The following is a 72,089-nucleotide window of genomic DNA, read 5'->3' as shown; positions in this document are numbered from 1 at the left end:
TTTCCCAGGTGTCCTGTCAGGAGTCACCTCCACAAGTCTGCATCAGGATGGGTGAAGTACAGAGCACGGCTGCCAGAATAGGGAACATGGGACCAGGTGTATTGCACACCCCTACATTCCCTACAGAGCAGAATCTTGACCCAGGGACATGTCCTGCATCCAGATCTCTCTGAAGCTGATATGCAAGATCACCAAGGACATGGTCGTAAGTTAGTGTACCAAGTGCATGAAGTGAGACAGTGCCAGTCTAGACACCAGTCTTTCTTTAGGGGACAGGAATGGGTTTGGGTTCCAGGGGTTGCTCATGACAGTGGGTGCCTGGGGCCCATCAGGTAAGCAGGTGCAAAGAGATGCTAGGAAAAGGATTCTTCAAGTAGCCTGCAATTCCTTTCCCATGTTCAAAAAGTGTCTTCACATAGACCTTCCCTCTCATTGTATTTATGTGTGCATCTGTTTCTAGGTTTATGAGTGTGTTATTTAACATGTGTATCTCTGTGTGGGTCAGTGTTACTGTTTGATTTACCTTCAAGTGCAATTTTATGTGTTTTTGACCGTGTGGGGGGAGTACGTTCTTGAATGCATAGTTTTATGTGTGTTTCTAAGTGTTTTTTTTTTTTTTTCTCTTAGTACCGGCATGGATTTTATGGAAAAGTGAAGGCATGTTTCTTGATAACAATTCCTAATTTTCAACTAACTGCTCAGCTTCTGAAAACTAAGCTTGATGACACATCTTAGTATGCATGCTGCTCCTTGGTGTCTTTTAAAATTCCTATCCCTGAATCTGAGCTCTGCAGGCATCCTGCTGGTGATTTGTCTGTGTGCAGCTCTGCACCCATCTCTCAGGTGGACATGGCTGCACATGGTGTCTGAACCCCAGGTGTGCCCCCACCCTGTTCTGACTCCAGTTACCATGGACCCTCCATCAGCTGTCAGGCCTCATCAGGCTCAGAAATGGTGGGCCTGACCCATCATCTTGGGATCCATATGGATCCCTGAAAGGGTTGCCAGCTCAGTGCTCCAAACATAGGACCCCTCACATCCATCCTTAGGAGGAGCCCCTCTCCTGCAGGAAGAAGTACGAACAGCACAGTGGGGTGTGGGATTCTGAGGACTGGGATATGTACCAGTGATCTACTTCAAGATTTCCTCCTGGATCCAAGGGTTTCAACCTTCACTGTGGGTGGGTTTTGCATTGGGATCGTATTGGATCCTAAGAACAGTGCAGGGGACCTGACCTCCCTGACCCTGATATTTGACAGGACCCGTCCATGAACACAATGGTCAGACAGGACACATGATTAATCAAAAACATTAATGGAAAGAAACAGATGACTTTGTTCCAACTGTAAATAAATTTCATACTGAACACTTCAGTATCAAACAAAATGTGCACAGAGTGAACATATCTGCTAGCAGAGTGACCAACATCCTTCCTGTTCTCTTCATACTTGACCTGTACACACAGTGACACATGCTGTCACACACAGTGACACACACAGTCACAACCCAGTCAGTCACACAGTCACATAAAATAACACACAGTCATACACTCATTGAAAATGACATGCGTTCACACACAAGCTGTGACACAAACTGTTCATGTCATTGCACACCATTCCTCTAAAATTTGTCAGGTTTTGTCCACTCATGAAAGCCCAGTGTACATAATGCCTAGGGCTGACTGTTCTGCTACAATTGCTACAATGTGAACTTAGTACATGACCTTAATTTTTATTTTATGTTTACCTCCTGGAGTAGCAATTACTATAAATAAAATTACCTTTTTGGAAGTGGTGTGGTTCTGAAAATACAGAAGTCGATCTTAAACTGAAAAGAATATTTATGAACAGCTCTGTATGTTTGTGCCAATGATTTCAGGAACCAACTCAGAAAGGTTGTCCCAACTCACCTTTAATCTCAGGAAACAGCGCAGCAAACACACCTCAGACTCCCATGTCATTATATAAAAGCACAGTTTCTTTATTTCCATAACCACAATTCAGCATGGCTAACTTGCATTTTTACCTATTTATAAAGTTAGGAAAGTGCACAATTAAATAATGGTCACACTGATGGGGACAAAAGTTGTGGATAAATGTCTGAGGGAGCTTACTCTGGGCTAAAATGTGGGAGAGCCCTGTGCTCTGCCTGGTGGCCCCAAGTGTCCTGCCTCTCCGCTCCAGTCTCTGATTCTTAGCGAAGGAGAGAAGGTAAATGAGGACAGAAACAGAATCTCACCACAGTGCAGTGTAAGTGCAGCATGCTTGTGGAGTCTGGGATGGGACTGACCTGTTACAGAGAGTGGTCAGGTTTCAAAAACTAGATATAGTGGGAACAACATAACAATTGTGAAATACAATTTTCTACATTTTAAAATTCTTAGTTGTGGTAGAAAATAGGAAAGATACCATCTTCTTATGTGAAGTATACACTTCAGTTATGTTAGCTTCATTCTCATTGACAAAAAACAGGGTGAAGAACAATTTCATCTTGCAAATGTGACACTTTACACACATAAATCCACTTACCCCGCCCACCTCTAGCACTTGCCACCCTCCTTTCCATTTCAGTACACCTGCCTACTCTGGATAGACAACTTGTGTAAGTGGAATCATACAGACTAGTCTTCTTATGGCTGTCTCATTTCTCTCATCAGAAAGTCCTCAAGGTGCATCCACACTGAAGCATCTGACAGAATCTCCCATTCTCAATGTTGCATAATATTCCAGTGTGTGTGTGAACCACATTCTGACCATCCCTTCATCCTTTAAGGAACATTTAGGTTGCTTCCACCTATTGTATGTTCTGAATCTGCTGCTATGATCATGGCTGTCTAACCATCTCTCCGATGTTACTCTAGATGTACACCCTGGAGTCCAATTGCTGCACCATATGACACCTCTATTTTCAATGTTTGAAAAACCTCCATACTGCTTTCTCTAGTGGGTGCAGAGGAGCTCCTATTTTCCATATCCTTGCCAACACATGTTATGTTGTTTGGTTTCTTTTCATTATAAGCTTCCTAATGAATGTAAAATGACATCACATTGTGGGTTTGACTTGCATTTCTCTAGTTATCACTAATGTTGACCATATTTTCATGTGTGCGTTGCCCATTAGTGTGTTATCTTTGAAATATGTCTATTTCATTTTCACCCCCCATTTCTTTCAGTTGTATGGAAATATGATCAGTCCACACTGTGTAAGTGTAAGGGGTACAGCATAACGACTGGACTTACATAACTTGTGAAATGATTAAAACAGAAATAGAGTTAACATCTATTATTTCACATAGACACAGGGAAATACAAAGGAAAGGAAGAGAAGAAAATATAAGAAAAAGAAGCAAAAGGGGGGTTTCTTTGTGCTGAAAACTTTTAGGATCTATTCTCTTTCACACAATTCATGCCTATTGTACAGCAGTGTAAAATCTAGTCATCATACTGTCCATTACAGCCCCAGTACTCACAACTGGAAGTTTGTACCTTTAGATTATCAACACCTGATTCTCCCAGAGCCCAAACTCCACCTCTGGTAACACAAATATGACCATTGTAATGATTTCTTTTAGAATCCACATGCAAAAGTGTTCACAGTATTTTGTTTCTACATCACACTTACTTTGTGTATCATTATCCCCACAATGTCTATTTATGCTGCCACTAATGGGAGGAAATTCTTCTGATTATAGTGAATGGTGGTCCATTATGCATACTTTCTGTATCCATGTTTTGCCTGTGGTATATAATGCTAAAATAAACTTGAAACTACAGATAACATGTTGAAATATTGATTTAGCTTCCTTTGATTCCTACCCAGAGGTGGAATTTCTGTGCCATAAGGCATTTATGTTTTTATTTTTTAAGGAAATTCCATATTGTTTTCCTTTAACTGCACCAATTCACATCCCCACTCATAGTGCAGATGGTTCCATTGACAGCATGTCTACTCCAGTCTTTCTAATCTCTTCTTTATGCTCATATTTTTTTTTTGTTATGGATTGGATTGGAAAAATTTTGTTTTGGATTTTTATGTTAAGTTGTAGAGCTTTGTTTCATATTCTGGATGTTATCACATGATTATATATATAACTTGAAAACAGTTCCTTCATTGCACAGGTTGCCTTTTCTCTTGTTGATGACATTCTTTCCGTGCACATATGATGTTGCATTTAATGTAGGTCAATCTGTACTTATTCCCTCTTGCTTATTGTGTTTTATGTCCTATTCAGTAAATTATTTACAAGCCACCAAGTTTTTGTGTGTGTGTGTGTTTTGTTTTAGAGATTTTGTACTTTTAGGTCTACATTCAGGTCTTTAATCCATTTTGAGTTAATATTTCTCCATGGTATATGATACAATTTTGTTTTATTCTCTTCACATGGATATCTGGTGAACCCAACACCACTTATTGGTGAGCCTGTCCTTTCCACATCAATGCAGGGAATTAAATGAAGGAAAAATTGACAAAATGTAACACACATTCCTGGGAATACAAGCACTCAACACACTCAAGGCAGTAGGAAACTGCTTCATATAATAAAGGCCATGTACAAAGGCCCACAGGTAACATCATTGTCTGTGGTGAAAATAATGGAAACTTTTTCTCTAAGGTCAGGAGCAAGTCAAACATGCCCACTCTCACCACTGGCATTCAGCATAGCACAGATTTCCTAGAGGAAGTACTTTGGGAGAAAATTAAATGAAATGCACCCAAATCAAAAAGGACGAAGTAAAATGGTTACTTTTTACACATGACATAAACTTATGGTGGGATTCCACTTCATTCCCATGATTAAATGAAGATTTTCTTTGCAGAAGATTTTAATGTGTATGTGGAATTCCTTTTCACTGTTGGGACTTGACCCTCCTACATTCCATGAACACAGCAGGAGCTAAAGTGCACATGTGAATCAAGTGGGTGTGAGTCCATGTATATGTGTGTGCACATGTGGGGAGTGCATACTGCAGCTTGCGGCATTGTGCCTTATGTCTATCATCACTACAAATCTGAGTAATATCAAAAGATGTATTTGTGAATTACGATGTTACCTTTGATTAACTCTTTATAATTAAAGTGATTTCTTATTCATATAAATTTAGTGTGTAAACAGGGCAGCACCATCTTACTCTTTCCAAGATTTTGAAACATGGGTTGAGCCCTGGACATAGGGGTTTTGTTGCTGAGCTGCTCTGTGAGAGGAAAGTGAGGTATGTCCATGGTTGATGGGTCATTCTCAGCCCATTTGCAGCCTCCCTCAGTCTCCCATCTGATCCTGAGAGATCCATGGGGATATGCAGCCATGTAATCTCACTGTGACTCAGTCATGTTTTCCACATAACTCATCAAGAGAGGCCCCATTTAAACCACAAATGCAATAAAAGCAGAAATGGGATTTCATCACAACACTACAAATAGGTGATCATCTCATTTCATGCAAACAGTACAAAAAAAATTCCTAAAAAAAAACATGGAGTTCAGGATGGTCACTGTGCAGTTGCATACACAGCACTGAAATGATCTAGAAGTGCCATTTCAGCAGGTTATTTCATGTAGCAATGGAAACCACGTGGATGAAGAACTCTCAGGAACCAAAGGAAAGGGAATTCTCAGCAGTGCTATCATTTGTGTTCTGTGTGTGTCCCCATCAGCTGCCTGGAGCCTTCCCTAGTAACAGAAAATCGTTGCCTCTCCTGACCTATGGGGCACCATGCAAGACCCTATGCCCCTGAGAAATTCCAGTGAGAATGACATGCAGGGCCAACACTGCTGTGGACACACAATTGCTCACACAGTGAGCACAGATGACTGGTGCATTGACCCTCTCTCACCTTCACAACCCCACCCTCACTCTTCCAATACTGGGGAAGCTGGAAGGGAGGGCAAGTGCATCTTTTTTAAAACACTAGGTTTCATGTTATAGGAGCATTATCTGACAAGAAAGCTTGAAGAGGTTCCAAGATGGCTGCAGACTAGTGGGAAGCTCTTCCCACTTCCTCCCAGCACAGGCAGAACTTGAAGCTAAACTTCAGGGCAATCAACTTGGAAAAGCAGTGGAAGTGTAGGTGGTATGGAACTTTATACACCCAAGAATAAGACGAGAGGAGACAAAGAGAGGGTGAAACTGCCCTCCATGCAGATGCAGGGACTGGAACGTCCAAAAGATATGGCTGCAGGGAGCCCCTTCCTACTGAGAAGGGGGGTGGTGTCACCCATGCAGAGGTGTCCATACCTCAGTATCAGAGATGGAGAAAGGAGCCCATGTAACATTTGGATTTGGAACCTGTGGGGATCCGGTCCTCCTCGGGGACTCAGAGCTCAGCATCCCTGGGAGGGAGCAACTCCATTGTTACAAAATCAGGATCTCTGACTTTTGGAGGGGCCATGAGGCAGTTCCAGGCTAGAGGAGGGGTCTTCCTGGTTCACCCAGGTGTGACTTTAAGGGATCCTCTATTTTATAGAAGGATTCTGGGCAGAGAACTGCTGGGTGTCTGGACTGTGTGGTGTGAGGAAGAGGACCTGTGTTTCCCACCTCCTGTTCATGGGAGGGACCGCCCCCCACATGTTAAATCACAAAGTCTTCCCAGTCCTGTGGTCTTCCAAGGTGAAGGGGTAAAGCTTGGGCTGGATATTTGGCTCATCCCTGCTTGTCAGATGGCAGGGAGGCAGTGTTTGGCCTCTGCATCCCTGGAGGAGCTGGGGAGACTGTAGTGCCATGTTGGCCTTCTTTTCTTTTTATTTGTGGGGGGGGGTTCCCCTTGGCAGGCCACAGAGAACTGGAGTGTTTTGCATAATTTCTTTCAGGTCGGCTTCTGTCCTGGAGTAGGTTGGGCAAGTTATGCGCTATGCAGCTGCATTATGGGAAAGCAGAACCCAGGTTTCTAGCAAGTTCAGCCCCTCTAGTCACCGGGTGGACAGGAAGTGCTGCTTCCCTAGAGAACCTCTCCCAAGAATGTTTGAAACACCACTGCCCAGATCGGATAACCCCACTGAACACATTTCTGATGGGGAAGGAAGAGGTGCTGAGAGTGGGGACACTGCAAAGTCCAGACTTAGGCAGACCCAAGTAGGTGGCCTGACCCACTATTCTACTAGAAACCCTGCCCTGACAGCTTGCCTAAGGCAGGGTGAGGACAGCACCCAACATTGGTTTGCAACAGAGAATCTCTCAGGAGGCCCAGGACTAGACAACAAGTGACACCTTTGGACAACTGTAAAGCAAGAGGTGATCCAGGGGTGATCACAGCAGGCTCCTCAATCTGTGGGGAGGATCCGCACATTTGTCTTTATTAATCTTCTAAAAGCTCCTTATTTTTCCTTTGACATTTATTTTTCCCTCTTTTCTTTTATATCTCTTACTTTCTTTTTCCTTGTCTTTGTCTTTTTTTTTTTCATTTTTCTTTCTTTAAGTGAATTTTGTTAATGGTGTTACTACAGTTCTCCCAGTTTTTTGCCCTTTGCTCTCATCTGCTTGGTACTCTCCTTCCCTCCAGGAACCCCCACCCCCCCATCTTAATTCATGTCCATGGATCATTCATATAAGTCCTTTGGCTTCTATATCTCTTATTAGTATTTACATTATTCTTGTTCCATCCTTTATTTTTATTTTTCTGTATGTGTTTTTTTTTCTTTATTTTCCCTTCCTTCTGCCCATTCATATTCTCTTTTCCATTCATTTTTTAATTCTTGAATTGTTTTTGTTTCTTGTCTTTTATTGTTCTGCTTGTTTGTATTTTTGTCTTTTTCCTTCTTATTATTTTATTATTGTATTTGCTAATGTTGATATGTTTTTCTGGGCCGTTGTTTCTGGTTCTTTTAGCACCTGTACAATGGTTGTAGAAGGCAGAGTTTGTGTACAGGTTGTAGATTTTCCCTCTGCTCCCCTTTGGTGACAAGATTGCAGCACCCAGCAGGGACAGAAAGGGGTCAATCTGGCTGGGGCAGAATCTATTACTCTCTGTAATTACCTTAAACAAGAGGGAGAAAACTTGCATCATTGAAACACCTGGTGGAGGCTATGTGATCAAAGCCCACAGCCCCTGCTTGCTCTGGGTCTGCTTCTTCCCAACCAATAAACACTTAGAGAAAACTACTCCCCACAGGAAGGGAATGTCCTAGGGGATCCAGAGAGTCCATGTGAGGGGACAATAATGGAGGCCAAGTCTGAACACAGGGCCACCCGTAGCAGGGACAGGTACACTTGTCCTTCTAAATCTCACATTGTAAAGTCCATTTAGATCTCAGACATCCGATTACAGAGGGTACAGAACAGGGTAAGTGTGGATACATGACAGTGGTCCTGGGCCCAACACAGACTTTAACATCAGTTGTCTGTGACAATGATAGGTGATTTCTCCACTCAGGTAGGAAACTTAGACCACAGGTGTATACAGCCCTGGATAGTAGATAACACTAGATACAGACATTAATCATGGTCTCATTACAGCAAGGGGGTGCTACAGCCTCATGGGGTGTGTCTCACTCTGTCCTGGATTAGGGTCAGGGGAGCACTGGGGCCAATAGGGAGGGCCCAGAACCAGACATCAGGCTCACTGTCACCAGATGTGACATCTTCAACTTGAGCCAGCCCTGCTCAGGATTCTGTCCTTACTTGTTTAAATGATGTCTTGATTGCACTTCATGGTCCACAAACTCCTTTACAGAGTCTGCAGGTCTGCAACCCCAGGGCTCCTTATATAGCAGAAAGAAATGAAAATAGGGCCCCTCTGCTCATCAAAAGCAGCCCAGCCCAAATCTTGAGCCCAGCCCAGGATTTCCAGGTGTTGCCTGTCCCTGCTCAGGACAGAATACAGACCAGTCACCATAGAGTTAGGGCTCAGCTGGGTTTTCCTTGTTGCTATTTTGAGAAGAAATCTGTGGAGAATGACAGACACTGAGTATATGAGTGGATATGACTGAGAGAAACAGTGGAGGATGACAGTTTCCTGGCCTGACATCTTTTTGTTTGCAGGTGTCCAGTGCAAGGTGCAGCTGGTGGAGTCAGGGGGAGGCTTGGTGCAGCCTGGGGTGTCTCTGAGACTCTCCTGCACAACCTCTGGATTCTCCTTCAGCAGCTATAATATGACCTGGATCCACCAGGCTCCAGGAAAGGGGCCAGAGTGGGTCTCATACATTAGTACTACTGGTACAACAACATACAACACCAGCTCTGTGAAGGGCTGATTAACCATCTCCAGAGGCAATGGCACGAACATGCTCTATATGCAAATGAACAACCTGAGAGCCCAGGACAGGCCGTGTATTACCATACAAGTGACACAGTGAGGGTAAGTCAGTGTGAGCCCAGACACAAAATTTCCTGAAGGAGACAAGAGGCCTGGGCTGCAGGGGATGTTCTGGACACCGAGGGGCACTCAGGGCTTACTGAGTTCAGGGAGCAGCTTGGGAGCAGCTTCAGATGCAGTTTAAGGGCTGGTTTCCTGGCAGGTGTGGGGTTAACTCTCCACCCAGCAGTTTCCCTCTGGGAGCCTCCCTCCCTTCATGGTTCTGTGCTGACCTCTTCAGTATCTGAGTTACAGAGGCTTGTTTTCATAGGAGGAAAACACTCTCACATGCTCCAAAGTCAGAGAGATGCATTCATTTGTTTTCTCTAATTCTAATGCAACATCAATGAATCATGACCCAAATCAGCTGAATCTAACTACAGGCTCTGATGGACTCAACAGTGCATCCCAGCCCCACACAACAAAGTGTCCAAGTCAGCCAGCAGCAAGGCACGCGCTTGATGGGCAGTGAGCACTGGAGGTATCTGAAGCCAAAGCCAGAGAAGGAAATCCCTGGTTGTTATGGACACTGACCTGGCATCATGCTCACAGCACCAAGTGTAGGTGACATGACACATGGCAGAGGGGCCCATGGCAGTGTGGTGAGGATGTCCAGGCTGTGGACACATACCCCAAGGTTCATTGAACATTTATCACATATGGACTTAAAATCTCTGGGAGAGACAGGAAAGGCCCTTCAGCAAGTTAGATGATTACAGTAAGTGCTGGTTAGCAGCCCCCATGTTGTTTACTGAGGTAGGAACCACCAGCAATTAATCCTAGGCTGTGGTTCTCAATGGGGGTCTCTAATAAACTTAGAGATTTCTGAATTTTCTGAATAAAGATGACACATGTGAGCACAGTCCTGAGTTCAGCCACTTCTCCTGCCTGTCACACTCTCACCCACATCATTGCCTTAGATTTCCTGACATTTGTGTTAATTCCCTTTTTACTTCTTTTTCAATTTTAGTTGACATTCAGTATTATTTTATAGGAACTTCCAGCCTACAACAGAGTAGCCAGACATTTATACAATTTCTGAGGTGATTGTCCCATATTTGCAGTACCTATCTGTCACCACACATAGTTATTACAGTAGTATTGCCTTTATTTGATGTGCTGTACTTTACATCCCTGAGTTTAATCATAACAGCCAAAGTCTGTGTGTTCCTCTGTCCGATTTATTTTACTCAGTATAATGCACTCTATGCCTATCCACATTATCCCAAATCATAAGATTTCATTTTTTTTACATCTGGGTAAAAGAGACTGGAGAACTTCTAAATTAGTGGCCTGGGAAGAAAGTCTACTTAGGTGTTTTTTTTTTTTTTTTTCCCTTTCCATAAAATAAAAATTCATGTTTGTGTTGGCTAATTCCTGGGTGGTATAATGTTGAATGTTTTAAACTAATGTCTTGATTTGATTGCTATCAACTTCCAATGTTCTAAAAATGATGTTGGAACGCCACCCACTGATAAGTCTCCAGCTCAGAACTTCATAAACCACTTTTGATAGCTATGATCAATCTCAGCATCTTCTATATTCTCTGCACAAAGCTTTTGTAATTTCTGCATTTCTTTTCCCTTATTGTATCTTTTGAAATAATACACTGTTTCATGCCTAAAATGTTGCATTCTCTTCCATCCTCAATATTAAAATAACTACAAAATTCACCAATTTGGATGTTGTTTAAATGCATGTTCATATGAGAGCTGTCAGAACACAATTCAAAAACATTGTTTCAAATGAAGTTAAGGACAACTAAGCACTACAAGAGCCGTCTTAGAGAAAAAAAAAAATGAACTTTTGGCCAAGACAATATCTTAATGACTAGGTAACTATGCGAGGCTTTTTCACAGGAAAATGACACAAGGCAACTTGAAGTTGCTACAGAAGGAGGAAAGTCACAGCAGAAAGAAAAAGAACCCTGGAAGTGTTGACTCCAGGCTTGTCTGATCCCACCATCCATGTCCCTGGGACTATCTCTTCCCAATTCTGCACACTGATACACACAGCATATACCTTCATGTCTAGGGGCTGACCCTCTGGAGTGAATCAGGTGAGAGCATTCTGGAGTCTCATGTGCAGACATGAAAACAATTGAAAGAGGGAGGAGAGGAAGCTTGTGAAATTTACTGCTGATGAACCAGGTTTGAACGTGTCTCCTCCAAGCCTGACTAGGACCATGCAAAATGTTCACAGACTTACAGATGCTGATGGTGAAAATAAAGCCGGTCTGCCAGTTTCATGAAGGGTTTGATCCACCAGCCCCAGGATGGGGAGGCTATATAAATTGTTTATTTACTTGGTAATCATTGGATGGATAAAAGTGATGGTCTTCATATCAGTTATGATTTCACATGCTTTCTGTTATTTCATATTACTGACTGGCATAAAGTTTCTCCATAATGCAATTTCTATAATTGTAACATACTTAATCATCTTTAACTTCATCTTCACCCAAGCAGGTCTAGTCATGTGTGAGTTTTTTTTTCTGTTTCCCCAGTTTTGAACCTGTTTTGACCACAAAGTCTAGAAACTAAAAGCAAAAATGAGTGAGCTTGGCTGTTGCACATTTGGCACCAAACTCCTGAAGGATCCTGAATTGGGAGCACTGTCCACTTCTCGGTAGACTTCACACTTCTGTCTCCCACTGATCCACACAGAGGTGCCACCTCCTCCAACACCATGTCCACATACTCCAGGTCACATGCTGTTCTTAGTTCATTCCCTCATCACTTTGTAGGGTAAATGGTGTTACACTGAACTTATCATCTCCTGAACATGGATGTCCTGCAATTTCAATTCTCCCTGTGGTTATGATAGTGGAATTGTATTGGTGTGTTCATGACTGTTGACTTTTAAAAGCATCTCTTATTTTCAGTTCCTCTCAGTTTATGATGATTTACTTTCCTGGGTCTTGGGCCATCTCCTAGAGCAGTTGTTTCACTGGAGAGAGCACAGGACCAAATTTAGGAAGTAATCGTTTTCTTTTCATTTTATTATTTTTTTCTCTCCACCAAAAAACATTACTTCCATTGCTTTTAGAGAGAAGAAAAGGAAGAAAGGAAGAAAGAGAGAGATACCACTTCCTTCTCATTCACACCCAGACCAGGGATCATATGCACATGAATCTGGGATCAAAAACACAGCCTCTTGGTTACAGGGCATTGTTCCAACCAACTGAGCCAAACTGTCCAAGGCTGGGCAGTGATTCTTAACAGACATGCACTCTGGGACAACTCACATGTCACTGCCCAAACCCACAGATCCCTATTTAGCAATAGATATGCAAATAGGGTCCCTGAAAAGCAACCCATCCTGATCCTGCAGCTCTGGGACAGGAGCCCAACCTGTGGTTGCCAGGTGTTCCCAGTCCCCACACAGGACAGATCACAGGCCACTCACCATGGAGTTAAGGCTCAGCTGGATTTTCCTTGTTGCTATTTTAAAAGGCAATTTATGGAGAACAAGAAACACTGAGTACGTGAGTGTTTATGATATGAACAGTAGAGATGTGGCAGTTTCCTGATATGACACCTTTGTGTTTCTTGGGGTCTAGTGTGAGTTTCAACTGGAGGTGTCTGGGGAAGGTTTTGTGCAGACTGGCGGGTCTCTGACAATGCCCTGTGTTAAGTCTGGACTCACCTTTAGTATCTACTGGTTGAGCTGGGTCCATGAGGCTCCAGGGAATGGGCTGGAGGGTGTCTCAGAAATTAACGGGGATGGAAGTACCATGTACTATGCTAATGAGTGAAGGGATGATTCACCATCTCCAGAGACAGTGGCAAAACAACTCTGTACATACAAATGCACAACCTGAGAGCTGAGGACACGGCCATGTATTACTGTGCCAGACACACAGTGAGGGGAATTCAGTATGAGCCCAGACACAAACCTCCCTGCTGGAGACAAAAGGGCTGGGCTACAGAGGACGATGTGGACACCAGGAGGCTCTCAGGAAACAGGATGATTGATTTTGTAAATGATTTTTCTCCATCTTAAGCTTAGACAGTAACTTATTGCAATCCACAAGAAATTACTGAAACAATAGAGATTTATATGATTCATCAGATTATGTGAATATTTTCTTAGAAGAATGTTTGCTTGATGCAGGTCCCAGGTGTGATGATGTATTGCAATGACAAGATCAACACAGATGATGAATGTGCAGTGGCTTAAGCGACATGGTGCCAACATAACTGACACATGCTTGATAAATCCAACACAGTTCCAAGGTCCTGAGGAATGGGGAACTTTCTCAGTGTTCTTCTAGGTAGGATCCACCTGCAACATTCCCCAGACATCAAATGTCCCCAGAGAAAATGTTCTTATCTGTCTCTGGAGTTTTGTGAGATCTCCATACACATCAGTCTGCTGGATTTGGAGGACAGGGAGTTCACACATGGGATATCACCAGAGCTCTTCCATGACTGACCCCAGAGAAGACCAGCTTGGAAAGGGAGTCAGAGTAATGATCAGTGGTGTCTGCATTTTCATCTGTGACACCGGGATAAGTGTGCATGACCTCCAATATTCATTCACACTCAGGCATGACTGGTGAGGTGTCTACAACTTGCACTGATGCAGATTGCACCATCTGAGGAAAGTCTGTGAGTCCACGTGTGGAAAATGTTGGGAATTAGAACAGAAAGTGTGCAGTGTAGTGGTACAGGAATGCACTGCACAGAGACAATTATAAGCTGATTATTTAGCATGAAAAGTCCCCTATGGCTGAAGAACATCAAGTAATTTGGAACCTGAAATATCCATAAAGTCTTGGGCCAGAAAGACAAGCACTTCCCTAAAGACAGCTGTGCCCAGAGTGCCTCTGTGTTAAAATTGGAACAATTACACTGGGCTGTGCCACCTGATGAATATGAGGTCCTTCTCCTCCTGTTCTTGATCCAGGAGCCGGTCTTCCTTGGTGGCTCACCTTGGATAACAGGCAGCTCTCTTAGCTCCTGCTGTCACATAACTACTGGATCTTTAACATCTCCCAAGTGTCCATTAATATGTTACTTTGGTCACAGGTAGATTTTTAGATGGATGTACAGGCCCTTGCGTGGAAGGCCACCACACAGAGAGGATGAGTAGTATTTGTGAAAAAGTTAAGAGTGAGTCAGCTCAGTCACCCAAATCACACACTCTTTTACCTGATGGGCAGGAACAGCCCCAGTGCTTGGGAGTGAAGGATAAATGGGTGTTGCCAAGTGCCCTACCATACATCAGGAAGATTTTTGTGGAAACCTAGTCACTATAGAGATGACCATAGAGGCCCTGAATAGAGACAAATCACAAGGGAGATAAGTGACACATTGAGTAGGGCCTGTCACATCCCATTGCAAGAAACTTCCAGGTGACAGGATCCAGCAAGGATACTTCCTGGTGTCCCTGTTGAAGTGAGTGACCACCTGAGTCCCTGAAGTGAAATACATGGAAGAGCTAACACAGAGTATTGATGGGTTCAAGGTCCATATATTCCTTTTGCACCCACGGAGGAACCAAGTGCCGACCACAGAGACAGCAGCTGACCATGGGATCAATTACCTGAGGTAATGGCCCACACAGCTCACAGTGGATGGGTCAGGTCACATCCCATGGCCCAGGGAGGCTCTGAATGGACCCTGACAGGAACAGGCACTTCTTCTGCTTTGTACTTCGTAGACCCTGTGGCAGGTGCCACTGCTCAAGAGCTGTGAAAGGAATTGAATGCAGACATGGCACTGCCTTGCATCCCCTCATGTCTAGAGACAAACTTTGCTTTCCATAGCATCTAACAATGAACAAAGAGGCACCACCTCAGATGTACTTACTGTGTTCCATACAATCTTCATAGTCCTGGTTTGACAGGAATGGAAATGAGCTGTCAAAACATGTGTTGCATGCACCTGAGGAGATAAAGGTGTGAGGGCTGGTGCACAGGAATGATGAGCATGTGCTCACACTCACCATGAGGTGCCCAAGAACATTTCCATTTCACAAGCTCTGCCCCTTTCCTGGGGGTTGGGAAGGAGACATGGGCTACTGTGCAAGTAGGGCTATACCAGTCCCCCCACATAACCTTACCTTCACTTTCCCTACAGGGTGCAGTGGCCCTAGTCCTGCAGGAGTTAGAAACAAGTTTCCCTAAGCAAGCAATGCTCAGTGAACTATGTATTTCATTCAGCCTTTATGTCAGAACTTCTATGAGCCCAGTGGGGTGGACTTGCCTTCACTCTATTGGGTACAGTCGACGAGACACATGGTAGTCCACAGATTATTTAACATTTTTTTTGTTTGGGAACAAGAATAAAATAAACGTTTGTTATTTACAGGTTAGAAAAGTAAAAATGGATAGAAATCCTCCTTATTGAACTGAAATGTTTGCTGTTTACTTACATGTTTCAGAATCATCCACACATTACCCAGTGAGTATGACCTCTGTCCTCATCTCCTCACACAAATCACATTCCCTTCTTCATTTTTCTTCCTCAAGTCCTTTTATAACAAGGGCAAACGTGGTCCTGCACTCATTCAAGGTTGTGGCATTGACTGTGGGCCCCTCCTGAGCCAGGAACTGAGGACCAGGTCAGCCTCATCTTAGATTGTGCTGTGCTGCCTTCCACTCCACAGAGCCTCGGCTAGTGGGCATCCTGGCCCAACACTGGGGATCTTTGCAGATGATGGGAAGGTGCAGGATGAGTGTGAAGCACAGATCCCACGAGATGTGCTTGATCTCACTCCCTGGTCCAAGTGTCTGTGACTCTTGAGGTCTGTGACTTGGCTTGTGTTTACAATGATAAGAGATGACAGACAGGATTAAACTCTTCAACCTGGGTGTGCGTGCCTGGGACTTACAGTGATGACCCAGGAAAGATGCAGATTCTGTACACCAGAATCTGGTGTAATTCCTTTTGAAGGACCTCGAGAAATCCACCTCATCACACACTTTAGTACTTTCAGATATAATTGAGGATTTTGTACAACTTGGAGAAGACATGTCAGCACCCACAATGAACAACACTGAATGGCCTTGGTGGAGGGATGCCACAGACCAAGGGGACAGGGGATGTGAGACTTCAGCAGTCACCAGTGGGACCTGGGACTGACCCAGAGAGCAGAGACTGTGTAAAGCAATATGTGGGTTTCCTCCCAGATTTTAATTAGTTTCAGATTTCAAAGATTAACTCAAGAAAATTAAGAGAAATTACAAAATGTAGGGATATAATTAAAGTATGTAGTTGACAAACTAGTTGAAACAACAGATTTAACCATCATGCACTACCCATTATCATTATGACTGCCAGAATTATAAAATTTTAAACATCAAAACTCACCATCTCTGAGTCTCCCCACAACGTGGAGGTGGTTACTCAGGTAAAAGGAACATCATAATTACATAAAGAAAAAGACATGGGGCCTCCTTAAGGACTGTGATTTATAGCGGGTGATATTTATAGTGATTCTGATGCCATAGGTTGTCTTATAGGCCTTCCCTGCTAGGTGAGGAATAGGGTCTGAGAAAAAGTGTCATTGGGAAATTTGTCCTCTGGAAATATCACAGTGTAATGACACGGCTCTGGAGGGATCACTGACACTGTGATCACATGGGCTGTGGTTTTATGTGACTGGCAGTACAGTGGGCTGATTTCCATAACCATCAGTGCACATATGTGTGGCCTACCTGAGGTGCTTTGACATCCCATAACCAACAAAGCCCCCAGTCATTAGGGATATTTGAGCCCCTTTAGGGTCTTATGGGGCACTCTCCAATACACAGTTTGTTGTTGACCACAAAGCCATACATGTGCGTGACTGCACAGGAAACTGTGGTTGTAGAATTTGCAAATGGCAGATGTGTTTAGCACAATGTTTATGAATTATAATAGTTTCTAGATCAAATGTTCATCACGTGTGATAGGGACTTGAAAGGTCCCTAAAATAGGAATAATGGTGACTGCCCCATCTTGTCTGGCATTTATCTTTGTGATCAGAGAGATTGGCACCCTGTGGAGCCTCACTATGAAAGGACACCTGCCTGGTCTCTGTGGTGCACCTGTCAGACAGTGAGTTTCTTCTCTGCATGTGACGCTCACCATTGTGAACCAACATTGAGACTCCTTTGTCCTTTATTAGGGCCATGATGTTCTTCATCAAAATATCAGAGAAACACATGACACAGTTTCTGTGAGACTGAGCTGTCTGGTGAATGTTGAGATGAAATATTGAGGTGAGATACTGATATATTAAATTTAGTTAAATTAAAACCCTTTACATCACCAAAGTAATGTTAAGGGAATGAAAAAACCATCATAGACTGCACAACATGTTTTCAAACACTATGTCTACAACATATTGCATCTTAAGTGTGTAGGACTTTCCACATTCTGGGAGCCCAGAGCCCTCTGATCAGAGGTCCACTGCTCCAGAGAAGCTGGATTGAAGAGGGTGCCTTTGAGCATCATAGTGGCCTTCCCTCTGAGCAAAGCTATGGACAGACCCTCCTCACTCTGCTGCCTCTGACCACAATGAACCCTTAGTACCAGAATCTGAGAACCTGGGTCAGTCATGACTCTGCCCACATCTTCTCTTCAAAAATTGGATGAGTCTGCCACAAAGACAGGTGTAGTGTCTGCTTTCTATTTTCTCTTATGCATAAAATGTGTGCTTCTGTCTGATGGAATCTGTGAGGGGTCTCTGCATTAGATCACAGTGCCCTAGGAGAGAGTAGCTCAGAGAGACTAGTGCTCACATAGAGGACTCACACAGTGAGAGTCCTGGGAGTCCACCCTGCCCACATTTCCTAATTACTCCTATAATCGTGGTCATAGGTGTTTGAGTTAAAGAAAACAAGGACTTGGTACACACGCTCCTATATGTTGGGATCATATTTATGATTCACTCGAAGTCAGTGTGTTACTAAATACAAAAGAGTGATTATCATCTGCCCAGCCATGGATTTTTTCAATTTTATTTTTGAAAACATACTGACATAAAGCTAATCAATTTTATTACCATCATGAAAATCAATGAGACTCCATATTTCCTGTAACACACAGAAATGTGGGGCCATCCTTCAAGGTGTTTGCAATGTGACTCACAATGAAAGTGTCCTCTCAGTCCAGGTCTCACAGGGCATGCAGTCAGGAGAAGAGACACCCACGGGGGATGGTGTTCTGGCCCCTACCCACTCATGAGAATACAACCCTCACATGTAAATTTCTCTCCCAGCTCCAGGGTACATCCCCCCTCAGCTGTGGGACCTCATGGCTCTCTCCCTGCATGGGGCTCAGGTCACTGAGGAAGGCAGGGCTGTACTCTACAAGATGAGACAGGTAGGTCTCCTGCTGTGCCTGGTGAAAACCCCCAGGGTGAGTGTCTCATATGTGAGACATCAGTCTATGGGATGGTGGTTACTGCACATGACTGACAAGGGATGTTGCTCCTTGTGCCCAGGAGTCCTGTCCCATCCTCAGCTGCAGGAGCCAGACCCAGGACTAGTGAAGCCCTTGCAGACCCTCTCCCTTGTCCACACTCTATGAATTCTCTTTAATGAGATACAGTGTGCACTGGAACTGCCAGGCTCCAGGCAAGGGGCTGGAATGGGTCCATGCTATGTGGAGTGGTGGGAGCACAGACTCCAACCCAATGCTGAAATCCAGGCTCATCATCACCAGGGACACATATGAGAGCCAAGTTTATTTAACACTGAACAGTTAAGTGCCAGAGAGACAGCCATATGATACTTTATGAGGTATATAGAGAGGAGAAGGTGGTGTGATCCCAGACACAAACCTCTCTGCAGGAGACTGTAGGGCTGGGGTGCAGGGAGAATCCGGGACACCAGGGGGAACTCTGGATACAGGAGCTGATCAGGTCCTACCAACAATGGAACATCCCTTGGGTAGGCGTGGACCTGGTAGAGAAGGAAGGAGTTTCCTATTGGGAACAGAGATTTTCTTTCAGAGCCTTCAACTATACCCAGTGACTTCTCTTCCCTCTTGTCTGTGAAACTAATTTCTTGGATTCTCACTGCAGAAAATATGTGAGGAGGTAATACTGTTCATTTGCAGATGAGAGGTCAGCAGTGACTGGAGGTGTGTTCCTCTCCAAGTCCATCTGTGCTTGTTAGTCTTTCATGATAATGTGAATTACATATACTTATGAAATTAAATATATACTTAAAATATATGTCAGCAGTCCGCTAGGATTGTTTGTTCCAAAAGAACAAATTCTTTGTTCATAAAAATATATATGCAAATATTTCTAGCTTCTTTATTTTGTTGGAAACTACAAAAAAAGGGCCTTCTATTAATTAAAAAAAATCTTTAAAGATTTTATTTATTTACTTATTTTTAGAGAGAAGAAGGGAGGGACGAAAAGAAGGAGAGAACCATTAATGTGGGGTTGTCTTTTCTGCCCTCCTACTGGGGAACTAGCTAGCAACCCAGGCCTATGCCCTGACAGGAAATGGAACAGGTGACCCTTTGTTTCACAGACCAGCACTCAATCCACTGAGTCACACCAGCTGGTGCCCTTCTATTCTTAAAGTAAGCAAGCTAGGAAGCATCCAAGAATGGAGTTCTACTCAGCAGTGAAAATATTGATCAGCTGATACAGACATCCATGCATGTGGGTCTCAGAAATCACTCAGGATGGAAGGACCCAGTCTCAGAGACTACAGAGGGGCATGTCCTGGGGTTCACATGATCACCTCAGGATAGCAGGGTCTTGGCTGGGCTTTCTTCTCTTTTCTCTCATTCCCAAGTGGGGATGTGCACCCTGTGCAGAATGACTGTTCCCTCATTCTCAGCAGGGCCCTGAGGGATGGATGGCTGTACACACCCCCAGGCTACCGTGAATGCACTGCATCCACGATCAGTTCTGACATTGTCACGGCAGCTGCTGTTTCCTGCCAGAGTCTCCATCTTTGAGTCTTTCCACAGGCAAAAACCTCCAGGGTAGCTGACACTTCACTGATCACAGGTCTCCTACAAGTACCTTTCACCACATTCAGGCCACAAGCTCCTCCACATGCTCCTGGAAGTTAAATCTAAGTTATATTCATAATATAAGTGGAATCATGCATTATTTGAATCTCCACTCTGGCTTTATTCCACACAGGGTGATGTCACCAAGTTTCAACTATGTCATGCCTCATGGCAGTATTTCCTCTGTTTTAAGGCTGGCTAGTACCCTGCCATCAGTGCATAACACATGTCCATCCATTCACACACTGATGGACACCGAGATGGTTTTTTACTTTTTGACTATAGAGATATTTTAGTTCATTTTGCAATGAACAGGGCAATGTAAATGTCATTGGAAGTTCCCGGTTTTTAATATTTGAACAAACTTCTAGAAGCTTCCTGATTCAAACCTGCAGGATTTCATTTTCTTTTTTGGAGACACCAACATGCTCTTTCCCACGTGGCAGCACAATCTGTTTTTTCCATCCATAGTGTGCAAGGCCTCCCTTTCCTCACATGCTCACCAACACCATATTTTTTATGTTTGTTTTCTGTTCTTTTACAAAATCTCCTTGCCAGGCATGAGGTGATTGCCAACTGGTGCTTTGATCTGGAATTCCTCGTGACTGGGGTCTGCAGTGAGCCTGTTGATAGTTTTCTTAATTTCTGGGTCTTTCTTGTGGGCATTTTGTCCATGTGATACCTTCTTTCAGTTCCCATCACTCACCTGCAGTTACCTGTATGACCATGAAGTCTGCCTATCTTTATAATTAATATTGTAACAAATTATTAGATTTTTAAAATCATTGTCTGACAGTAACAATACCTGAATCTCACAGGAATGCCACTCAAATGTATATACCTTAAGACTCTGGTCTTACTGTTTGTTATTCCTGCAGTTTCTGGTGCACCCACACCTGTAAGACTGTCAGTAGCTACAGGTGTTCTGCTGTGTAGTGTCTGGTGTCATGTTTTCATGCTTACAATTATTTAACTCACCTGGAACATGAGTTCCCTCTTTCTCCCACCAGACCCTCACTGTGGATGTCTGTGAATTAGCAAGGGGCACCGTGGAGTCTTTGGTTTCCATGGAGGCAATTCTGGAGGTTGGTTTCTGCCATGGGATCTGCAGAATGCAATTTTTCCAGTGACCCTTTGCTCATGTTCCCTCCTTGTTGTGGGGTCATCATGTTTGTCCAGTTGCATCCCACCTTTATCATGGCAGGAAGGTTTTGGGTGTGGTGCTGGGGCTAGGCTCACATAATTCTCTGACCTATGACTGAGCCTTATTCTTATGTAGAGATGTGTCCAAGCCTGGGCTGTGTCCTTGTAGCTGTTCCTGTCCCCGGGGTCTCCAAGATTTTCCTGTTAGTTTTACATTAACAGAATTTATACAAACTGTATTTTGTGGGCTCAATAAAAAAAAAAAAAAACAGAATGCATAGGTGTTATTAGAAGAAATCTAAAGTCATATGACACATGCTGCATCTGTGTAAGCTAGTTCTTTATCTAAAGGTATGATTGTTAATACCTTTAGAAAGATTGAAAATCTTCAGATAGACACTTTTCTGTATTACTATGTGAGACTCAGATAAATAAAGTCAGTGTGAGTCCAGACACACACATCACTGTGCAAACCAAAAGGGCTGAACTGCAGGGTGTGTTCAGCAGTCCACAGGGCAAAGTGACAAACAACCCAGTCAGTGTAACAAAGAAATTGACCAGCCATGACCACTTGTCTGGGTCCCCTGTTCCTGCCTCAGAACATGATTGTGTCCCTGGGATGATGACTGTCCAGTTTCCCCATTGTCCTGCCCTTGAGTTCTTGGTTCTGAACTCTGACAATGGGGAACTGTGGTCTGTCAGTAGGTGTGGCCCTCCTCATATATCAGCTGTGTTAGCTACACTGACTACTCAAGGCTCAGACTTTTCCCAGGATGTACCAGCACACTGTGGCCTCTGTAGTTTCCAGGTACTGGGAAGAGAGAAACACACAAGAGCTGTCACTATCAACTCTTCACTCCGATCACATATGCTTCTGTTGTATTGTCAATGCAGGTCACTCACTAGGATCAGGTCAGTGTAGGGGTCCTCATGATGGATTAGGAACAGGGGAGAAGGGAGCCCTGGTGTTCATCCTGTGTACATTATCACTGTGTGTGTGTTTGCATGTGTGAATTACTGATCAGCAGATGTGCATTGATATTAGGGCCTCAAGAAGTGGAACCTGAGGACATGAGAGGCCCCCCTTACTCCCCAAGGACTTCTGAGCTTCCTGGTATTGGCTTAGTCAGTGAATCTGGTGGCTTCAGTGCAGGTGCTAGCTGATGGATTCATAGACCCCAGGCTTGGTGGCTCCCCATTGGGTCACTGGAGTTTAGTAAGGTGAGTTCTCTGTACCCAGAGATGTAAGAGCACAAAATGTCTCTAAGGGAGCATCCTGAAGTCAGGGTTCTGAATTCAATTCTAGACAAGCGATGCAGAGATGTCCATTCACTGTAGACCAGAAAGGACCCACCTCTGCAGGGCCTGACATTGGCGTTAGAGGTTGTGCAGGGCCCACAAGCTCAGGGCTGTTGCCCAAGAACAAGTGCAGAGGGAGTGGGGGAGAGAAACAACGTGAGGCCCTGGGTCTTTCTTTTTTCATGATACCATCTAAAACAAGAGTTAGACATGAGTTGACTGTAAATATCCTATTTTATCAGAGAATTTACCAAATTCAATAAGACATGAGAGCCACACTAAAAGGTTATTTCTACAACTTTTTTTATCTTTATACTTGAATTGTAAGGACCTGGGAGAAAGGATGGTTGTATTAACTCACTTGGTTCAGCTTTTGTAGACACACTGATCAAGGAATAAGGCATTCAGGTTTCAAGTTCAGAACTCGTCCAGATTTTCTCTCTGTCACTTAAATATGGGCTCACAATTAGGAGCACACTGTGGTGGCCTGTTCGTTAGTGTGAGGAGCTATGTCAGCACAGAGCTCAAGGACCCAGCAGGGGACACATATCCTGCAACACTGATTAGACATGGAGCCTCAGACACCCATGGTCCTTGTGCCCTCCTCCTTCTGTCAGGTGAAGTCAAGTCTTCAGCTATGAAAAGGCCTGCCTCATGAATATGCAAATTAGAAGAGGTGGACTATGTTAAATATGAGTCTCTCTGGACCCTGAGAGCATCACCCACAGCCACACTGTCCCATATGCCAATCCTAGAGAGCAGAGCCCCTCACCATGGACTGGAGCTGGAGACCCTTCTTCCTGGTGGCAGTGGCTACATGTAAGGGGTTCCCCAGACTCTAGGCTGAGGAGAGCCCAGAAAGAGTGAAAGGAGATTTCCAACCACTGCTTCCTCCTCTCCACAGGTGTCCTCTCTGAGGTACAGCTGGTGCAGTCTGGGTCTGAGGTGAGGAAGCCTGGGACCTCAGTGAAGGTCTGTTGTAAGACTTCTGGTTACACCTTCACAGATGAATATATGCACTGGGTTCAACAGGCCAAAGGACAAGGGCTTGAGTGGATGGCAAGGATTGATCCTGAAAATAGTAAAACAATTTACAACCAGAAGTTCCAGGGCAGAGTCACCATAACTGCAGATACATACACCAGCACAGCCTACATGCAGCTGAGCAGCCTGAGAGCTGAGGACACGGCTGTGTATTACTGTGCAAGTGGCACAGTGAGGGGGAGTCAGAGTGAGCCCAGATACAAACCTTCCTGCAGGAAACAGAAGGGTTGGTTTTCAGGGGGCACTTCAGTTACACAGACCACAGATAAGAATGCAGGGGCAGTTGTGGGCCTGGGCAGGAAGGAGTGGGGTTCCTCTTTGGAGAGGAGATTTCCTCTGGAATTTCTTACCTAAATCCAGGGAGAGGTCTCCCTTCTTCACTGGGAATCTGATTTCTCAGATTTTCAGTGCAGACAATAAGCAAGGATGTAACACAGTCCATTTGCAGGAAACACATCAGCAGCGACTGAAGACCTCTCTTTCACCAAGTCCCTCTGTGTCCTGGTGTCTTTTCTTGACAAAAAAAATCAGTTTCTTATGATATTAAATATATAATTTACATGCATCTCATCAGTCTGACCAGCGTGTTTGCTCCCGAACAACAAACTCTATGTTCCTACATAAGTATAAGCAAATATTACAGCTTCTTTGTGTTGGAAGTTACAAACATCCCTAAGCACTGTTTGTATTTTAAAATGAGCAAACTGGGGCCCTGGCTGGTGTGTCTCAGTGGATTGAGCCCAAGACTGCAAACTGAAAGGTCACTGGGTTTGATTCTCAGTCAGGGCACATGCTTGGATTACGAGCCAGGGCTCCTATCGGGGACATATGAAAAGCAGCTGACTGATGGAGCTGAGCAGCCTGAGACGCAAGGGTATGTCCGTGTATCACTGTGCTACATACAAAGTGAGGGAGAGTTGGAGTGAGCCCAGAGTGGGACATGCTCTCTCACACAATGTTCCTCTCCCTCTCTTTCTTACTCCCTTCCCCTCTCTCTAAAATAAATAACATTTAAAAACTAAAATAAATGAGCTGGGGAACGTCCACAAATGGAATTCTACTCACCAATGAAAATAACATTCAGCTGATACAGGTATTGACCCAGGTGGTCTCAGTGGTCACTCAGAGTGGAAGAAGCTGAGCTCACAGACCACAAAGGTTCATGCCCTGGTGTTCACAAGGCAATCCCAGGACAACAGTGATTGGCTGGGCTTTCTGTTCCTTTCTCTCTTTCCCAGGTGAGAAGCTGTACTCTTTGCAGACTGACAGTTCTCCCATTGTTAGCAGGACCCTGGGGAATGGACAGCACCATACATGGAAGCAAACACCTGCAGGCTCCTGTGAATACACAATGTTCATGAGCAGGTCGGATATTGTCCTGATAGCAGTGGGCTCCTCCAGCTGCCTCCATTCTCGGGTCTCTACCACCAGCACAGGACTGCAGCTGACACTCCACTGATCCCCCATCTCCTACCATCACCTTTCACCACACCCAGGCTTGGAGTGCATTCACATGCTTCTGGAATAAAATTAATTTAAATTGGTAGTATAAGTGGACTCATGCAATATTTGCCTTCCCATTGCAGCTTTATTCCACAGACATAGCATCACCTACTTTCAACTACATTGTGATTTGTTGCAGAATTTCCTCTGCTTTAAGCCTGACTATGGGAGTATCATCCATGCACCCCCTGATGGACACTGAGGTGGGTTCATTTATTGACCACAGTGAATCATGTTGCAATGAAAAAGGCAGTGCAAATGCCTCTTCCAAATCCTGGTGTTTATTGTTGAACAAACACATAGAAGGTGCATGGCACAATCATGCAGGATTTTCAAATGTTGAGGGGAGGTGGAACCTACATCCTGTTTTCCATGTGGCAGCACAATTTTGATTTTACCATCCAGAGTGAGCAAGGGATCCCTTTCCCCAAACACTCAACAACACTTGACCTGTTTCACTTTCATTTTCTGCCCTTTAACAGTAGCCATCCTGCAAGAGGTGAGGTGATTTCCTACTGGGGCTTTGATCTGGAGTTCCTGAGGACTGGGAACCTGTTTGTGAGCCTGTGGGCAGATTCATTCATTTCTGGGTCAGTGTTGCTGCCATTGTCTTTATTTGATTCTTTCTTTTGGTTTCTATTACTTACCCTCAGTTACCCTTATGATTCCGGGGTCTTTTCACAATATCCTATTAGGTTGTAAGAAGTAATGAGAGTGGTTTTAAATTCAGTGTTGGACAATCTCAATACCTGAGTCCCATGGGAATGCCATTAGGAAGTATATCCATTAGGACTGGTCTTGCTCTTTGTCATTCCCATACTTTCTAGTACAACCAGTGCTGTCAGAAAGGTCAGTAACCACAAGTGTCCTTTTTGTGCTGCCTTGTGGTCATTACTTTGCTCTTATGATTAATTAACTGAGCTGGAACAGGAGCTCCCTCATGTTTCCACTAGACCTTCACTGTGGATGTCTCTCTGAATCAGTCAGGGCTTCTTCTGGGGACTTTGGTTGTCATGAAGACCTTTGTAGAAGTTTCTTTCTGCCATTAGCTATAGAGATTTCAATTGACCCAGGGACTTCGTGATTGTTCTCCCTCCTTGGGGTGGGACAGCATATTCTGAACTCCCCACAGAGTATTTATCTGCTTCTGCTGGTCCAGATTCATCTCAACCCCATGATGATAGGAATGTTGTGAGTGTGGAGGTGGGGTTGGGTCAGCATCATTCTCAGACCTAGGAATGAGCCTTATTTTTACACAGGGGTGGACCCAGGTCTGGGCTGTGTCCTTGCAGAGTTTCCTGCACCCCAGTGCCTCTGAGATTCTTCTCTAAATGTTGTAGAGTTACATGAAATGACTTTATACTGGCTCCACATTGCAGACTCAACAGAATAAGGCTAGAGTGAGTAGCTCTTATTAGAAAGGATCTAAACTCAGGTGGCACATTATGTTGTTTCTGTGAAAGGCAGATGCTCCATCTAAAGGAATGATTCAGAGCATCATCAATCTTTAGACAGACACCTCCCTGTATTACACTTTGAGAGAGACTTAGAGATTATTAGAAAGAGGGTGCAGTCTCAGACAAACCCCTCCCTGTGCAAAGACAAAGAGCTGAACTGCATGGGATACTCAGGACTCTGAGGAAGGAAGTGAAAAGCAACCTGGTCACTGTACCACAGGGGCTTTGACCAGCCAGGGACAAATTCCTGTGCAACCTCTTCTTTAAGCAACTCTCGCTTCTGCTACAAGGGAAATTCCCATCCAGTGTTCCCCATGGCCTTACCTTAACGTCTCTTGGATGAACTCTCTACAAATGGTGACCTGTGGCTGTGGGTCAAAGAGATCTCTCCCAAATGTTGGGTTAGATGTGGCTAGAGTGACTGGACATGGGACCCCTAGATCCGACCCTCCCTAGAACAAAATAGAGCTCTTCACACTGTGAACTCTGCAGGTTCCAGGTGCAGGGAGAACAGGAAAACCACAAGGGGGAGTGCTCTCCACTGTTCACATCAATCGTGTTTCCTTTTGGTCTGTTGCCAAAGCAGGTCACTCACCAGGTTCTTCTGAATATAGGGACCTGTGCATGTGCTAGGAAGTGCAGAGAGGGGAAATCTGGGTTTAGTACTATAAACATGACTACAGTATGCATGTGATTTATTGAGCAGGAAATGGGCAGTGGGATTCCTACCAAATGCAGGGATACTCAGACGGGACCTGAAAGCACAGGAACCTGAGGACTTCAGAAACCCCCAAAGTTCCTGAGAGCTTCAGGAGACAGGGGAGTTGGCTGAGTCAATGCATCTGAAAGCTCCAAGGAAGGTGCTCCCTGGTGGCTTCAAAGAGCCCTGTCTATGTGATTCCCTGAAGAGTTGTTGGGGTTTAGAAACACCAGTTCTTCATCTAGAGATGTCAAACCAGAAGGTGTCCATGAGGGAGTACTCTTAAGTCAGTTCTCTGCCTTTATTTCTGGACTACAGACACTGGCATGCCCATTTCCTGTGAAGCCATATGGGACCCTCCCTTGCAGAACACAGGATGCACAGCAGTGGGCATGAGGGGCCTATGGCCTCAGACCTTCTGCCTTAGGAACAGGTGCAGAGGAAGCTGGGGGGATTTCCTGTAAGGTCTGTGTCCTATTTTCATGAAAACAACTATAATAAGAGTTGGACCTGAGGTGCTTGTAAACATCTTATGGCATCAGAGAATTTATCACCTGATGCACATGGGATCTGCAGTCAATGGGTCTATTTCTATGGTTTCTTTATATCTGAATAGCAAGGATCTGGGGACAGGGGTGGTTAGTAACTCACTAGGTGAAACATTTTGAAGACACACTGATCTAGGAATAAGACATTTAGCACTAAAATCCAGAACTCATGCACGTTGTCTCCATGTCCCTCAAATGTGGATTCAGTATGAGGACCATGTCCTATGGAGACTTGTTACTTGGTGGGATAAGCTATATCTGCACAGAGTTCAGGAACCTGACAGAGAAAATATGTTCTGCAAAACTAATTGAAATTTGGACCCTGTGTCTTCCACTGAACATGGTCCTGTGTTTTCTCCCTTCTCTCAGGTGGGGTCAAGTCTTCAGCTATGTAACACTCTGCCTCAGGAATATGAAAATGAAAAGAGGTAGACTAAGGTTCATGTGGATCCTTGTGTGCCCTGGGAACACCATCCATAGCAGTACCCTCCCCTGCAGAGGTCCTGAAGGCACAGCGTCTCACCATGGACTGGAGCTGGTTACCATTCGTCCTGGTGGCACTGGATACAGATACGGAGATCTTATCAGTGCCCAGGTAGAGGAGGGGGCCAGGGGCAGTCAATGGAATATTTATCCCACTCCTCTGTTCTCTCAACAGGTGCCCATGCCCACGTGCATGTGCTATAGTCTGGGCTTGAGGTGAAGATGCCTGGGGCTGCAATGAAGATCTTATGCAAGTCTTCTGGATGCACCTTCATAAGCCACTGACTTCACCAGGACAAGGGATACAGTAAATGGGAAAAACACTGACACTTGTGATAGTGAAATCAAAGTCACACAGAAGTTCTATGGCAGACTGACCATGACCACAGACATGTCTTCAAGCACAGCCTACATGGAGCTGAGCAGTCTGAGAGCCAAGGACATGCACCTGTATTACTGAGCAAGAGGCACATTGTGATGACCCACATCCTGAATGTGTCCCAAACTCTAAGAAGTGGGGAATATGGGCTGAGCTGAAGAGCTGACAAAGTGATGGGCCTCGTGACTTCCTCACACAGAGTCCGGGTTTGAGACCAGGACTGATGCTGTGACGGTCACATCAGAAAGTCAGGGAAAGTTTTTAGGGGTTCAGATGCATTCTGAGGAAGAGACATGGCAATTGCACCTGAAAATACCCATGCTGTTTGTTCTGATTTTTCAGGAGGCACATTGAGAGCATCCTCATCCTCTGAATGCAGCAGTTCATCAAAGTTTGAACTGGAAATCATTGGTCAGGGTCATCTTTGAGGATTTGAACTGCAGTGTCTCCTAGTAAGTTCCAAGTCCTAAGCTCCCTTATTTATTAACAGTGGAATTGTTCTTGGGGAAAAGTAAGTAAAGGGATGTCAAAGAGTAATGTCTATGTTCTTGTCTCTGATCAAGCATCACGCAGATGACACTGTGGCAGCAAAGCTGAAAGTTGGTAGATGTTCCAGATCACAGCAAAGTCTATGGCATCATAGTGTTTTTTTCTGCTCTCCCTCAGGGAGAGATCCTAAGAAGGATACTCATCTCAGATCACAATTTTGGGAGTGTCCCTGTCTGTGGGGCTGTACTGATGTCATCGCCTGTCACGGAGAAGTGGGGAGATACCGCTGGCAATGGAAGTCCCACGTTCAACCCGCAATATGTTCCTATGACAACTGAACCAGTCACACACCTGGCACTGCCATCTACACACATTTGTTCCTGAGCAGTCTGGTGATGAGAGTGAATGTTTCAGCTGAAACAAGGTTCAATCACCATCTATGGTATTTCATCCCCATGTGTGGAGTTCTTATTTCCACTTTGCACATTGTCACATTCAGTGCATCTGGTTCAAGTTCACTAGATGCCCACAAGGTATGACTTCAGTTGCAGACTCCAGTGGTCTCATGCAGACGTGAATAGAGGCAGTGATAGACAAGGGAGATTTTTTTTTTTTTGGAAATTAACCATCGAAGAACCACAGGGCCCACCTTACTCCCCTCCAGCTCCCTGATTACAGCTTCGCCACGTGACCATGTACATGCAGACCTTGCTGGAGAGTGTCAGCCTGGACCACCACTGAGAAAGGTTTAATATAAAGTTATATCCAACAGCTCCAGGAATTGAGGCTATTTAATGATTTATCCATCCTGTAATCAATGGATAAAGAAAAATTACGCTCCTTATATCAATTATAAATTTACTTGTTTGTGTTACACTCTGTTAGTGGTTTGCATCACATTTTCCACAATTAAATTACTAATGCTTCAAACTAGTTACTCTTAAAATACTACTTATATCGCCAACAAAGCGTATCTGGTCAAGACTGAGTGTCTTCTCTTTCCCGAGTGTTTGAACCTGGTTTTACCACAGAGAAAAAAGAATGAGTCATTGAGGCTGCTGCACAATCACCACCAAAGGCCACTGAGTGAACATGACCTGGAAGCTCTGCTTCTCTGTAGAATTGACACTTCTGCCTCCCAATGATCCACACATGTGCTCCACCTCCTCCAACACTGGGTTTACGAACTCTGGGTACACACTCTGTACTCAGTTCACACTCTGATTGATTTGTAGGAGAGACAGGTTCATATGGAAATTCCAATGTTCTGAAGTTGAATCTTTAGCACTTTTTGTTCTGCCTCTGCACGTAAGGGTTGGACTTTTGGTGAGTCCATTACTAGTGACTTTCAAAGGCAACTCTCATTTTAAATCCCTCTACTTTACAAAAAATTTACTTTCCTAGCTTGTGTACCCATCTCCTGGAGCTCCTGGGTCAGTGGAGAAATTATAAGTTTAAATATGGGGAGTGATTCTCAACAGATATGAACCTTGGAGAAGGGACATTCTGGGTCCATGTCCTTCATGTCACTCTACAGCCCAAGAGCCCCCTATATAGTAGGAGGACATGCAAATAGGGCCCCTCTGCTCATGAAAAGCAGCCCAGCCCTGACCCTGCAGCTGTAGGACAGGATCTGAGCTGAGGATTCTCAGGTGTTCCCTGTCCCTGCTCAGGACAGAACACAGACCACTCAACATGGAATTTGGGCTCAGATGGGTTTCCCTTGGTGCAATTTTAAAAGGTAATTTGTGTAAAATGAGACACTGAGTAAGGTGTGTGGATGTAACTGATAGAATTGTGGATGGGTGACAGTTTCCTAATCTGGCATCTTTGTGTTTTCAGGTGCCCAGGGTGAGGTGCAGCTGGTGGAGCCTGGTGGAGGCTTGGTGCAGCATCGTGGGTCTCCGATACTCTCTTGTGCAGACTCTGGATTCACTGTCAGTAGCCACAGTGTGAGCTGTGTCCTCCAGGTTCCAGGGAAGGGGCTGGAGTGGGTCTCATACATTAGTAGTTGTGGTACAACATACTACCCCAACTCTGTGAAGGGCTGATTCACCATCTCCAGAGACAATGCCAAGAACAAGCTCTACCTGCAAATGAACAGACTGAGTGCAAAGACACATCCCTATATTGCTGTATAAGTGACACAGTGAAGGGAAGTCATGGTGAGCCCACACACAAACCTTCCTAATGGAGACAAGAGGGCTGGGGTGTAAAGGCCACTGAGGACACCAGGGGACATTCGGGTCACACTGAGTTCAGGGATAAGCTTTGGAGCCTCTGCAGATACAGTTTAAGGGCTTGTTTCCTAGCAGGTGTGGGGTTAACTCTCCACACAGAAGTTTCCCTCTGGAAGCTGCCCTTCCTTCAAGATTCTGTGATGACCTCTTACGTATATGAATTGCAGACACTTGCTGTTATCAGAGGAAAACATTCTCACATGCTCCAAAGTCAGTCTCATGCACTTGATTCCTGCTCTCCTAACAAATGATCAGTGAATCATGAAGCCCTCTGACCTACATCAGCTGATTCCAAACAGAGTTTGCAGAACCCAAGAGTGCAGCAGCCCCACCTAGCTAACAGTCCAAGCCAACCAGCTGCAGGGTACATACATTCTGCACAGCAGGCACCAGAGGTGTACGAATCCAATGCCCAGGACTAAAACTGGTGGTGATGGTGGTTGACTCCATACCCATGACACCAATAAGAATTGGTATGATTTGGAGGTAAAGGGACCCTGAACTATTCCTTGGCATGAATGGTGATAATGTCACACACACACATAGGGACTATATAAAAGTTTCTCAATTCATTGAGGACTCTGTTGAGAGCACAGCAGACTTTTCAGTTGCTCAGAGATGGTTAGATCATGTCAGGTAAAGAGCCTGCTTCAAGTTCTTGCTGTTCACCCATGACATCATCAAAAAGGGTCCTGCTCACAGGAGGAGTCTGTGTATTTTCTATCCCACATCTGCACCAAACTAGGGAGATTCCTCACTTTTAATTCAGATTCCCCATGTGTGCACCAGAGGAGAGAGAGGAGTGAACTTTAACATGTCAGCATCAAACATCAAAAACTAGAGCCTGACTACTTGTAACACCGAAAACCTAGAAAACCCAAGTGAGAATACAGATCTACCTGCAATTATCATTAGAAAACTATTTAATCCTTAAATAATGACAATAATGGCTATTTTTTAAGAAATAAGGGAAACTGATAGTAAATTATGTGACATGATATTTCAAAGTCTAGAGTCAAAGCTGTCTACTCTACAAGGTCCTCATTTTTTTCTGAAGGACTTTGGTCCCCAATCTGCTCCCAAAGGTGACAACCTTCCACAGGATTATGGGGATCCTCCATCTGGCAAGCTCTACTGGAGTAGCCTTCCATTCGGGTGGAATTGTGATTTGATTCATTCGTCATCACTGTGAGCTGGTGTTTGTGTCACTCAAAAACTCAAATAGTAACATGAGTCCCATGTGGTGGCATTAGGATGTGGGGCCTTGGGACAAGTGATCATCCTGGGGTGCAGCTCTGATGAACAGGATCAAGGTCTTTATAAGAGAAGACGGAGGAATCTCCCTTTCCCTGTCCAGCCTCTGACATAACATCAAGCAAACAGATGTTTAGGAAGCGGGTTCTTACTAGACATCAAATGTGCCAGCATCTATTCTTGGATTCCCCACCTGAAGATCTGTGAGAAACACATGTCTGTTCTTGGCAATGACCCAGTCCACAGTAGTCTGTTACCATGCCCAGGGTGTATTAGGATTGTAGTGTAACATGACTGCAAGGGCTGACTCCCTGGAGATTTGCTGCCACATTTGTTGTAAAAAAGTGCAGCATGGATTACCTTCCAGTGATGTTCAAGGACACTTTTTCTCTGGTGTTTTCTTCTGCAGGCAAATTCTCCTGGTGGAATATCATAGGTGGCTTCTAAATACATGTGTCAGGAAGACAGCATTAGAAGTGAATATAATCCATGAACCATTTCAGTATTTACCACATCAGCATGGAGCCAGATCCAGGATTCACTGGAAGTAAAATCCATGAATTCATGGTCGTCCCAGTTACCACATCACAAGAAAATGCCCAATGTGTGCTTGACAGCATGGACATTAACACCACTCAGGAGGAGCATTGGCCAGGGCAGTTTGAAGCTTCAGTTAGGTTTGATCATTTTAACAAACCATGCCATGTTTTCAAACTTCTGAAAGATTATATATAATATATAATAAGTACAGTGTGGCATTTGGATCAAAGTAACTCCTTACTGAAAAAAAAAAATTATTGTGTTGTGTGCACCGCAGTCACTTCATGTCACAGTCAACAAGCCATTGGGGGAAGATGGGGAAGAGGTTGAGCACAGAGTGTGTCCAGGGGTGTTAAAATTCTCTACATGTGTTCATATTGTTTTGCCACACTCTGTTAACGGTGATGGACTCTCAGTGCACAGATATCCAATGGACAGGTGTTCTCTCTTGAAAGCACAAAAACAGCCCCTGCAGTGTCCAAAGCCCTCACCCCTAGGAGGCTGATGACAGGGATGAACCTCACTCAGAGAGTCAACACCTGCACAAGATGTACAGGTCATTTATTCTGAACTGAAGAGTATGAAGCACTCTGCATGTGGAATATCCCTGTGAATTGAACTGTGCTAAATGGACCAATGTTAGAAATTAGCAACAACAAAAACTCTACAGCATGGAAACTCACCAGCATCTTAGAAAATTTCAGAAATGAAGGAATTGGGCATTTAATATGCCTTTCCTTTATTGTTTCTACCAAAGTAGATATTATTTGTATGAAAATATGTAAATTTTTGATAATTATAGTTATACTAGATTTTGGAATTCAGAAACTATTTGAACAAGGGCACTTTTAAAATTTGTTTGTAAAATGCTTGAGAATCTAAGTGTTTACTACTCATGTAGTCTATCATTTATTTTTATGCTTAAAAGGTTCAGGCCTTCCCTTGATCTCCTTCTATTGTGTCTAATAAACCAGGTGAACCCCTACCCCTGACAAAAATGCTGAGTGAAATCAAGAGCAGAGGTGACACAACAGAAACCCCGGTATGAACCAGAAGTGAATGATACTAGGTCAAGGTTATCAAAGGTAGTCGCTAAGACACCTACAAGATATTCTGAATTTCCCCAGTGAACATGAAACGTGTGAGCACAATCCTGGGATTCAGCCATGTCTCCTGCCTGTTGCACTCAGTTCCACACCCTTGCCTTAGGCTCCCTGGAATTTGGGATGATTTTCCTTCACTTCTTTTCAATTCCTGTTGATATTCTATATTCCACTTTATGTGAGCTTCTACCCTACAGCAGAGTGGTCAGACATTAATACAATTTTTGATGTGATGGCCTAATATATCAATTATCCACCTGGCCCCACTCAGGTTTTTTTACACGATTATTGACTTTACCGTCTGTGCTGTATTTTACATCCCTATATTTAATCTTGAACTTCCAGTCTGTAATTTTTAATACCTTTAATTTTTTTTCTCCCAAGCTCCCAACTATCCTCCCACCTATAACCCCCGAGTCTGGTTTTGGAGTCTATGTGTCTGCTTTTATATTGCTGGTTTATTTATTTTGTTCTTTTGATTTTGCATATAATCGAGATCACATTGTATTTGTTTTTCTTTCTCTGACTTACTTCACTCAGTATAATACTCTCTAGGTCCATCCACATTGTCACAGAAGGAAAGATTTCACTTTGTATGGCTGAGTAGAGGTGATGGATTGATTTTCAAATCACTGTGCTGGCCAGAAAGTCACTTTTCATTTTCACCAATGCCTTTATGGATTTGTATATTTTGAGTATGTTGGTTACCACCCATAATATAACATTGGTTGTTATCATGTGTTGTATCATTTTCTTCATCATCAATTTCAAAGGGTTAACCTGACCATGGAGCATCATCTAGTGAGAAATCTCCACCACAAAACATTGCAAACCACTTGTAGTATGTTTCATTTCTCACAGCATCACCTCCGTACACTAAAAGAATATTTTTTGCACGTAAGTTGTGATTTTATCTTTCTTGATATAATGAAGCATTATATACCAAGCTGTTGTATATTTTCCATCTTCAATATAAAAATGGCTACATAAAAATTCACCAATTCTGATAACTTTTTAAAACATGAGCTGAATATGACAGATATCACATAAATCAAACAATATTATATTACGTGAAGATAAAGCAAAATAAGAACTACTAGAACTCTCCTACAGGAAAAAAAAAAACACAGATTAATATTTGGTCAACCCATTGTGCTAGTGACTATGTGAGTCTATCGCCAAGGAAAGTCACATAAGACAACTTGAACTTGCTACATGAGAAGGAAAATCACAACAGAAGAACAAGAGTCCTGGCAAGTGTTGGTGCCAGGCTTGCTTAATGCCACCATCCGTGTACCTGAGAGTATCTCCTTCCAGTTCTGCACACTGATCCCCACAACATGTGACTTCATGCCCACGTGACACCCATCTCATGTGAATGAGGTGACAGCATTCTTTCAGGTCAAGGGCAGCCATGAAAATGAATAAAACATAGTAGAAAGGAGGATTCTGAAATTTACCTCTGATGAGCCAGTCTCTTGCATTCCTGGTTAGAACTATGTCCTTTGTCCATAAAGTCACACATGCTGATGGTGAAAATAAAGCTGAATCATTCTGACTGACAATTTCATATAAATATTGATCCAAAAGCCACAGGAAGGGAAGACTCTTTGAGTGAATTTTTGACTGTGTAATCAATTGACAAGAGTGGCTGGCTGACCTTTCTGTGCCTTCATCCCTCTTCCCAGATGGCAAGCTGTACTCTGTGCAGACTGATGGTGCCCTCACTCTCATCAGGGCCCTGAGGGATGGACAGTTCAACACCCAGAACCAAACACCTCCAGGCTTTTCTGAACATGCAGCATCCATCACCAGTTCTGACATTGTCCTGACAGCAGCTGTCTCCTCTAGGAGCCTCTGTCTTTGGTTCTCCCACTGGTGTGGGACTCCAGGGCAGAAGATCATCCACTGATCCCCCATCTCCTGCAGTGTTACACCTAGTGTACACCTAGTGTAACTAGGTGTTACTCTTTACAACACCTAGTTATTGAATGCCTTCAAATGCTGCTGGAAATTCAATTCATGGTATAAGTGGAATCATACAATATTTGCCTTTCCATTATGGCTTTATTTCACAGAGCATGATGTCACCTAGTTTCAACCACACTGTGAATTATGGTAGGATTTCCTGTTTTAAGGCTGAGTAAGGCTCAGCCCTGATTACACAGCACATTCTCATCCATTCACCCACTGGTCCACTGGTGGACACTGAGGTGTTTTTTATGTATTCACTGCAGAGAATACTGCTGCAATGAACAGGGCAGTGCAAGTACCTCTTCCAAGTCCTGGTTTTTATTATTGGATGTACACCTAGAAGCTGCATGGCTTGATCCTGCAGGATTTAAAAACAAAAAGAAAAACAAATATGCTGTTTACTACATGACAGATTTTAATCATGAACTATTGTAGTCTGGGACAAGGGACCTTAACATGGAACTGGGCTCAATTTTGAACACAACAATGAATGTTAGAATTTGCAAGCGAGTGGAAGGTTTCAGGGGTCATTGCATGAAAATTACTAAAAGGAGACTGCAAAGGAAAATGATTGTTGGTGAAACATTTTGACAGGATTCTTGCTAAAGACAAGCCAAGCTGATCAGATAACACAGAGGGACAATTCTCTCTAGACAGGATTCTTGCTAAAAGTGGGCAATGTAGGTGTCACAAGAATGGACACTGAAGCCCAAGATCAAAACATGGTTGAGAAGAGGGCCTAGGGGAGACTGACTGAGGTTTGGTCAAGCAGGCCGTCCTTGTCAAAACCACCTGAGTTAGTATCTTTAGGGTCTCTGTAAGGATCTCACAATAAGTTTTTGGGGCAGAATGAGGCATTCAGTAAGTACTTACCGATTTGATCCTTTACTAGGTCTTTACTCCATGTCTTTACTTGAAAGTAAATGGGTTCTGGTTATAACTCATTGATGACAGGAAGACTAGAACACACTTTCTTATTACTGTGTCACTGATTATAGAAACCAGTTTTGTTATTGTATGTCTATTTGCTTTAAACGTGAAAAAAAATAAACACATTTTTTTCCTAATTGTAAAATAAGCTTCCTATATAATATAGTACATGTGGAATTGGCAAAATTATAGAATGGCAACATTACATAAATATAAAATAGAGATTATAGTTTCATTCTTATTTCCTTCTCATACAGAGAGAGGAAGGGCTCTGTTTCTCCACACTCTCACCACCACATGACTTATTTCACTTTTGTTCTGTGTTGTTTTGCAAAACACACTCCACCAGGGTGAGGTGATTTCTTATGGGGTCATTTATCCTGAGTTCCTGACACCCAGGGGTCTGCTCGTGAGTCTGTTCCTTGTTGTGTTCATTTCTAGGGTAGTTTGTCATTTTCTCAATTCAGTCATCTCCTCTAGTTTCCATCACTCACCTGAAGTTCCCTTCATGATCCCGACATCCCGACTACCTCTTCCTAATAGCTGCTATCAAGTAATCAGAATACTTTTAAAATCATTGTTTGGCAATCCCGACACCTGAGTCCCACGGGGATGCCATTTGAATGTGTGCCCATTGGGACTCTGATCTGGCTCTTTGTCATTCCCACAGCGTCTGGAGCACCCAACCTGCCAAAAAAGACAGCAGCTACAAGGTCTTCCTGTGCTGTGTTATGCACCATTGTTTCCTGCTCATAATTAATTTGCTCAGCTGGGACAGGAGATCTGTCTTCCTCCAGTTACACCATCACTGTGCACATCTCAAGGGTCATGGTCTCTTCTGGAGGCTTTGGTTACCATGGAGACCACTACTTTTTTTTTAAATTGTATTATATTCATTATGTTATTACAGTTTCCCACTTTCCCCCTTTGATTCCTCTTCACAGCACCCCCACTCCCTCAAGCAATGTCTGCACCATGGCTCATGCGTTTGGATCATATCTGTAAGTTCTTTGGCTAATCCATTTCCTGAACCATACTTTACACCCATGTGGGTACTCTGTAAGTACCTATTTATAGTTACACCCCTCACCTCTTCAACTGTCTTCCACACATCTTTCCACCTGGAAAACCTTTTCTTAATTAAGTCCCTTAATATTTCATATAACAATGGGTTGGTGATGATGAGCTTCTTTAATTTTGGGGGGAAGGAAATTTTGTGGAAGTGCTATTAGTGGCAGTACATTGAACATTAGTCAACTTAAATTCTTTATCATCTTCCTTTTTTATTCTATTGTTGTTCATGTACAGTTGTCTGCATTTACCCACCACCACTTGCCCTCACCCCAACCATTCCCACTTCTCTCCTCTGCTTCCTCCCACCCTGGTTTTCTCAATGTTTCCTTTATTGAAGTTCCTGAAAATCCTTTTCCCTTCCTTAACTCCAATTATCCCCTCCCACCTCCCCTCTGGTTACTTTCAGTGTGTTCTTAATTTCAATGTCTCTCCCTAGATTTTACCTGCTTACTTGTTTCGTTGATTAGGTTACACTCAAAGGAGAGATCATATGCCATTTGTCCCACACCATCTGGCTCATTTCATTTAGCATAATGCTCTCCAGTTCCATCCATGCTTTTGCAAAGGGTAGGAGCTCCTTCTTTCTTTCTGCTATGAGGATTCCATTGTGTTAATGTACAATCGTTTTTTATACATTCATTTACTGATGGGCACTTAGGTTGATCCCAACACTTGGCTGTTGTAAATTGTGCTTCTATGAAAATTGGGACACCTGGGTTCTTTTGGATTGGTGTTTCAGGGTTCTTAGGATATAATCCCAGCACTGGAATTGTCAGGTCAAAAGGCAGTTTCATTTTAAGCTTTATGAGAAAATTCCATACTGTTGTTCACAGTGGTTGCTCCAGTCTGCATTCTCACCAGCAGTGCACTAGGATCCCCTTTTCTCCACATTCTTCCTGACACTTGTTGTTTGCTGTTTTGTTTATGATGATCATGCTCACTGATGTGAGTAGTATCTCATTTTCATTTTACTTTGCATCTTTCTGATGGCCAGGGATGCCGAGTATATTTTCATATGTATCTGAGCCCTCTGTATATCTTCCTTGGAGAAGTGGCTGTTCAAGTCTTTTGCTCATTTTTTAATTTTATTTTATTTTTGTTTTGCCTTCTTGGAGTGGAATTGTGTAAGTTTTTTATACATTTTGGTGATCAGACCCTTGTTCAAGGAATCATTAGCAAATATGTTTTCCCTTATGGTGTTTCTTTTCATTTTAATGCTGTTTTCTTCAGTCATGTAAAAGGTTTTTAATTTAAAGAGGTTCTATTTGTTTATTCTTTTCATTATGTCCCTTCCTTTAAGGAACATATCAGTGAAAATATTGCTGTGTGGAATGTCTGATATTGTCCTGCTGATGTTTTCCTCTAAGATGCTTATGGTGTTACTATTTATATTTAAGTCTTTTATCCACCTTGAATTTATTTTTGTGTATGGTGTAAGTTGGTGATTGAGTTTCATTTTTTTTCCATGTATCTTTCCAGATCTTCCAACAAAATTTTGAAGAGGCTACTTTTACTCCAATTTATGCTTCTCACCCTTTGTCAAATACTAATTGACCGTAGAGACTTGGGTTTATTTCTGGGCTCTCCGTTCTGTTCCATTGATCTATGTGTCTGTTCTTGTGCCAATGCCAGGTTGTTTTGATTCTAGTGGCCTTGTAATAGAGTTTGATATCAGGTATTGTGACTCTTCCTACTTTGCTCTTCTTTCTGAAAAATCACTGCATCTATTTAGCATCATTTACAGTTACATATAAACTTTTGAAATGTTTGTTCTATATCTTTAGAATGTCACTGGTACTTTATTAGGGATTGTGTTGAATCTATAAATTGCTTTTGCTGGTATGGACATGTTGATGATGTTAATTCTCCCAATCCATAAACAGGGTACATGATTGGGAAGCACTTTGTCTGCAGTTTGATGTTAAATGATAATTTAGCTTGGTAGAGCAATCATATTCCCTGTTTTTTCATGACTTTGAATGTTTCTTTCTAATTCATTCTGATCAGTCAAGCTTCTTTTGAGAAAGTAACCATTTTATGGGAATCCCCCTAAATGTAGCTTATTACTTTTCCTCTTGCTGCTTTTAATATTCTCTCTTTATCATTAACCTTTGGCATTTTAATTATGGTGTGTTTTGTAGTAGGCCCATTTGCATCCATCTTGTTTGGGACTCACTGAGCTTCCTTGCCTCGCATGTCTATTGCCTTCACCACATTGGGAAAATTCCCTTTCATTTTTTTTTCAAATGAATTTCTGTTTTCTTTCTCTCTCTCTTTTTCTATGATATCCTTATGATGCAAATGTTGGAATGCTTGTGGTTGTCCCATAGGCTGCTTACACTATCCTCATTTTATTGGATTCTTTTTTCTTTGAATCATTTTTGTTTGCTTCTTTTTTGTTTTGTTTTGTTTTGTTTATATTCCAAATCATTGATTTGATTCTGGATCATGCACTCTATTACTGTTTTCCTGTATTTTTTTTTAATTTACATTAGTATATCTTTCATTTCTGACTATTTCTTTTTTTTTCATATTGTTGAGATTCTCACTATATTCCTTTAACATCCTTATAACTAGTGTTTTGAACTCCGCATCTGTCACATTGCTTATCTCCATTTTGTTTAATACTTTTTATGGAGATTTGATTTGCTCTGTCATTTCTTTGTCTCCTAATTTTGGCAGCTTCTCTGTTAGTTTCCAGGTGGTAGTTAGAGCTGCTTTGACTCTCTGTCTTGGTAATGTGCACTAATGTAGTAGTTCCTCATATGCAAATATGCCCATACCACCCAAAGGAATTTACAGATTCTTGCAATCCCTATTAAAGTGTCAATTACATATTTCACAAATATAGAAGAAACATTTCAAAATTTTATATGAAATCGTACACAACCCTGATAGCTGCAGCAATTTTGAGAAATAGGAACAAAGTAGGAGGAGTCACAGTACCTGATAAAACTGTATTACAAAGCCACTGGCATCACAATACCCTGGTATTGGCATACAAATAGACACATAGACAAAATGAACACAACAGAGAGCCCAGAAATAAACTCAAGTCTCTGTGGTCAATTAGTATTTGACAAAGGGCAAGAAGCATAAATTGGAGTAAAAGTAGCCTCTTCAAAATGTGGTCGGAAGATCTGGAAAGATACGTGGAAAAAAAAATGAAACTCAATCACCAAATTACACCATACACAAAAAATAAATTCAAGGTGGATAAAAGATTTAAATATAAGCCATGTCACCATAACAGTACTAGAGAAAAACATAGGCAGGGAAATATCAGACATTCCACTCAGCCATATTTTCGCTAATATGGCCTCTAGAACAAGGGGCATAAAGGAACGAATAAACAAATGGAACCTCTTCAAATTAAAAACCTTCTACATGGCTAAATAAAACAGCATTAAAATGGAAAAATAACCAACTGTATAGGAAAACATATTTGCCAATGATATCTTGGAAAAGGGTTCAATTTCCAAAACTTATAAAGAACTCACCTGACTCCACTCCAGGAAGAAAAATAACCCAATAAAAAATGGGCAAAATGCTAGAACAGACACTTCCTAAGGAGTTCATACAGAGGACCCAGAGATATGTGAAATGATGCTCAGCATCAATAGCCATCAGACGGGTACAAATTAAAAGCACAATGAGATACCACTTCACAGTGTGAGAATGGGCATCATGAAAATATCAACAAAGAACAAGTGTTGGACAGGATGAGGAGAAAAGGGAACCCAAGTGCACTGTTGGTGGGAATGCAGAATGCTGCAGCCACTGTGGACAACAGTATGGAATTTTCTCAGAAAACTAAAAATGGAATTGCCTTTTTACCTGACAATTCCACTGCTGAATTACATCCTATGAACACGGAAACGCCAGTCCAAAAAACCTATGCACCCCATTGTTCATAGCAGCACAATTTACAATAGCCAAGTACTGGAAGCTACCTGAGTGCCCATCAATATAGTAATGGATCAAAAACCAACTGTACATATATGTGATGGAATACTCACAGCAGAAAGAAAGAAGCAGCTCCTACCCTTTCTGACAGCATGAATGGAACTGGAGAGCATTATGCTAAGTGAAATGAGCCAGGTGTGAGGGACAAATACCATATGATCTCACCTTTGAGTATAACCTAATCAACAAAACAAATAAGCAAGTAAAATCTAGGGACACCAATTGAAATTAAGAACACACTGAAAGAAACCAGAGGGGAGGTAGGAGGGGATATTGCAGGTGGAGGAAGGGGAAATGGTTTTTAGGAACATCTATAGAGAAAAGATTGAGAAAATCAGAGTAGGTGAAAGCAAGGGAGGAAAGTGGGAGTGGCTGTGTTGGGGTGATGTGGGGGCTAAGTGCCAACAAGTAAACTTGAACAATAATAAAATAATTAAAAAAGAAATAAACAAACTGATCTAAATTCCTCAGTGCAGTGAGGAAGGTACTGGGGTGACAGTGGGTGACCTGTCCCAGGTGTGGCATACCAGGCCTGCAGCAGGTGTTCCTTGTCTAAACAGAGGCGAGGCCTAACAGAGACCATTCTGCCTCCAAGGTGGGTAATGTTGTTAATATCAGTGGTGAAAATATTTAACAGAGCTGGTGTCCTTTTATGGAGTCCACATATTGATTTGTCACTCAATGCTGAACCTATTTTTCAGACAGAAGCACAAGTGAGGCCACGTCATCCATGTGCCAGTGTGAGGAGGACAGAGCTGTGCAGTTATCTCCACTGCACTTACTGATGTGACCTCAGGCACTGCCCTGCAAGTCAGTGACCCTGGGTCTCAGGAGGGCAGCTCCCAGGGGCTGTATTAAGGGGCCTGGTTCCTGGGCAGGGAACTTCCATCTGTGGAGAGTGAGTTTCCCCCTGTGCTCAGCATTCACTCTGCTGCTCTACTGACAACTTTCATGAATGGGTCCCACCTCAGAGTCACAGAGTCCCTGGTGTGTCTCATGAGGGACAACAGGATGTGTGAGTGGGGACAGCAGATCAGGTGACAAGTGTCACCTACCTGAGAGCTGAGGAGCTGGCACTGAACCTCTGTGTTCCAGGCACTGAGGAAGGTGTATGTCCCTCATGTTCATCCCCACTGTATGGGTCTTTAGACTGAGAGTGTCCTTGCAGAGATTTGCCTGTGGATGAGAAAGGAGAGGGATCGGAGCTGACACCACTTCAAACATGCCAGGGGTGACTGCCATGTGGCAGACAGTGGGCCTTGTAGGATGCTGGTACAGACCAGTGTCATCAAACTGTGTAGCTCAGACCCAACACCACTAGGTGACACTATTGCCACCACCATTCTCTCTCAGTTCATCTCCTGAGTGGTTTTATTGGCAACCTGCCCTCAAGAACCTTAAATATCCTATTGTTCACCCCAGTGTAGTGTCTCTATCAGTATTCACGGAGAAAGAACTGAAATATTCAGACCTGCAGAGTGCCTCTGCGTCCAGGAACAGACATCCTTGTCCACCTGATGCCCCACCAACACCCAAGACAGGGAGGAGGAGCCTTGCTGACAGCTCAGACATGACCACAGGGGAAAGACATGCAAATGTGGCTCTTCTCCAAGTCATGAAAACCAGGTCATCTCCTGTACCGACACAGCCCTGTGAGGAGCCCTCCCGTGTGAGTCCATCCTCAGTGTCCACACCACGGGGTCTGCACTGCTCTGGGCTTCCCTCCTCATCGCTGTCAAAGGTGTATCCCTCTGCATCAGAATCAGCTGAGACTGCTCCTCAGGGACTGTTCTCAGTCTGTTTCTCTGTTTGCAGGTGCCCTAAGCGAAGTTCAGCTGGTGGAGTCTGGGGGAGGTTTGGTGCAGCCCGGAGGGTCTCTCAGCCTGCCCTGCAAAGCCTCTGGATTCACCTTTACTATCTACAGCATGCACTTGGTCTGCCAGGCTCCAGGGAACTGGGTGGAGTGGGTGGCAGGAATTAGTCACCCATCTGGAACAAAGCAGTGGTATGATCCATCAATTCAGGGAAGATTCACAATCTCAACAACCCTACCAACACAGTCTCTCTTAAAATTATCAACCTGAAAACTGAAGACATGGCTGTGTATTACTGTACCAGAGACACAGTGAGGGGAAGTCAGGGTGAGCCCAGGCATAAACCTCCCTGAAAAAGACAAGAGGGCTGGGCTGCAGGGGATGCTCTGGACACCAGGGGGCGTTCAGGGCCCAATGAGCAGAGGGATCAGCTTGGGAGCAGCTGCAGCAGCAGTTTAAGAGCTGCTTTCCTGGAAGGTGAGGGGTTGACTCTCACACAGCAGTTGCCCTTTGGAAGCTTCTCTCCCTTCATGCCTCTGCTCTGACCTCTCCAGTATCTGAGTTACAGAGGCTTGTTGTTGTAGGAGGAAAACATTCTCACATGCCCCAAATCAGAGTGTCACATGCATTTGCTTCCTCCCATCCTAATGAATGACCAAACCTGCTGAACTTCATCAGCTGAATCCAACCAGAGGCTTTGCAGGATCTGAGAGCACCGAACCCCACAAAGCTCAGAGTTTCAGCCGGTCAGCAGAAGGACACATGCATGCTGGACAGCAGGCACCAGAGGTGTATACACCCAACACCAAGGACAGATACGTTGGTGGGGGCGTTCATTGACTTGACTCCTTGGCCATGACCCCAACAGCAGTGGACATGAGGCAGAGGTAGTGGGTCCCCCACTACTCCTTGGTGTGGATGTCTAGGGTGTCTCCCACACAGAGGGACTATGAAAAAGTCTGTCACTTCATTGGGGAGTCTGTTGAGAGCAGGGAAGACTTTTCAGTGAGTCAGGAATGACTGGATCACATCAGGTAAGAAGTGTCTCAGGTTTTATTGTTCATTCCTGAGAAGATCGAGGAGGGTTTGCTCACAGGAGGGGTTTGTGTTGATCCAACCTCCTGCCTGCAGCAAACTAGGAAGAATCCCCACTTTCACTACCATGTGTTTGTGGGGTGGGGGGAGAGGTGGGCAGATCTTAACATGTCAGCACCACACCTCAAACACTAGACCCTGAGTGTTTTCCATTGAACACCTAGGAAGCATGAGTGAAAACACAGAACTACCGACCATTATGGGTATAAAACAAATTTAGTTCATAGAAAATGAGGATAATGGTTACATGTAAGCAATAGGGGGAACAATAATAAACCATATGGAAGTCTTAGTTCAATTTCTGGGGTGGAACCTGTCCACCCTACAAGGCTGTCAGCTTGTTCTGAAGGACTTGCTTCATCTCTCTGCTTCCAAAGATGAGAAGCTTCTACAGGATAATGCACATCCTCAGTTTGGGGAGGTCTGCTGGAGAAGCTTTGCAAATGGGTGGGGACATGATTAGATTCACTTGTTGTTGCTATGGTTGCTGTTTGTGTTGCTCACATACTCCCATGTAAAACCTGTGACCCATGTGATGGTGTTAGGGGGTGGGGCCTTGGGACAAATAGCAGTCCTGGGGTAGACAGAGCTCTTTTGAACAGGATGAGAGCTTTTATAATAGAAGATTGAGGAAACTGCCTTTCCCCTTCCACCCTCTGAGATCACAGCCAACCGCCACTAGGGAGGTGTTCTTACCAGTCATCAAAAATGCCAGCACATATTCCTGGATTTTTCACATCCAGGTCTGTGAGAAATAAATTTATGTTGTTGGTACTTTGTTATGACACCCAGAACAGATTAGCATTATAGTGTAACATGACAAAAAGAGATGACTCCCTGGTGTTTCACTGCCGTGGTTCTTGTGAAAAGTAGAGCATGAGTGTCATTCCAGAGATGTTCAAGGGTAAGTTTTCTCAGTTGCTTTTTTCCACAGGCAAAATTTTCTGACTGAGCGTCATGGGAGGCTCCTAAACAGATGTAGCAGGAAGGCATCATTAGAAGTGGGTATAATCCATGAACTATTTTATTACTTACCACATCAGCATGGGGCAAAATTCAGGTCCCAATGGAGGTAAAATCTATAGACACATGGTCCTCCCAGTCACCACATCACAGGGCCATGGCTGATGTTCTCTTGAAGGTGTCACATTAACCTCACTCAGAAGGAGTTTTGACAAATGGGTTCAGTATTCACTTAGGTTTTATCAGTTTAACTAATATCAGTTTTCAATATTCCATGAGACTGTGTGTAATAATGATGTGTGGCATTTGGATCATAGCAGCACCTTACAGGATAATGACTGCTGTGCTGTGTACTCATCGGGCATTTGAGGTGACAGTCAGTAAGCCGTTGGGGGAAGAGGGGGAAGAGACTGTCCCCAGAGAGTGTCCAGAGCAGGTAAAATTCTCTGCACAAGTTTCTTTCTTCTTCCCACTCCCTTTCTCCACAATGATGGACTCTTGGTGCTCAGATGCACAATGGGCAGGGATTCTGCCTTGAAAAAAACAAGACAGCAGCCCTTTCAGTGCCCACTACCCTCATCCAAGGAGGCTGATGATGGTGATGAGCTTCTCTATGTGTGCTGACACATGGACAAGGTCACACATGGAATTTATTCAGAGGTGAATAGCATGAGACACTGTGCACATGGAATGTTTCCTTAGATTAAATTGTGTTAGAATGAGTGAAGGTAGAAATTAGCAACAACAAGAATAACTCTGCAGCACTGACTAACCAGCCTCTCATAAAAGCCTCCACTGTCACAATGAGTGTGATTTTCCCTCTAGTTAAGTGGGGACCATCACCCAGGCACTTGACATAGTTGGCACTAAGGAGAGGATTTCATGCAAATGGGCATCGCCACTTACAGATAAACCAAGACTACCTGCTGTCCCTGCACCTCAGGGAGAGCAGCTCAAGCCCCCAGGTCCCTAGTTTGCATTCACTGCTGCAGTTAACTCTGAAAAAGCAGCATGAAGTTGGAGCTGAGCTGAGCACTTTCTCTAATGATTTTACATGGTAACAATACACATAAACTGGGGAATTTTGTGTGTGTGTGTGTGTGTGTGTGTGTTCAGTGCTAATGAATTTCTCTTGTCTGCAGGTGTCCGATGTGAGGTGCAGTTGGTGGAGTCAGGTGGGAGCCTCAGGCAGCCTGGAGGGTCTCTGAGACTGTCCTGCAGAGGTTCTGGATTCACGTTCAATGACTCCAATATAGACTGGATCCGCCAGGCAGTAAGAAAGGGACTGGAGTGAGTAGGGGTCATGAGAAACAAAGCTGAAAGTCACACAACAGAATACGCTGCATCTGTGAAAGGCAGATTCACCATCTCAGGAGATGATTCTAAAAGCACTGCCTATCTGCAAAGGAACAGCCTGAGAGCCTAGGACTCCACGCTGTTATTACTGTTAGAAAAGCACAGAGAGGGGGAGTCAGTGTGAACTAAAAAACCTCCCTGCAGGAGGAGATGTAAACATCAGGGGGCGCTCAGGGCCTACATGTTCTTCTGATACAGGACACAAGGAGGTTAAGATTCTGTTTCATCTCTGGCAGGGAGCTTCCTCTTCAACTGACATTCAACATGTAGGTGCCTAAGAAAGCAACCACCCCAATGAGTCTTATGTAGCTGGTTCATCCCTATCTGACTTGGGACTATTCCCGTAAATAGCTCTGTTGTGACTGTTGGTTTTATGTTAGTTCGACTAGACCACAAGGTGCTCAAACATTTGGCTGATAGTCATTCATGGGTTTGTCCAGGTGTGTTTACAGGTGAACTTACCTTTGAGATGGTGGCTCAGAAAAGCAGACTGTATTCCCCAATGAAGGCACCCTTCACTGCACCAAGGTACTGACTTAGACAAACAGGAGGAGGAAATCAACCCTTTCCTGCCTGTGTGATGGATTCTACAGCTGGGACAGAGGTCTCCACCTGCCCTAAGCATCCTGGTTCTCAGCCTGCAACCAGGCTGAGTGATGACAACAGCTCTCCTGCATCTTCTGACTGAAACCAGAGCTCAGAGACTTTGGGACATCTCACAGTCTGAAATATAGGCATCAATTCCATATAAATGTAAACTCCAATATGCATCCAGTGGACAAACAGGGGGGTTGTGTTAATTAATGTCACGCTAATTTGCAAATGTCTTATATAACACAGTCCCTGCTCCCTAGACCTGTGAGCTGCATTGAAAATTCCAGAACCTCATGAAGACTCAGGAAAGTTTACTGACGATGGATAGAGGAGAACTTCATGGCATCAGAGCTCACTGAGACAGCTCACTACTTCAGCCGCCAAAGCTGATGACACAGCACAGGATTCTCAGTGGTTGATCTTGCAAACAAATGTTCTCCATCTTGATCTTGCACCATAACCAACTGTGCATTGCCTTCTTTTAGGAAAGCTCATGATGAACACTTACTGAAATGATACAGATTTATTTAATTTTTAAGATTACTGTGGACATTTTCTTAGGAAGAATGCTTGCTTGATGCAGGTTCCAGTTGATACTGTATTATGATAACAAGACCCACATGGGGAGAGATGTGCAGTGACTTAAAACATGTGTTGTCACACATAAATGACACATGCTTGTTAATCTAGCACAGATCCATGGTCCCAAAACAATGGGAACTCTCTCAGTGTTTCCTCCAAAGGAGCCACCTGTGACATTCCCCAGACAGTGAGCACTGAAGCAGATGCTCTTGTCTGTCCCCAGAACCAAGTGAGAACGCAACGTCTGCTTGGCTGCTGGAATTTGGGGACATGGAGTCCACATGGGGCCATCACCACTGCTCCTCCATGTCTGACCCTAGAGAATTTCTTGTGTGAAATGGAGTCTGAGTAATGACTGGTGGTGCCTGAATTATCATCCCCGATGTCTTGATCAGTGTGAGGAAGTCCATGATGGTTGGACGAGAATCCCAGGTTCAGGAGGAGGCGGTGAATCCTGTAGGGACTGAGAGGTGCAGCTGTGGGTCACTGAGCAGTAAGACTGCCACCAAGTGAAATACAGAGTCTGAGGTGCATGGGGTGTATGGTCAGAAGGGAAGATAACCATATGGATGAAGCACCAAGAACAAACAAAATACTTGAGTGTAACACACAGAGATGACCTCACCTACAAAACCATACCAGTACCTAGAATCGAGTGGGTGCATTGCCCAAGTGAAAGGAACAGCAGAAAAGGAGACCTGGAGTGCATTCCATGAAAATCATCACTGTGTGTTTGTCAGTTATTCAGCAGTAGAAGTACAGGGGGGTTTGGACCACATGCAGGGACACTCAGATGTGACCTTCCCAAGAGGAACCTGAGGACATCAGAGCCCCCCAAAGCCCTCATGAGTTTCAGAGCTCAGCAGTGTTCTCTGTGTCATGCATCTGGCAGGTCCAGGGAAACAGTTCTCCAGTGGCCTCACAGAGCCCTGGCTATAGGGTTCCCTGCAGAGCCACTGTGGTTTAGTAAGGTCCATTCTCTGTGAACAGAGAATTAAACACACAATGTCTCTGAGTTAATTTCTGGAAGTCAGGACACAACAGTTTATTCTGGACTAGAGATACTAAGAAGTTCATACTCTGTGACTCCTAACAGGAACCTCCCCAGCATGGTGCAGATATGACATTAGGAGTGTGCAGGATCCAGAAGCTCAGAGCAGTTTCCCGAGGAGCAGGTGCAGGGGGAGCTGGAAAGAAGTTTCCTGTGAGAGACTGTATTCTTGTCTTTTCATGAAAACCTCTAAAAGGAGAGTTGGACGTGCAGTGACTGTAAATATCCTATTCAATCAGGGTATTCACCAAACTCCATGACACATGAGAACCAGAGTTAGTGGTTCTATGGCTTCTTTATATCTGGACTGTAAGGAACCATGATCAGAGTTGGTTTTATTAACTCACTGGGTGGAGAATTTTGAAGACACACTGATCCAGGAAGAAAACATTCAGACATCAAAGTCCAGAACTGGTCCAGGAGGTCTCCATGTCTCTCAAATGTGAGTGTACAATGAGGAGCATGTCCTGTGGGAGCTTGTTCCTCGGTGGGAGGGGCTGTATCTGCACAGAGCTCAGAGATCTTCCGGGGGACTCATATCCTACAACACTGTGTAGGACTTGGATCCCTCGAAGCATTTCCCCTGTGTCCTCTACCTTCACTCAGGTGGAGTCAAGTCTTCAGCTATGAAACACTGCACCTCATGAATGTGCAAATGAGAATAGGTAGACTAGGTTAAATATGTTTCTGTTTGTGCCCTGAAAATCTCTCACAAACACTCTCCCATACATTAGTATTGATGATACAGCCCCTAAGCATGTACTGGTGCTGGAAAGCTCTCTTCCTGGTGGTAGTTGCCAGAGGTAAGAGGCTTTGCATTTCCTGGGTTGAGGAGGGGGCCAGGGACAGGGAAAGGAGATTTCCAGCCACCCCTGAACACTCTGCACAGACGTCCACTCCCAGGTGCAGCAGGTTCAGGCAGTTGCTGAAGTGAGGACACTTGTGGCCTTGGTGAAGGTCTCCTGCAAGGTTTCTGGACACACCTTCACCAGATGAGCTGTGCACTGGGTGAGACAGGACCAAGGAAAAGAGCAGGGTGGATGGCACAAGTTGGCCCTCGATATAGTGCTGCAATCTATGCACAGATTTCCCAGGGCAGAGTCAACATGAACACAGACACATCCACAAACACAGACCACATGGAACTGGGCAGCCTGAGGGCTGAGTGCATGACTGTGTATTCATTGTTGTGTATTATGTGCTTTGATTCCCTGACTGTGTTGTGACTTTCTATTGTAGGAGTTGTGTGGGATTCAGTGGTGCATTACCTTGATCTCCTGAGCCTCATGCTCCTGGTGTGCCCTTTCTGCTGGTTATGTCATCTTTCTAGTTGTAGTTGGGGGTTGATTGTCATTGGGTCATTCTTTTTTTTTTTTCCGAACTAAATTTATGTATGCATTCATTTATTTGTGTTTTTGTTTGTTTGTTTATTACAATTTGTATTTTAGTACAGTTTTCTGCTTTCCCCCCACCCCTGCTGACCACCCCACCCCTCCCCACCTCCCTCCCCCAGTTCCATCTCCCTTGTTGTTGTCTGTATGCCCTTTATAATTGTTCCTGTAAAACCTTCACCCTTTGCCTCCTTTATCCCCTCCTCTCTCCCTTCTGGTCACTGTAAGACTTTTGTGGGAGTTTCTCTCCAGCTGGTGGACTGAAAGTCACCCCACCCACCACATCTTCCATGTGATTGTGCTAATGCTGCCAGGACAAAACCACACAGACCAGGAAACAAGTGCATACCCACAAAAATTGCTTCCACCCCAAGTCACACTACCAACAGCAAATAAGCCAGTATTAATGCAGGTGTAAAGAGATTAAGACTATCATCAGAAGGAGAAATGCATATGAGATGAGTCACTGAAAGAGTGATTTTTTTAAGCAAGCAACTTGATTTATTGTATTGACCAACAATAGATTATACTGATCAATACTTAAAATAGCATATTCTTTTTTAAAAGTATATTTTGTTGATTATGCTACTGAAATTGTCCCAATTTTTTACCCCTGTTATTTCCCTCAACCCTCATCCCCTCACCCTCCTGAATCCACCCACCCCAGTTCAGGTCCATGGGTTGTACATACAGTATTTCTTTTTCCACTTCATTTATTATTCTATACTCTCCTGTCTGAACAGCCTCTGACAGGGGAGTCTGTTTTTGTTTTCCAGAATCTAGAACAGCACTCCCTGTCCCATGGCCTCTTCCTCCTTCTCCACAGTCATAAACATGTCACCTGAGGTCAGTGGTTACATGACTTTCTTCTCCTGGAGTCTCATCTTCCTGTGCCTCCATTTAGGATTCACAGGCACCAAGCATAGTTCAGACAACCGAAGTCAATCTCACTGATGGTAAGTATTATGATCCCCCTTTATTTCACTAATTATTCTTTTTATTACTTATTAAAGTTTGTGATAAATATCTATGCAGGGAAACCCTCTAAAAATGCCCCTTCCAGTTCTTTTAAATGAAAAGTTTCTCCATACCTCTGTGAATTTGCACTTTCTCAGTCACTCTGAGTCCAGTAATAGAAAAGCACCTCCTCAACACTGCATCTGCCTTATGTCTTTGAAGGCCAGGATGCCAGAGACAATCAGGTCTGAGGGCACCACCATCACTGTGTAAACTGAGTCCCCTCCTACAAGATGTGAGCCCATGGTCTCTCTCCCACATGTGCACTTGCCTCCAGCACTGGAGTGTGGGTAACACTAGAGACAGGCACTCCCTCATGATTTCATATAGAAAAGGGCTCCTACGGCCTAGAGGGGCATGCTCCAGTCTTCCCTGGATTAGTTTCAGGGGAGAAGTGGGACCAGGGGGGATGGCAAAGGCCCAGTTGCTGGGCTCACTTATACCAGACACGGTCACCTGGACATGCCCCAGGCTGGCTCAGGATTCTGTGTTTATTGATTGAAATGCTATCATGGCCAGAGTCCACAGGAAACTTGCACCTGCATGGGGGCATTGACCACCCTGTGGGTCTCCAAACCCAGAGCTCCGCATATAGTAGGAGAACATGTAAATAGGGTGTGCCTGCTCATGAATAGCACCCTAGCCCCTACCCTGAAACTGTGGCACATAAGCCCAGCCTAGGATTCCCACATGTTCCCAGTCCCTGGTCAGGACAGAATATAGGTCAGGCAGCATGGAGTATGGACTCAGCTGGGTTTTCATTGTTTCTATTTCATGAGGTAATCTATAAGAAAAAGTAGCACTGAGTGTGTGAGTGTTATAGAGAGAAACAGTGGAGGAGTGACTGTTTCCTGACCTGGTGTCTTTGTGTTTGCAGGTGTCCAGTATTAGGTGCAGTAGCTGTAGTCTGGAGAAGGTTTGGTGCATCCTGGTGGATCTCTGAGACTCTCCTGCATGGCCTCTCTGTTCAGTTTCAGCAGCTACAAAATGAACTGGGTCTGCCCATATCCAGAGAAGGGGTTGGAGTGGGCCTCAGACATTAATGTGCATGCTACTACCACCTACTGTGCCACTTCTGTGAAAGGCCAATTCACCATGTCCAGAGACAATGGCAAGAACAGTCTATACCTGCAAATGAGCAGCCTGAGAGCTAAGGGATACGGCTGTGTATTACTGTGTGACAGACACAGTGAGGAGCAGTCTGTGTGAGTGCAAACACAAACCTCCTCACTGCAGGAGGTGTTGGGGCCACCAGGGTGTCCCTACCTCCCTTAACACAATGACCATTCCAGATGCAGGTGAAGTTGCAGGTTTGGGTGGGTTTCTTGTCTAGTTTCCTTTTCCTTTAACAATTCCCATCAGGAAACTTCTCTGATCCCTGAATCTGAGCTCACTTCTGAACCCTCTGTGTTACAAAAGGCTATTGTCAAGGTAGACATTATTACATGGACACAAAACAGCCTCTTTCAATCACCTTTGTGCCCAGTTCCAATAAATCATCAGACCCTCTGACCCACATCTGCTGAATCTAAGTAGAGGTTCTGTTGGAGGCAATAGTGAACCCTGGCCTGGCTCAGCTTACTGTCCAAGCTAGCCATTAATAGGACATGTGCCAGCTGGGCAGTGGGAACCAGAAGCATATGGACCCAACACCAGAGGGGGACTATTTCTGGTGGTGACAGTCATTGACTTGGCAACATGCTCACACAACAAGTGGAGGTTACACCACATAGAAGCAGAGGGACCCATGAGAGGTTGCTGTCGATGTCCATGATGGTGAAAACATACTCACCAAGGGAACATGTAGTAATAATTGCACACAGAGTGAAATATCTGGGAGGAACAGGAAAGGACGAACAGCCAGTTGGATGAGCTTTGTTAGAGCCAGGAAATGAGGCTGGCTCAGTGCTTTATTTTCTCAAGGTTGTGGGAGGGGGAGAGTCCACCTACATGGACTTGTGTGGTTTCAGTCTCCCAGTGACATCTAAGGAGGAGGAGGCACATTTTTTTTATTATTATCAGATTTCCTGTGTGGGGCAGATGGAGTAGAGGCAGGAATTAGCCATCATTTGTCAGCAGTTAAACATAACATAAAATAGAGTCTGAGTACCTATTCCAATTAACAGCCATCAGAATTAGAAAAAAAAAAAAAACCTGAGATAATGATTCCTTATGAGTAACTACTAGGTGAACACAAAATGTGAAGAATGATTATAAGTAAGGAAATGATGAGATAGAATTGAACAGGGGTCTTGATCCAACCTGTGGGTAGGAATCAGTTTGTTATCTCATGCCCTCAGCTTCTTAGAGGACATGGGCCAATCAACAGGTGGGGCTGTTGTGGAATCAATCTCTCAATGATTTCTAGAATATAGACAACTGCTGTATTTTAAAATAAAGGGGCATCGCGTACAGAAAACCACAATTCCCTTCTGCCCCTCTGTGGTGACATGTACCTTATTTCCCTTGATTTCTACCTGCAGAATCTTTAAAGTTTCCATTTTTCAATAACAGCTGTCCATAAATATTTAGCTATTTTTAGATGACATAGTATTCATTTATATTTCCTGTACTTCCTGCTGGGACCTCATTTAAAATGCCTTTAAATCTGTATTCCCAATAACACAATGTCAGTGGAAATCAGTCATGGTTGTGTCATGTGACACAAAATTAGTCCAGCATCCACTGTTTATCCAGTTCCACAGTCACTTCCGGGTTTATGGATTTTTTTAAGTTACTTTATTGTTGTTCAATTATCATTGTCTAAATGTTCTCCCCACCCCTCTCCCACCCTAGCCAAACCCACCTCCCTCCTCTGCTTCCACCCTCCCCCTTGGTTTTGTCCATGTGTCCTTTATAGTCTTTCCTGAAAACTCTCCTCCCCACTGTCCCCTCTCCCCACATCTTTGGCTATGGTTAGATTGTTCTTAATTTCAGTGTCTCTGGGTATATTTTGTTTGCTTTGTTCTTTTGTTGATTGTGTAGATTTATGGATTTTTCCCCAGCAGTGCTCCACTCCTGGCTCCAGAGACTATAATAGCCCCTATGGCTGCTACAACCAGTCAACTGGGACATCAGAGGTTGCACATTCTTCCAGGGATTTTTTTTAAACCCTCTACAAAAAAATAAACATTAAATTATTAGTAACTTAGACTTTGTTCAAATTAAGTGAACTTTTCCCAACAAAGTTCCACTAAGTCATTGTAAAGACTTCCAATTCACATGTTTGATGCAAACAAATATTTATTACACATTAAGAATATTATATACTTTATGGGAGAGCCCAGAACTCTCTGCCCACAGTGATGATCACCAGAAACAGGGCCAAAGGAGGATGCAGTGAGGGTTTCATGTCTGCGTGGAATTTCCCTTTCCTGTGAGCAAATCTTGCCTAGGAATGCTCTTCATTTCCTTCCCTCTGGATCCAACCATCACTGACAACAGTGGACTGAGAAAACAGGTCAGTTAACCAGCCCCCACAATGTTTGACATGTGAAGAATTCTGAGTTGTGATGAGTGTCACAGGCATACTCACTATTCTCATTTCTAGTGTTCTCTGCATGTAAAAAGTTATTTCTGATGTGATTAGTCTGGACTCTTTGCAGTGTGCCCTGGGCTTGCAGCAGGGAAGAGTTTGCCCTGGGAGCAGTAGACACAGTCACACTTCCAACATCAAGTGTCAATAATGTCCCATCTGTCTGTGCTTGGGAGGTAGTTTCTCAGATCAAGAAGCAGTCATGAATGAAGAGAAATGTGACTTTGAAAAGGAGTCTGCTTTATTTTTTTTATTTTATATGGCAAAGTAGATATTATTTGTATTTATTTTATGATACAAATATTTTGACATTATGGATATATTATAGTTTTCATATTTGTGAAGTATCTGAAAATGCTAATAAAGCATTTCATATCAGTTTGAAAAGTGTGAGTAAATTTGAGTGTCACCTACTCATCTGGTCCACCATTTCTTCTTGGAAAGTTGAGGCTGTCCTTTAATCCCATTCCAATGTGTCTCATAAACCAGGGGATCTCCTGTCCCTGATGCACATGGTGAGTGAGTTCTCAAGAAGAGATGTCCCTACAGAGGTTCCAGAATGACGAGGGTATCTGACCTAAGTTCCTCCCCACTTTACAGGAAAGGCTGCCCCACAAATGAATTTCTCCCTCAGCTCCAGGGTAAATCCTCCCCTGGGGTGTGGGTGCTCATAGCTCTCTCCTCAAATGGGGCTGAGGTCTCTGGGAAGACAGAGTTGTGCCGTATAAGAAGATGAGACTGCTGAGTCTCTTCCTGTGCCTGGTTTCAGCCCCCCTGGGTGAGTGTCTCAGGTGTCAGGCATAGGTCTATGGGATAATGGTGACTGACCTGACTGACAAGGACTGATGTACCTTGTCCCCAGGTGTCCTGTCCCATGTGTAGCTACAGGAGTCAGGACCAGGACTGATAAAACACTTGCAGACCTTCTCCCTGTCCTGCACTGCCTCTGGGTTCTCTTTTATAAGCTATCATATGCAATGCACCCACCAGGCTCCAGAGAAGGGGCTGGATTGGGTCTGTGCTATATGGAGCAGTGGAAGTACAGAGTACAACCCAACCCTTAAATCCTAGCTCAGCATCACCAGGGACACCTCCAAGAGGCAAGTTTATTTACCACTGAGCAGTCTCACAGCAGAGAACACATCTGTGTATTGCTGTGTGAGAAACACAGTAAAGAAAGGTCAGTGTGAGCCCAGGCACAAATCTCCCTGTGGAAGATGGAAGAGTTTGGTTTCAGGGACAGGTGGGGATGACAGGGGGAGCTCTGCTCTCACTAACCACAGAGAATAGCCCCAGGGGCAAGTGTGGGCCTAGTTGGGAAGGATGGGGCTTCCTCTTGGCAGCAGATATTTCCTCTGGAAACCGTCAGCTGCATCCAGACACACAGCCTTCTTCTCTGTGAATCTAATTTCTGAAGTTTTCACTGCAGGCAATAAACAAGGGTAGATATCATGAGGGTCCATAGAACTCTTCTTCACCAAGTTCCTATTTCATTCCCTTTCTTATAAAATTGCATCACATTTTCTTACAAAATTATACTTAAAATATCACAGAGGAGTGTTTGATCCCAACAAATTATATGTTAATACTAACACGTAAGCACATATTTATGGCCCTTTTATCTGTGCTGGTAGAAGCTAAAACATCTCAAACCCCCCTCTAATTTTACAATTAGAAAACTAGGGAACATCCATGAGTGGATTTTCACTCAGCAGTGAAAATAATGATCGGCTGATATGGGCAGAATAAAGGTCTCTGTCAGTGATCACTCAGCCTGGAATGTGCGAGGCTCAGAGAACAAAGGGGTGTGTGCTGGTGCTCACAGGGCCATCCTAGGAGGACAGTGGGAGGCTGGGATTTCTGTCCCTTTCTCACTGTGACCAGGTGGGAAGCTGCACTCTGTATACTGAGGGTTCCCTTATTCTCAGCAGAGCCCTGAGGGATGGATGGCTCCACGCAGGGAAACAAACACCTCCAGGCTCCTGTGAATGCACAGCACCCACCACTAAGTCTGCTCTTGTCCTGACAGCAGCTGTCTCCTCCAGGTGCCTCTGTCTTTGGTTCCCCCACAAGCACAAGGTCCCAGCGCAGCACACACTCCACTGACCACCCATCCCCTGCAATGGACTTCCACCTCACCCAGTGACCATGGGAATGTCCATGGGAATCGAAATCCATGGGAAAATCTAGAACTCTACCTGATGGCTGATGTCTAGCCTTTTTCCAGATACAACTTAGAAGCGGGTTATTCACCTGCTGGTGGGACAAACATGACTGTGCTCTCCACACTCAGAAATACCTGAGTGCTCAGATCTCAATACCTGCCAGCTCCTTTCTGCATGAACCACCTGTTCTGGTGGGTGAGCCCTGCCAGGAAAGTCAGGGTGAAGCAGTCAGTGAACCAGGGTCCCAAGGGTGCTGCACCCAGTACGAGGCCTCCACCCCAGGACTGGGGTAAAATGGGCAGAGTGAGTCCTGTAACTTGGCGGCAGCTGCCTGAAGCTCAAACCCATCAGCCAGCAGCTTTATCTTGAATGAATGACACTGTCACCTTCTCTCCTGAAAAGAGAACCTGTGACCAGGGGCTGGCCATATGGAATCTGTGCTCCTGAATGCACTTGTCTTGAATGCATTTGCTGCACTGGGATGTGGAAGGGAGGGTGTGTTCCTTCACCTGTTTTCTAGCTGTTCCCACTGTGAATGCAGCATAATCTCTTGAGGAAATTCTTCTTCACCATCTGTGTTCTAGTAAAGCCATCGCCAGTCATGGTAGCAATTAAAGAAAAAAATCTGCATTTCCACCAGGACTGAAATCCTTGTAGCTTCTTGTGAGTGTGAGTGGGGGGCTGGGGCAGCAGCATTCCTGGACCTTAGACGGAGCCTTATTTTTAGGTTTAGTTGTGCCCAGTCTGGGTTGTGTGCTTGCAGCTTTTCCTGTAACTCAGCATCAATGACATTTTTGTGTAAATGGTGTAATTTACCATGTATTGCTGGGTATACTGTGCACCTATGTGGGGTTTTCTTGCCAAAATTTTCAGGAATAACACTTTCATTTTAATATTTTACTTCAATTTTTATTTAGGTTAATTTAGAAACACAACTGATTCTCATATGTCTGAGTATTATTTTTCATATAGAGATTTTATTGGTTTCTAGAATTATATTTTTAATGGATAAGCACAAATAAATGACTTAAAATATTTATATAGATAAGAGAGTTCTAGCACCCATGTATAATGCACAGCCCTCTTTTTTCCTCAAAAATTTGGGCAAAAATGTGTGCATTACCAGGACGAACTATGGTACATTAACTGACTTTATACTAAATCCATGTTAGAGGCTCAACAAATTAGGGTTGGAGGTGGTAGGTCTTATTGGAAAGAATCTAAAGTCAGGGGACACATTATGTCTCAGGCAGATGCTCCATTTAAAGAGATTATTCAGAACATTGTCAATGTGCAGACAGGCACCTCCCTGTACTACTCAGTGAGAGACTCAGAGAAATAAAGTCAGGGTGAGCTCAGATACACACCTCTCTGTGCAAAGTCAAAGAGGCTGAACTGCAGGGGACTCTCAAGACTTGAGGCAAAGTCAAAAATAAACCAGTCCTTGCACCACAGGGACTCTGACCAACCAGGCTCAATTTTCTGGTTCCCCTTTTCCTTACTCATCTCCTGTATCTGCTCGTGAGGAGATGCCCACCCTTTGTCATCCCATTATCCTGCCTTCGTGGCTCCTGTCTGAGCCCTTTCAGAATGGGAACCCGTTGGGTCTGTGTTGGCCACACTGACTGGACAAGGTCCCCTGGATCTGACCCTCTCTAGGGAAATCCAAGACCCTTCTCACCACAGACTCTGCAGGTCCCAGGTGCAGGGAGAACAAGAAGTCACAAGGGCAGACAATCTCAAGTCTTCACATCAAATGTGTTTTCTTTTGGTCTGTTGTCAAAGCAGATAACTCACAAGATTCAGCCCAGGTTGGGGTCATGTGCATGTGCCAAGAAGTGTGGAGAAGGGAGATCGAAGGTTCAGTACCATGAACATTATCACAGTGTGTGTGTGTGTGTGTGTGTGTGTGTGTGTGTCTGTGATTTATTGAGCAGGAGATGGACAGTGTGATTAGGGCCATATGCTGGGATCCTCATATCATACCTGCAAATACAGGAACCTGAGGACGTCACACACCCCGAGTTCCAGTGATGTTCAGGGCTCTGAGGAGTTGGCTGAGTCAGGGCATCATGTAGCTCCAAGGAGGAAGCTCCTTGGTGGCTTCAAGGAGCCCTGACTATGGGGTTCTCTGCACAGTCACTGGGGTTTAGTGCAGCCAATTCAGTGGCCAAGGATGTCAAAGCACATCATGTGTGCATTTTAGGCTGCATGAGGGAGCAGCCTAAAATCAGATCCAGCCTTTAATTCTGGACTAGAGGTGATGAGAACTCCATGTCCTGTGAGCCCAGACAGGACCCTCCCTTTGAGAGTGCAGTCTGGGCAGCAGGGGACAGAGGAGACCCAAGAACTCAGGGCTGCTCTCCAGGAGCAGATGCAGAGAGAGCTGGGGCAAGACTTCCAGTGAGGGTCTGGGTCTTCCTCTTTTCAGTAAATCATCTAAAACATTTCACACATGAGGTGACTATTAACATCCAATTCCACTAGAGAACTTAGCCAACCAAATAAAACATGAGAACCAAACTCATCAGGGGTATTTCTATAGTTTCCTTATATCTGAATTGGAAGGAGCTGAGGAGGGGGTGGTTTTATTCACTCACTGGGTGAAGCACTTGGGAGACACACTGTTCAAGGAAGGACATTCAGGCTCCGAGTCCAGAACTGGTCCAGGAGGTCTCTGTGTCACTCGAAGGTGGGTTCTTAATGAGGATCATGTGCTGTGGGGGCTTGTTCTTCAGTGATAGGAGTTATGTATCCTCAGAGATGAGGGACCTGACAGGGGACACACATTTTACAACAGTGACTGCGACGTGGACCCTGAGTCTTCCACTGAGCATGGGCCCTGTATCCTCTAGTTCTCTCAGGTATGGTTAAGTCTTCAGCTATGAAACACTGTGCCTCATGAATATGCAAATAAGAAGAGGTAGACTAGGTTAAATGTGGGTCTGTCTGTGTCCTGAGAGCATCACCCACATCCACACCTTACTCTTAAGAAGTCCTGACTGCACAGCCCCTCACCATGGACTGGAGCTGGAGAGCCCTCTTCTTCGTTGCAGTGGCTACAGGTAAGTGGCCCTTTTCCCCTGGGCTGAGGAGGGTACCAGGGACAGCCAAGAGACATTTTCAACCCTTCCTGCCTCCTCTTCACAGGTGTCCACTCCCAGGTGCAGCTGGTGCAGTCTGGGGCTGAGGTGAGGAAGCCTGGGGCCTCAGTGAAGGTCTCCTGCAAGGCTTCTGGATACACCTTCACAGACTATACTCTGCACTGGGTGCAGCAGGCCACAGGTCAAGGTCTTGAGTGGATGGGAAGAGTTAACTCTAACAGTGGTAGCACAAACTATGCGCCGAAGTTCCAGGGTAGACTCACCATAACTGCAGACAAGTCCACGAGCACAATCTACATGGAGCTGAGCAGCCTGAGAACTGAGGACACAGCCGTGTATTACTGTGCGAGACACACAGTGAGGGGAAGTCAGTGTGAGCCCAGACACAAACCTCCTTAGGGGAGCCAGGAGGGCTGGGCTGCAGGGGGAGCTCAGATCATACCAACCACAGAGAACAAATGCAGGGGCAGCTGTGGGTCTGGGCAGGAAGGAAGGGGCTTTGGCTTGGGAGCAGGGATTTCCTCTCAAAACTCCCAGCTGCGTCCAGGGACACTTCTTCCTTCTGTGTGGCTCTCATTTCCCACACTCTCACTGCAGGCAGCAAAGGAAGAGGTGAAGCTGTCTGTTTGCAGATGAGTTCCCAGCTGTACCTGGGGCCTTTCCTTCACCACGCTGCTGTCTGTCCTTTACTTTCCTTGTCAGTGAACGACCCTGAGTGTTCTCATCTTCCCCGTGGTTGGACCCATTTTCCACAAAGTAGAGCCCAGCCCTGTCCAGGCCCCTGTGTGCTGAGCTCAGGCTCTTGGTTCCCCGACATGCACACAATGTCCTCACACATTCCCTTCCTTCTGGCAGGCACCCCTCATCCTTCAGGTGTCCTGACCTTCCCCCAGCACCTCCACCCCTCAGGTCCCTGTCCTCCCTGCCACCTGTTACCCTCTTGCCCCTCATTTACTGGGTGGATGTGCAAATGCACCCCAACTCTGTTTCAACAATCACAGTATTGTTACTCTGATGTTCTTTGGTTTCCTTTTGAAAATGTCACATGATTCCATTTATGTCCCTACTGGAGAGTTCATGTAATCCCCAGGTCAACACCTCTAACTCAGCCATCCCTAACTTAATCACTCGGCAGAGTCCTGTCATAGAAGGGAACACTCACCAGTCCCAGCAGCTGGAATCTGGATGTTTTCTAGGGTCCAGGTTCAGCCATTCTGCTTCTCTGAGGATCATGGCCTCACCTGCACCTCAGGGACATGGGGGCAGACATCCTTCCTGAGGTGCTTGAAGTTGTGTTGAAAACTGTGATTGTGTGTATGTGTGTGCACACACATGTTAAAGTGTTGACACATGTGTTTGTGACTGTGTGTGGTGTGTGTCCATGTGCAACTTCATCTGTATTCTGAGTCTCACACAGCTCACAGAGCAAGGACCTTCCCACCCGTCAGTGAGAACCAGTCCCCAGGGAGGGCACAACCCACTAGAAAGATTGTGTTTTCCTTTCTGCCAGCTGGGTGTGAGTGCAAGGCCAATAGTGTGTCATGGACACAACAAGCTTACAGATCTTCTCCTTCAAAGGAACTGACTTTTGAGAATTTTAGGTAATGTGTGTAAAAGCCTGAAAGGTCAGGTGTCAAGTATTCAAGGTGTCCCTTTTTCCCAGCTGTCCTGTCAGGAGTCAGCTGCGCAACTCAGCATCAGGACTGGTGAAGCCAAGAGGAAGGCTGCCAGAATGGGGTGCACGGGACCAGGGGTAGTGTACACCCCAACTTTACCTTAAGATTAGAATTTTGTCCCCGGACCATGTCCTGGATCCAGCTCTCCCTGAAGCTGATATGCAAGAGCACCAAGGACATGGTCGTATGTTAGTGTACCAAGTGCATGGAGTGAGGCAGTGCCAGTCTAGACACCAAAATCTTTCTTTAGGGGACAGGAATGGGTTTGGGTCCCAGGGGTTGCTCATGACAGTGGGTGCCTGGGGCCCATCTGGTGAGCAGGTGCAGAGAGATGCTAGGAAAGGGATTCTTCAAATAGCCTGCAATTCCTCTCCATGTTCCAAAAATATCTTCACATAGACATTCCCGCTCATGCTATTTATGTGTGCCTCTGTTTCTAGGTGTGTGAGTGTGATAGTTAACATGTGCATCTTTGTGTGGGTCAGGGTTACTATTTGATTTACCTTCCAGTGCAATTTTATGTGTTCTTGAGTGTGTGGGGGGAGTACCTTCTTGTATGTGTAGTTTTATGTGTGTTTCTAAGTGTTTTAATACTCTTAGTACTGGCATGGCTTTTACGGAGAAGTGAAGGCATAATGTTTCTGATAGCACTTCCTGTTTTTTCAACTAACTGCTCAGCTGCTGAAAAATATGCTTGATGACACATCTTAGTATACATGCTGCTCCTTGGTGTCTGTATAAATTTTCATCCCTGAGTCTGAGCCCTGCAGGCATCCTGCTGGTGATTTGTCTGCATGCAGCTCTGCACCCATCTCTCAGGTGGACATTGCTGCACATGGTGTCTGACCCCCATGTGCCCCTCCCTCCATGGCTCCAGATCCCATGGACCCTGCATCTGCTGACAGGCCTCATCAGGCTCAGAAATGGTGGGCCTGACCCATCATCTCTGGATCCCTATTGATCCCTGAAAGGTCTGTCAGCTCAGTGCTCCAAACACAGGACCCCTCACATCCATCCTTAGGAGGAGCCCCTCTCCCCTGAAGGAAGGAGTGCTAACACCACAGTGGGGTGTGGGGCTCTGAGGATTGGAATGTGTACTATCAATCTCCTTCAAGATTTCCTCTTGGATCCAAGGGTATCAAGCTTCACTATGGGTGGTTTTTTGCATTGGGATCATGTTGGATCCTAAGAACAGTGCAGGGGACCTGACCTCCCTGGCCCTGATATTCGACAGGTCCTGTACATGATCACATTAGTCATACAGGACACATAATTAATCAAAAGCCTTAATAGAAAGAAACAGATGACTTTGTTCCAACTGTAAAGAAATTTCATATTGAACACTTCAGTATCAAACAAAATGTGCACAGAGTGAACATATCTGCTAGCAGACTGACCAGTATCCTTCCTATTCTCTTTGTACTTGACCTGTACACACAGAGCCACATGCTGTCACACACAGTGACACACACAGTCCCAACCCAGTCAGTCACACAGTCACATAAAATAACACAGTCATACACTTGTTATTGAAAATGGCCTGCATTCACACACAAGCTGTGATACAAACTGTTCATGTTGGTGCACACCCTTACCTATAAAATGTGTCAGGGTTTTTTTCCATTCACTAAAGCCCAGTCTACATAATGCCTAGGGCTGACGGTTCTACTGCTGTGATTGCTAAAATGTGAACTTAATAAATTACCTTAGTTTTTATTTTATGTTTACCTCCTAGCGTAGCAATTACTATAAATGAAATTACCTGTTTGGAAGTAGTGTGGTTCTGAAAATATAGAAGTAGATCTATAACTGAAAAGTGTAATTATGAGCAACTTTGTACATTTGTGCCCATGATTTCAGACACCAATTCAGAAAGGTTATCCCAACTCACCTTTAATCTCAGGAAACAGCACAGCAAACACACCTCCGACTCTCATGTCATTATACAAAAGTATAGCTTCTTTATTTCCATAACCACAGTTCAGCATGGTGAAACTGAATGTTCACCTATTTATAAAGTTAGGAAACTGCACAATTAAATAATGGTCACACTGATGGGGACAAACATTGTGAAGAAATGTTCAGGGGAGCTTACTCTGGGCTAAAATGTGGGAGATCCCTGTGCTCTGCCTGGTGACCCCAAATGTCCCTCCCTCTCTGCTCCAGTCTCTGCTTCTTAGCAAAGGAGAGAAGGTAAATGAGGACAGAAACATAAACCTCACCACAGTGCAGTATAAGTGTAGCATGCTGGTGGTGTCTGAGATGAGACTAACTGGTTACAGAGAGTGGCCAGGTCTCACAAACTAGACATAGTGGGAACAACATAACAATTGTGAAGTTCAATGTTCTACATTTTAAAATTCTTAGTTGTGGTAGAAAATAGAAAAGGTACCATTTTCTTATGTGAAGTATACACTTCAGTTATGTTAAGTGTATATTCATTGACATGCAACGGGGTGAAGAACACTTTCATCTTGCATATGTGACACTTTACACACATACATTCACTTACTCCTCCAACCTCTGGCACTTGCCATCCTACTTTCCATTTCAATACACCTGCCTACTCTGGATAGACAACTTGTGTAAGTGGAATTATACAGACCAGTCTTCTTGTGACTGTCTCATTTTTCTCATGAGAAAGTCCTCAAGTTCCATCCACAGTGAAGCATCTGACAGGGTTTCCCATTCTCAATGTTGCATAATATTCCAGTGTGTGTGTGATCCACATTCTGATAATCCCTTCATACTTTAAGGAACATTTGGGTTGTTTCCACCTATTGTCTGTTCTGAAGTTGCTGCTATGATCATGGCTATCTAACCATCTCTGTGACATTATTCTAGACGTACACCCTGGAGTCCAATTGCTGCATCGTATGACACCTCTATTTTCAATGTTTGAAAAGCCTCCATACCGGTTTTACTGGTGGGTGCAAAAGAGCTCCTATTTACCATATTCGTGCCAGCACTTGTTATGTTGTTTTGTTTCTCTTCATTATGAGCTTCCTAAGGCATGTGAGGTGACATCACTTTGTGGTTTTGAATTGCATATCTCTAAGTACAAATAATGTTGACCATATTTTCAGATGTTTGTTGTCCATTTGTCTTTCAGCTTTGAAATATGTCTATTTCATTTTCACCCCCCATTTCTTTCAGTTGTATGGAAATGTGATCATTCCTCATTGTATATGTGTAAGGTGTACAGCATAATGACTGGACTTAAATAACTTGTGAAATGATTACCACAGAAATAGAGTTAGCATCTATCATTTCACATAGACACAGGGAAATACTAAGGAAGGGAAGAGAAGAACATGTAAGAAAAGGAAGGGAAGGGCAGTTTCTTTGTGCTGACAACTTTTAGGATCTATCTCTTTAGCAAAATTCACACCTATTGTACAACAGTACAAAATCTAGTCATCATACCGCCCATCACAGCCACAGGACTCACAACTGGAACTTTGTACCTTCAGATTATCATCATCTGATTCTCCCACAGCCCAAACCCCAACTCTGGTAACACAAACATGACCTTCGTAATTATTTCTTTTAGAATCCACATGCAACAGTGTTCACACAGTATTTTTTTCTGTATCACACTTACTTTGTGTAGCGTTATTCCCACAATGTCTATTTATGCAGTCACTAATGGAAGAAAATTCTTCTGATTATAGCGAATGAATGTCCATTATTACATACTTTCTGTATCCATGTTTTGCCTGTTGTATATAATGATAAAATAAACTTGAAACTACAGATATCATGTTGATATAGTGATTTTTTCTTCCTTTGATTCCTACACAGAGGTGGAATTTCCGTGCCATAGAGCATTTATGTTTTTATTTTTTGAGGATATTCCATATTGTTTTCCTTTCACTGCACCGATTCACATCCCCACTCATAATGCACATGGTTCTATTGAGAGCATGTCTACTCCAGTCTTTCTAATCTCTTGTTTATGCTCATATTTTGTTGTTTCATTTTGATTTTTGTGTTAAGTTGTAGAGGTTTGTTTCATATTCTGGATGTGAAGACATGATTAGATATATAACTTGAAAACAGTTCCTCCTTTGCACAGGTTGCCTTTTCTCTTGTTGATGATATTCTTTCCATGCACATATGATGTTGCATTTAATGTAAGTCAGTTTGCTCCTATTTCCTCTTGTTTATTGTGTTTTATGTCCTATTCAGTAAATTATTGACAAGCCATCAAGTTTTTTTTTTTCCATGTTTTGTTTCAGAGATTTTGTACTTTTAGGTCTACATTCAGGTTTTTAATCCATTTTGAGTTAATATGTCTGCATGGTATATAATAGGGTTTTGTTTTATTCTTTTCACATGGATATCTGGTGAACCCAACACCACTTACTGGTGAGTCTGTCCTTTCCACATCACCTAGTCATTAAATGCAGGAAAAAAACTGACAAAATGTAACACACATTCCTGGAAAAAAAAACACTCAACACACTCAAGGCAGAAGTAAACTGTTTCATATAATAAAGGCCATGTACAAAAGCCCACAGGTAACATTATTGTCTGTGGTAAAAATAATGGAAACTTTTTCTCTAAGATCAGGACAAGTCAAACATGCCCACTCTCACCACTGGCATTCAGCATAGCACAGATTTCCTAGCAGAAGTGCTTTGGGAAAAATAAATAAAATGCACCCAAATCAAAAAGGAAGAAGTAAATTGGTCACTTTTCACACATGACATAAACTTACAGTGGGATTCCACTTCATTTCAATGATTAAATGAAGATTTTCTTTTGCAGAAGAGTTTAATATGTGTGTAGATTTCCTTTGCACTGTGGCACTTGACCCTCTTACATTCCATGGGCACAGCAGAAGCTAAAGTGTGCATGCAAATGGAGTGAGTGTGAGTCCATGTGTATGTGTGTGTGCACATGTGGGAGATGCAAACTGCAGTGTTGCATTGTGCCTTATGTCTATCATCACTACAAATCTGAGTAATATCAAAAGATGTATTTGAGAAACATGATGTTACCTTTGATTAACTCTTTACAATAAAAGTAATTCCTTGTTCATATAAATTGAGTGTGTAAACATTGTAGCACAATCTTACACTTTCCAAGATTGTGAAACATGTGTTGAGCCCTGGACATAGGGGTTTTGTTGCTGAGCTGCTCTGTGAGAGGAAAGTGAGGTGTGTCCATGGTTTATGGGTCATTCTCAGCCCATCTTCAGGCCTCCCTCAGTCTCCCCTCTGATCTTAAAAGCATGGGGATGTGCAGTAGTGCAATCTCAATATCACTCAGCCATGTTTTCCACATAACTCATCAAGCGAGGTCCCATGTAAACTACAAATGCAATAAAAGCAGAAATGGGGTTTCATCACAACACTGCAAAATAGGGAATCATCTTATTTAATGCAAACAGTGCAAAAAAAAAAAACCCACAGAGTTCAGGATAGTCGCTGTGGAGTTGCATACACAGCACTAAAATAATCTAGAAATGGCACAGTTTCTGCAGGTTATTTCATGTAGTAATGGAAACCATGTGGATCAAGAACTCTCAGGGAACAGAGGAAAGGGAACTGTCACCAGTGCTATCATTTGTGTTCTGTGTCTGCCCCATCAGCTGCTTGGAGTCTTCCCTGATAACAGAAAGTCAGGGTCTCTCCCGACCTATGGGGCACCATGCAAGGCCCCATGTCCCTGGGAAATTCCAGTGGGGCTGACATGCAGGGACAACACTGCTGTGAACACACACTTGCTCACACAGTGAGCACAGATGACATGTGCATTGACCCTCTTTCACCTTCACAATCCCACGCTCACTCTTCCAATACTGGGGAAGCTGAAAGGGACGGAAAGCACGTCTTTGTTAAAAGACTGGGTTTCACGTTATAGGAGCATTGCCTGACAAGAAAGCTTGAAGAGGTTCCAAGAGGGCTGCAGAGTAGTGGGAAGCTCATCCCAACTCCTCCCAGCACAGGCAGAACTTGAAGCTAAACTTCAGAGCAATGAACTTGGAAAACCAGTGGAAGTGTAGCTGGTATGGAACTTTGTACACAAAAGAAGAAGATGAGAGGAGACAAGGAGAGGGTGACACTGCCCTCCCTGCAGATGCAGGGACTGGAATGTCCAAAAGATATGGCTGCATGGAGCTCCTTCCTACTGAGAAGTGGGGTGTTATCAGCCATGCAGGGGTGTCCATACCTCAGCAATAGAGATGGAGAAAGGAGCCCATATGACATTTGGATTTGGAACCTGTGAGAATTTGGTCCTCCTGGGTGACTCAGAGTGCAGCATCCCTGGGAGGGAGTGAGCCTATTGTTACAAAACCAGGATCTGTGACTGCTGGAGGAGCCATGAAGCTGTTCCAGGCTGGAGGAGGGGTCTGCTTGGTTCACCCAGTAGTGAGTTTGAGGGGTCCTCTATTTTATGGAAGGACTGTTGGCAGAGAACTGCTGGGAGTCTGGACTGTGTGGTGTGAGGAAGAGGACCTGTGTTGCCCATCTTCTGTTCATTGGAGGTGCCGGCTCCCACATGTTGAATCACAAAGTCTGCCCAGTCCTGTGGACTTCCAAGATGAAGGGGTAAATCCTGGACTGGATATTTGACTCATCCCTGCTTGTCAGATGGCAGGGAGGCAGTGTTTGGCCTTTGGAGCCCTGGAGGAGCTGGGGAGACTTTAGAGCCATGTTGGTCTGATTTTTTTTGGGGGGAGGATCCCCTTGGCAGGCTGCAGAGAGCTGGAGTGTTTTGGACAATTTCTCCCAAGTGGGCTTCTGTCCTGGAGTCAGTTGGGTACATTATGGGCTCTGCAGTTGCATTATGGGGAAGCAGAATTCAGGTTTCTAGTGAGTTCAACCCCTGTAGTCCCCAGATGGACAGGAAGTGCTGCTCCCCTAGAGAACATCTCCCAAGAATGTTTGACACAGCACTGACCATATCAGATAACCCCACTGAACACACTTCTGATGGGGAAGGGGCAGATGCTGAGTGTATAGACACTGAAAAGTCCAGACTGGGGCAGACCGAAGTAGGTAGCCAGACCAAGTGTTCTACTAGGAACCCTGCCCTGACAGCTTGCCTAAGGCAGGGTGAGGGCACCATCCGACATTGGGTTTCAACAGAGAACCTCTCCGATGACCCAGGACCAGACAACAAGTGACGCCTTTGGACAACTGTGGAGCAAGATCCAGTGGAATTCACAAACAACTTATCCATGGGTGATCACAGCAGGCTCATCAATCTGTGGAGAGGATCCATACATTTGTCTTTATTAATCTTCTAAAATCTCCTTATTTTCACTTTGACATTTACTTTTTCCTTTTCTTTTACATCTCTCACTTTCTCTTACTCTATTTCTTCATTTTCTTTCTTTAGGTGAATTTTGTTTATCATGTTACTACAGTTGTCCCAGTTTTTTGTCCTTTGCCCTCATCTGCTTGGTACTCCCCTTCCATCCAGGAACCCCCACCCCCCATCTTAGTTGATATCCATGGATCATGCATATAAGTCCTTTGGCTTCTCCATCTCTTATTAGTATTTCTGTTATTCTCATTCTATCCTTTATTTTTATTTTTCTGTATATATTATTTTTCTTTACTTTCCCTTCCTTCTGCACATTCATATTCTCTTTCCCATTCATTTTTAATGGGAAAATTTTCAATTTTAATTTAAGAGAAAAGCAATTCTTGAATTGTTTTTGTTTCTTGTCTTTTATTGTTCTGCTTGTTTGTATTTTTGTCTTTTTTTTCTTTTCTTATTATTTTATTATTGTATTTTCTAATGTTGTTATGTTTTTTCTGTGCCATTGTGTTTTAGTTCTGTTTTCTTTTGTTGTGTTCTGTCAGCACATGTACAGTGGTTGTAGAAGACAGAGTGTGTGTACAGATAGTAGATTTTCACTCTGCTCCCCTTTGGTGACAAGGTTGCAGCTGCGAGCAGGGACAGAAAGGGGTCAATTTGGCTGGGGCGAATCTATTCCTATCTGTAACTACCTTTAACAAGAGGGAGAAAACTTGCATCATTGAAACACCTGGTGGAGGCCACGTGATCAAAGCCCACAGCCCCTGCATGCTCTGGGTCTGCATCTTCCCAACCAATAAACACATAGAGCAAACTACTGCCCACAGGATAGGGCAGTCTTAGGGGATTCAGAGTGTCCAGGTTGGAAGACAATGATGGAGGCCAAGTCTGACCACAGGGCCACCTGCAGCAGTGACAGGTACACCTGATCTAACTCTCACATTTTGAAGTCCATTTACATCTCAGACACTCAATTACAGATGATACAGAACAGGGTCAGTGTGGATCCATGACAGTGTTCCTGGGCCCGACACAGACTTTAGCAGCAGTTGTCCCTGACAGTTGTAGGTGACTTTTCCACTCAGGTGAGGAAACTGAGACCACAGTTTTATACAGCCCTGGAGAGTAGATAACACTAGATACAGACACTCATTATGGTCTCATTACAGCAAGGGGGTGCTACAGACTCATGGGGTGTGTCTCACTCTTCCCTGGAATAGGGTCAGGGGAGTGCTGGGGCCAATAGGGAGGGCACAAAACTAGACATCAGGCCCATTGTCACCAGATGTGACATCTTGGACATGAGCCAGCCCTGCTCAGGATTCTGTGCTTACTTGTTCAAATGCTATCTTGACTGCACTTCATGTTCCACAAACTCCTTTACAGAGGCATTGCCCTTTATGCAGGTCTCCAACCCCAGGGCTTTTTATATAGCAGGAATACATGCAAATAGGGCCCCTCTGCTCATGAAAAGCAGTCCAGCCCTGACCCTGTACTCTGGAACAGGACCCCAATCCAGGATTTCCAGGTGTTACCTGTCCCTGCTCAGGACAGAACACAGGCCATTCACCATAGAGTTAGGGCTCAGCTGAGTTTTCTTTGTTGCTATTTTAAGAGGTAATTTGTGAAGAATGAAAGGCACTGAGTATATGACCGTATATGACTGAGAGAAACAGTGGAGGGTGACAGTTTCCCAACCTGGCATCATCGTGTTTGCAGGTGCCCAGTGCTAGGTGCAGCTTGTGGAGTCTGGGAGAGGCTTGGTGCAGCCTGGGGGGTCTCTGAGACTCTCCTGTGCAGCCTCTGGATTCTGCATCAACAACTACAATATGACCTACGTCCAGGAGGCTCCAGGGGAGGGGCTAGAGTGGGTCCCATACATTAGTACAACTTGTACAACAAGGTACAACACCAAATCTGTGAGGGGCTAATTAATCATCTCCAAAGACAATGGGAATAACATGCTGCATCTGCAAATGAACAACCTGAGAGCCCAGGACAGGCCGTGCATTACTGTAGAAGTGACACAGTGACAGGAAGTCAGTGTGAGCCCAGACATAAATCTCCCTGAAGGAGACAAGAGGG

At 44.2% G+C, this 72,089-nt stretch overlaps 2 long non-coding RNA genes across 3 annotated transcripts; one reads left to right on the top strand and one right to left on the bottom strand.

Moving 5' to 3' along the window:
- Nucleotides 1-18,671: 18,671 nt before the first annotated feature.
- Nucleotides 18,672-44,498, bottom strand: LOC118498346. Of its 2 annotated transcripts, XR_004900845.1 has the most exons (5): nt 44,028-44,037; nt 43,439-43,453; nt 31,323-31,407; nt 28,717-28,719; nt 18,672-18,682 (listed from the first exon to the last, which is right to left on the bottom strand). It is a non-coding gene; the product is annotated as an uncharacterized LOC118498346 (long non-coding RNA). The 2 variants fall into 2 exon arrangements; XR_004900846.1 differs by lacking the exons at nt 43,439-43,453; nt 44,028-44,037 and adding an exon at nt 44,464-44,498.
- Nucleotides 31,337-53,425, top strand: LOC118498350. Its single transcript, XR_004900850.1, has 3 exons — nt 31,337-31,411; nt 51,078-51,084; nt 53,402-53,425. It is a non-coding gene; the product is annotated as an uncharacterized LOC118498350 (long non-coding RNA).
- Nucleotides 53,426-72,089: the final 18,664 nt, after the last annotated feature.

This window comes from Phyllostomus discolor, chromosome 15 (assembly GCF_004126475.2).
Source record: "Phyllostomus discolor isolate MPI-MPIP mPhyDis1 chromosome 15, mPhyDis1.pri.v3, whole genome shotgun sequence".
NCBI lineage: Eukaryota > Metazoa > Chordata > Mammalia > Chiroptera > Phyllostomidae > Phyllostomus > Phyllostomus discolor.
Note: the sequence above shows the minus strand (reverse complement) of the source record. Positions and strands in the feature narration are given on the sequence as shown.